The 72089-nt window shown below is 43.6% G+C and overlaps 1 protein-coding gene across 1 annotated transcript; it reads right to left on the reverse strand.

The window, feature by feature from the left end:
- Positions 1 to 27832: 27832 nt before the first annotated feature.
- Positions 27833 to 45444, reverse strand: LOC126442768 (uncharacterized). The gene is made up of 3 exons (XM_050090798.1): positions 45197 to 45444; positions 40798 to 41006; positions 27833 to 30365 (listed from the first exon to the last, which is right to left on the reverse strand). Exons 1-3 carry the CDS (start codon positions 45442 to 45444, stop codon positions 28888 to 28890), a joined length of 1935 nt encoding a protein of 644 aa, XP_049946755.1. The 3' UTR covers positions 27833 to 28887.
- Between the last annotated feature and the right edge of the window lie 26645 nt (positions 45445 to 72089).

The following is a 72089-nucleotide window of genomic DNA, read 5'->3' on the forward strand; positions in this document are numbered from 1 at the left end:
CCCATTGACGGAGCACTGACGAATGTTTGGACACTCTTTCGACAGGGGGAATTTGAACCCAAACGACAGCACAAGCTACGCAGCAAACAAATTCCAGAATCCTTGGGTTGGATGAAAGTAGGCTATGTCGGTGGTCAGATCTAAAACTCTATAAATGGTGAAAATTTTTGACACGACAGAACCTCTAACCCACTATTATGAATTTACTCTACTAGTAAAGTTTTCTGGTACGTTACGCTTGTTATCTCGATATTGTGTCGGCATCTGTACCGGATTAAGCAAAAACCATAGCGTTTTATTTGGTACAAAAATAGAACATTACGGATGTTACTTCTTAAAGCATAATGCCACACATAACACGCAGTCCTGAGGAAATGGCCAGAAAACTACTTGCCTTCCCGATATTTAGTCTTCTGTGTAAATGGCCAGCTAAATGAGCCACATTACAACAAGATGAGGAATTCGTCGAATTATTGAAGTTCTGTCGTTTGTGAAAATAAAGAAATGACAGGACAGTGATTGAAACGCTTGCTGTCGTTCCACTTGGCCAAACGTAACAAGAATAGTTATCGCATTAACATTGTGACTGTTGGGGAAAGTAGGTTAATTGAATTACTACATGTGTGATACTAATACAACAAGATCAATTGTTGAAATCAGTAATTGATTCCAAGCGTAGATAACGTAACTGTCTAATCCACTTAGGTTTCGAAGAATAGATGTGTGCTCCGTGTATATGTTTACCTCTATGGCCGAACGCATGAAACGTGGTGTGTGTGCACAGTTTCACATGCGCCTACGAGAGGTGTATAAAGCAGTCAGGCGCCGTAAAATAAAGCTTTGGTGATCTTCGTTTTCCCGATCGACGCCGATCAGCCAAACGACAAAATAATACCACTGACACGAGCTTTTTCCTTTTCATCGCCTTTTCAGAGAAATTAATTGTTGGCTTGAATGCAGTCTTCCTCCTCTCATGTTTAGTGGTTAAAGGCCCTCGACGGACCGTTTTTTATCTGTTACGGTTTAACGAATGCAATTTGTAGAAACAGAAGGTGAACAGCTGGACACATTGCCACGAGTTCAAAATTCGCATCCATAAAAATCAGACGATGCTGTCAAGTTGATTATTACATGTTCACGATGGCTGGTGACAATGTATCCGCTAATCCAACGTACGTGATTAAGACTTCGCCTTGACTCTAGAGGAACTTTTCTAGCCATTATGTCTTCAATACAATGAGGTGTAAATACGTTGTACTCCTTACCGCTATCCCTATTCCGCAAAACGCGTGTCATCCAGGTGAGCATAATAAAAGTATCACATGTCTTAATTGGTTTGGATAAAAACGTTTAGACGGTATTTTTTGACGATTTCTGCACGTTTTCCGGAAGATCTTCTCACACAATCGCCTCCTTCTCGGGGCTGTAGAATAACATCAGCTGGAGGCAGCTGAGACAGAAGGCCATCCATGAATGTGCCGAGTGCGAAACAGGAACTGTGCGGATGCGTTAAGTTGGTAAAACTGGCCAGCGACTGTCAGTGTGACCCACATGTGGGAGTGTACACGCGACTCGCAACTTGAGGGATACGCGAGGCTGTGCTGTGGGTACTTTTAAAAAGTAGTCTCTGCTTCAAATATAGATTCACTCTCATTTCGGTGATAAACTCATGCATGCAAATTTCTTTGTCATTCTCATTTACTCCATATAACAGCCATTACTCGCGGGAGAGTTAGAAGTGGCAACAATCCGCGATGCTAACAGCAACAATCAGTCGCTGAAGCAGTGACAAAGCTCTGTCGGTTGCGGTTGCGAGAGACGAAAAATTACCGAAAAAATAAATTCGACTTATATGTATATAATATTTCGCACCTTGGTTTCAGACAAAAATATTTACAGTACTGCTATCAACGCAAAACCGGGCGTACAGACTTTTTGAAATCATAATATTGCTTTACGTTTTCTGTTATCAGAGAGGCCACACAGATCAGATTTCGCAACAGTAATTTCAATCGAGACAGCGGCGTTTCTCCAGAACAATTCGTCGAATCATTTACGTCGATACGTGGGGCAAAATATTGTCGAACTGCCACTAAGGTTTTAACTCGGTAAGAACACGGACGACGTCTGACGCAAGAATGGCGTCGCCAGCAACTCTGTTTGCAGTTGTAACGGAATTTTCTGCCCACAGCAGATTTGGCGGCAGTTTATTATAGACGCCGTGTCGTTTTAATCGTCCGTTTATATGATACTAACGAACTACAGAGCGGCGAACTGGAAAGAAATGCGATTACGAAGATGAGGTGAAGGCTATTCTTATAGTTTCATCTCGAGAGAGACCATTTCTTATCATGTTTTCTGATGATTAAGAGAGATATCAGTATGCTCTTTCAGTCTATCCCCGCAAGAGATGAAAATAAAAAAAAGACAGAGAATTTACCCGAGTTGATCAAATCGCTTCATTGCCTCGTTAGTAAGGGCGACATCATTTCATGGTGTCTCTGGTTTGGAACCGGAGTTTCAGCTGTGGGCAAAATTTTGCTACCGTTAGTAACTAGAGACACATCCTTACTTCTCAAATAAAGCATTGCATACACAGAGAGCTGGATAACATACACAGAAATCACTGGGAGGAACTTATTTATAATGACTTCATCGTTTTTTTTCTTTCTGGTCTCAATCTATACCAGCGCCACAAGACTAACATAGCGTGTGTGACGTTGTGGTCCACATGGAGGGACGGATAAGCATAACCTGTCGGAACTAAGAGGTGCTATCAGTTTCTGAAGACAAGAAGACAACGTAGCTTCATTTGTTAGAAATCTGGATTAGTCTGAAAGCTGCTGCATATTGCCTCCGGAACCGTATGTGGATAAACTACGGAACAGTAACTGCAATTTTTGATACTTACTTCGAAGCATCGGTCTGATCGAAACAAAAGTAGTATGCGTCATTCACAGAAATGTTCTGAGCCCCTCAGAGACTTTCCTATGTAAACTCAGTATATTAAAGACAAGATTCTAATAGCACACACTAGTTTTACCTCAGCAACTGTGTTTGCCCTGGTTGGGACATGGTTTTCAGTGATTACGTGCATGAACGATGCGTGCCAGTTTGCAGTTCAGTTTTCTAATATGGACTTTCCGGACACGTCGGATAGCGGACACCAAACTTCGTACGAGCACCTAGTAATGATAAATTTCTTCTCTATTGCCATCAAGGCAACTTTCATACCGATTTGGTTCAAATGGCTCTGAGCACTATGGGACTTAACTGCTGTGGTCATCAGTCCCCTAGAACTTAGAACTACTTAAACCTAACTAACCTAAGGACATCACACACATCCATGCCCGAGGCAGGATTCGAACCTGCGACCGTAGCGGTTGCGAGGTTCCAGACTGTAGCGCCTAGAACCGCTCGGCCACTTCGGCCGGCCCATACCGATTTGATACGTGACTGGAGTGTGTAAGAAATCACAGCACTACTTCGCTGAGGAGGAAGCAAACTGCAACAAAAACCCTCTGACAACAAAGGTTGTACGATTTGATTGCCGATGCAGAAAATAAAATGATGGAAATTTGTGCATTTGGCACTTGTGATCACCGTTTCCGTAACGATCGATTAGATGTACGCCATTTATATGTTTTGAGAGTATATTAAAAGTGTAGCAGCACAAAAATTACACGATTCAAATGGTAAAACTTAATAGTAGGACAAATCGTTTGCAATACTAAGTGTATCATCGTGAGTAAAAGGACTGTAAGGCCAAGCTCTGTCGATGGTAGGGGCTGTACATGTGGTGCTGCAGAGTCGGACACGAATGTGCCCATGTTACGACGTCACGGCTGTGTATCATGGAACGTGGCCGGCCGCGATCAGTACAGAATATGTGTACATTTTCTAAAGTAGGTGTCTACATCTGCATATATTGCGTTTCCCGGGCTGGATGGACGGCAGTGAATTATCGGCAGTGCTTAATATGCAAGTGGTTGCAGACTGACACTGGAACAAAAGTCGTTGTAGTTTGCCCAGTGACGGACCAATGAGGAATGCTTCAACACTCTCTTTCAAATGGATGGCTCTGAGCACTATGGGGCTCAACATCTTAGGTCATAAGTCCCCTAGAACTTAGAACTACTTAAACCTAACTAACCTAAGGACATCACACACACCCATGCCCGACGCAGGATTCGAACCTGCGACCGTAGCAGCCCCACGGTTCCGTACTGCAGCGCCAGAACCGCACGGCCACCGCGGCCGGCTGTTCTCTCTTTCAAAAGAAACAATTTTAGCCCAAATGACTGTACAAACCTGTTTAAAAATCTTTGCATGCGTTTAAGGTGTGGATGCATGTTGGTCGTCAGATCTAAATGACATTCTTCACCGCTTGTCGTTTCGACTGTTCAAGCGTGTCACATACGTGGCCGTAACTTTTCCCTGGCTTCACCTACAAGCACAAAACTTTTCCACTGCCATCACGCCATCGAAGCTAGAATGTGACATAATTTTCAACCTGATACGCCAAAGTCTTCCTCCGTTTGTTTTTATTCGTACTTGAAAAGAAAGTTACGCTGCTAGAAATTCTTGCAAAAACTGGCAACAGGTGTTTGTTTTTCTTTGTGAGTTGTGTTTTATCGACACGTACGCCATGTTCAATGAAAAACACCGAACGACACAGCGTATGTTTGTATAGTCGTGGTGTACTTCAAGAAAGGGAACTCTTCTTTCATCGTTTTAGAGGAAGAACACTTTCTTCTCCTCGTATTAAGGGGCACGAGTTAGTTTTACACATAACAGCCAACAGACAATGGGGCGCACTAAAGCGAACTCGCCGAAACCTGTGTTGCAACTGCCGCCTGCTTCTCACTGTTGTCTGTAACAGTCCGAAGACATCGCGTCGGTGCCATCTGCGCTGCTCCCCCCCCCCCCCCCCCCCCCCGGCAGAGTTTCGAGTGTGGGTGTGTCTGTTGTCCTTGGCGTAATTTAGTTTCAGTTAGATTAATTAGTGTGTAAGCCTGGGGACCGATGACCTCAGCAGTTTGGGACTTAACACCACCACCTCGGTTGCATCTACTACAAATCTGTCATACGACAGTGAATGGCTAATGCGTAACTGCGAATACAATCTTCTGTTCACACCTCTCCTGGTCCCGTGACCAAAATACAGCGTCTCAGTTCCATCGTTGCGTTCACCAGAAGTGGTATTGGGAAATCGGTTTACGAAATGCGGTTTTGGGAGCCCCATGTAAAGGGGGGGGGGGGGGGGGTTGTTACCAGCTGTATAGCACGGAACGAGATAAACGGACTGTGGCGTGGGTGGACGCTGGCGGTCCGGCAATGCCGACACGGACGTAGACGTCTCGCTCTCTGGTGCAGCCGTTCCCTCGCATGCCGCGGGCCGAGCTAGCAGCGCCGCCCCATGACGTCAATGTTTCGTTTGAGGGGGTGGGGGGGGTGGGGGTGAGAAGTGGGGCAGCCGCGCGCCCCGGCTGTCTGTCCGGCCCAGTTGTGGCGGAGCGGGCAGGCGTGTGTCGGCGTGCGGCGCAGTCCAGCCTCTCGGCGAGAACACCAGAGACAGGTGAGGCGGGCGGCCGGCCTCCACTGGGTTACTTGGAAGCTGCGGCTGTTGTTCTGCTCGCTTTTGTGTGGCTTGTCGCGTAACTCACGACGGAACTGCTCTTGTTTAATACATTGTCTTACTTTAACAATTAGGATCGATACGAACATTAGGGATGGCGAATAGTTTGTTAAATTAATGCGTCGAGTGTTTAATAATTTATTATTCGTTATTTATCGCCTTGTTACAGTCGTTTAATCACTGATACCTTGAGCGAGAATAGCGTGCAACGAACGGAAAATAGCGCCACATTCAGTCGGCCAGTGTTTCGATGTACCATTGTCGATTCCTGCAGATTTCTCGTACCACAGTTGTTGGAAACGAAAACCACGCGTTCCTGGCTACGTCACTGCAACGAAATAACCAATGTTCGTAGAGAACGCAAGTATGCGAAAACCATCAAACAGTCAGCACTTCGGACTGAGTGAGTTTTAGTGCGACACGGCGTCTTCTGCCACTGACTCCAGCAGCCGTGGCTGTCTGTAATTCTGGACCGCCAGCCGAGAGTGACAGCAGGTTGCCTCTGTTGCGCCTTGCAGGGCTGACAGAAGTTTATTTTTCAATATTTCGCTTAATTTGGCCGAATTTGAACATCTAAAATGTTGTAAGGTACTCATTCAAAGGTATAACCTGCCGTTACGGCTTTCACACAGTAAGAAAAGTATCACAGTTGTGAACTTAAGGCGTGTTGCGAGGTAACGTAACGCACGGCGCTGAAATACGCGAACGTTATACACCCAGTATTTGAGCACTTGGCGACTTCGAGCACACGTTGAGAATAATTTCAAACCGTTCCTAAACTTTTGATCGCTTACATGCTTAACGTCAGATATTACAGGCGTTAACTCATCTGCAAAGTAATCAGACGTCCGAAGTTGTTCAGTGCGTAGGCATTCCGAATCCTGTACTCCACTCGCCAATCAGAACTCGTTGCGTCATGCCGACATGTTTCTGACGATGAAACGCGGCACTTGTGTTTATTTCAGTATTTTTACATTTTCTGGAATTTAGGTTGTGATGCACGAGCGATCTGTTGCTTTCCCCAACCTACGTTAGACTGAGGCGAAGATTTGGTTGCTTGTTGGCGAATTCTTGAAAATTTATCATAATGTTTGCGTTTCATGAAATAAAACTTCCGTATTCTTTTTATCGTTCTGTGACGTCACGTTTCGTTTGTGATTTGCTGATCAAAGAGAAGCGATCACACACCACAATTTTTTTGCTCTATACAAGTCTGCAGCGCCGGCCGGAGTGGCCGAGCGGTTCTAGGCGCTACGGTCTGGAACCGCGTGACCGCTGCGGTCGCAGGTTCGAATCCTCCCTCGGGCATGGATGTGTCTGATGTCCTTAGGTTAGCTAGGTTTAAGTAGTTCTAAGTTCTAGGGGACTGATGGCCACAGAAGTTAAATCCCATAGTGCTCAGAGCCATTTGAACCCAACTCTGCAGTGCTTTGTGTGGCTGTCACGTGTTATTATTTGCCTGATAAGAGACAAAGCAACGCATGAGAGGTCTTTGAGACGCGTCGTGTTCTCTGCGGCTTGTTGTGCAGAAAAGTTGTCGCAATCGTGCTTGCGCAATAGTCGTATCTTACGTGACCAAAGAATGAATGATGCTGATTGACTGTCACTTGCCAACTTCTTTATCTGACGTTCAAATGACACAATTAAACTGCAGTGTAAATTTTTATATGCGGCCTATAACGACGACAGAATCTAGATTTAATTGGTGCCATTTCCAGTCCAATATTTGCGAGAATCGAGGTAGATTTGTTGCTAGTTTCCGTCAGAGCACTGAATCACGTCGGAATTACATTTGTGGCGGCATTTGCTAATTATATTTGGCTGAAACCTATAACAAATATTATTTCGTTTAGGCAGATACTGCTACAGAAGCCTTACCCTTTACTGATGGTAAGTCACCGTTTGGGAATTATCGGTAGCCACTGACGTCAGATTTATCGACATTTTAGCATGATAAAATACTGAAAATCATGAAGACTTCTGAAATGTCGTATATCATTTAGATTACATATCGTCATAAAACGCAAATTTGAGTACCAAAACTATGAAATTGCTAACTTTAACTTCGCAAACAGGTAGATCAGCACAGCAACTGTTCAGTTTGCTCGCCGCATCCAATCGCAGCACAGGACGCGTGATGTCACATAAAAGTGACTGTCTTCACACGTGAGGGACGGGATGATTAAATAAAAGTTCCACGAATTTTATGAATAATGCGTAACCCGAAATCTGAGCTCCAAATGGCTCTCACTTTCGTGACATTGAAGTATGTGTGTGTGTGTGTGGTGGTTTCCGTTTTTATACTCGGCTATCACAAAATATGCAACGCAATTGAAGCACCGTATTGAAGACCTGTCCAAAACGTCTCGTGTGTAGCGAGAATAGTAGTGCTGAATTGTCGGGAAATGTGACGTTGACGGATGAAGAGTGGCTGGAGCCAAAACAGTTTCAGAAAAAGGCCGCCATTTAATCGATAATGTGTGGAATTCGCTCTCTGAGGCACACATCGATTGCTCATAATAACGGAGTAAGATCGCTGGTGACTTACGAATGTGTACAATGTTTCTGGGTGCTTTTAATTCTTCACGTGTTCTGTCCACCAGCAGAATATTTGACGGTGTGGTGTCTCACACGATACTTGGGCTGGCAGTAACGGTACTGTACCACTGGGTGCTCATAATCTGAAGTTGAGCCACTCACAGGGGTCCAGTGTGGACTGTAACTATTGTATGGTAGCGAAACGTGGTATACTAAAGCCCACTTGCGGAACCGATTTACACTGGAAAGGAATTATTTTCGATTTTGGCCACCAAATGGCTCTATCAACGGAAGAAAGACGTATAGAAATGTTTCCATATGTAATGGATTGGCAACGGAACGTGGGCAGGAAGGGTCAAACAAGTGAGAAAGGCAGAATGTAGATCTTGTTATTAACCGGCAGCTGCACAATTTGTTCAGTATGAACACCCAAGACTGCGGCGAGACGTTGCACAACGACAGATTCGCACCTGGTAACTAAAACCGGAACTGATTTCCTCCGGCGCAAACTGGTTTCGCATTAACGCCTTAGCATACCTACCAAGTTTCGTTGCCATACGGTAATTACACAGAATGGACTTCGGTGAGTGGCTACATTTTACTTACGAGCACCCGGTACTTCTATGCCTCTGCTGAAGAAAAAAGCGATTCGCGAAAATTTCGCTGTCGCATTTGTGGCCCATTTGGTCATAAACCATTTAGTAGTTAGCCAGTTAAAAAAGTCTGCAGTTGTCTGACTTCCGTCTTGTTTCACCTTTTTGAAGCATCAACACTCCTTAGGTTCTGCAAATACCCGTTTTCCCAGCACAGACGGCTGTCTAAACTGGAGCAGGTCGCAGCTACCGATAGGGGGCGTCGACATTGCCCCGTGGCGTAATGATGTACTCCGTGACGTCATATATACTTACGGATACAACAGAACGCGGTGATGTTTACATGGCTGCTATATTACGTATTTTTTCTAATATTGGTTGTCGTGGAAAAGTGACGTGTTGCGTAGCCCGAGGTCTAGGCTGGGTTGACAGGTTACTGTACGGCTGTCAGTTAGCGGAGCCAAAGAAATGGAGTGTTACAGTAACGATAATTATTGCTGTGTCAGATATTTTATGGACGTTAGATTTCGACGAGTGTTTTAAGTCCGGTTTGATGTCGTCATGGATCGAAACACAGTTGGAACGGCAGGTTCAGTATTTTTCAGCATTGGACACAGTTCGTAGCTAGTGTAAACGTACGTTTTCACCTGTGTAAATTTGCGTGTGCGCAAGACGGACGCAGCCTTTGCCAAAGAGGCATCGGTGCAGCCAGCCTCGTACGCCTGTTGACACGTGGGCGCGGGCAGTCAACACGTCCCAGGCGAATACAGACCGTGCTGTCCCGTCCACGGTTTTGTTTCGTTTGCTCCGTTTTGCTGCGTCGCAATATTAAGTTCTAGTCTTTCGTGCGCTTTCAAATTTTTGTTAACCCATTGGCCGAGTGGCCTAAAAAGGAACAAATGGATCTGAAGAATATTATCGTGCATACTTATGACTCGAGTTATCGGTATCATCTAGTGCGTCTTCTGAATGATATAATGGATAATCGAGTTGTTTACTGCTAATGTTATGAGGAAACGTGCTTTCCAATGCAGTGGTAACGCCTATCAATTACTAATGGCCTTCTGAATAACATTCATGTTGATTTGAGACACACTATATAGTGCCTGCTATCTATCGCTGCATTCTCGAAAAGAAACGGCATGAGAAACCAGGCTGTAGTAAAATTATAAAGATTACAACTTAATTAGAGCAGTCAACCACGAATATGATATGCAAAGATTATTTACACAAAACCATTACCGATTTCCGATTTTCAAAAACAAGTTGTTAGGTGGCTTTCAAAAGCTGATCAGTACTTGCGATAACCGCCATTTAAAAGAATATTCGTTTCTGTGCAAAATATCAAACCTTTACGATCGGTTTTTCTCTGGAGATCTGAAATTATCGACTAAATTTTCCCATGCAAATCGCGTCATAGCTTTGCGTTCGGACACTACATTACTAGATGGAACGCAACAGCGAACGCAGCTAAACATTCAGTATGCATTAAATGAAAAATAAACAGGAAGCAGGATCATTCGTGAGTGGTAACGAAAATGATGTACATTATCTGTACATGTCATCGATACAGTACAGGTCCATCTGCCCTTTAAAGAAAGTTAGAACAGTTACTGTGGCACTTCGTATCTTGTAATCGGTATTTCAGGTAAGGAAAGGAGCCACTCGTTACTGATTCTATAAGTAAACTGTCAGCAAGACGTGAATTAAAAGTTCATGAATAGCAGCACTGATAGCTCACCATACGTGTTAGAAAACACTATGATACATAAATTTCTCAGCATTGTTTTGCAGGAAGAATAAAGTCATTGGGGTATTAATTTTTAATTATTGAGGCTGCACAGAAAGAAGTTCTAGATTTAATTACGGAATTCAGACACACGCTACCTATTAACGATACCTGTGTCTTGGTCTATGAGTACGTCAGTCAGGTGCGAAATTGCGTTGGGTTGCATGTTCGTACTTACTGAATAGTGTACTGGAAAGGAGTAATAAAAGTCGGATGCAAGTAGGCATATACTCACCATTTACGTACGTCACCGTTGAGTGCTTACGGCAAGATGGCAGATGGTAATGTACGTAGTATAGGTAGTAGCATTGAAGTCACTACATAGTTTTGGCAGTATGTGATTAGTTAGTACAGAAGTGCTAGTACATTTTGTGAATGAAATATTAGGCGCTGCGGTGATTAATTGGGTATGCAGAGAAGTGCTTTGATTCTTAACATTGTCAGGAGAACCGTTGGAGGCAGGTTTTGTGTGCAAATATTATCTATATTATTAAAAGAATTTGTAAATGCAACATTGTCAACCTTTCCGACTAATAATTAAGAGAACTTTTGGCCTGACGTGAAAACAACAACGGGATCGAAATCATGAGTTGAGTCACCCAGTGACCATACCGTCACAGCAACGAAAGACGACACAGGAGGCGAAATACGGGTCTACCAATAAATCATTCACTGGTTTCCAGAATTCTACATTTTCTCAAATATTATCCGCCTCAGCGAGTTTAGACTGTGCCGAACACCTGATCTTACGAATGCAGCGCCTTGCGAAAATCCCGACAAAGCGAGAGAAGAGTTTTCGTGTGTTGGAATGTGCGGGATGTTTGACCAAATGTGGCAGCTTCGGCCGTGGAGGAGGGTGAGCGAGATTTTTGTACAAAGAAGTCAACAGCAGCGACAAACCGCGAACTCTGAATACCGCAGCAAGGTGTGTGGAAGACCGTGCGTCGGCTGTTACACTTCGAACCGTACCGTCTGCAGCTCGTACAACAATTAAAAGCAGAGGGTTGCGGCTGGCGCATTCAGATTCGCGCCAAAACGGAGGGATCACTGGAGGATGAACCTCCATGCTGACCTTCAGCGACGGAGCAACCTAGAATATATCTGAAAAACTTAACCTCCGCAATGTGAGTGTGGGCTACTGAAAATCCTCATGAAATTGCGGCGCATCAACCAGATTCGCAGATGGTTAATGTTTTCTGTCCAGTGTCACAGACAAAGCTTGAATGGGCCGTTGTTATTCTGTGAAGGAACTACGACGATCCTCAGTACGCCACACTCTCACATGGCGGAGATAAACATTTTCGGATAAATGCGAGGTTACTTCGTTGCTAAGTATGAGCATGGGGACGAAATGTCCATCCTCAACCGGTCCGTGCATTGTGGCGCAAATCTGAAGGCGCAGGCCGCAACCTTCTGCTTTTAATAGTTGTGAGAAATGCAGACGGCGCGGTTCGATGTGTGACCGCCGACGCACGGTGTTCCACACACTTTGCTGCGGTGTTTAGAGTTCGCGGCTTGCGCCTGCTGTTGACTTCTCTGGACCGCGTACATAAATCTCGTTCACCCCCCTACACGGTTGCAGCTGCCACATTTGGTCAAATATCCCGTATATTACAACACGAGAAAACTCTTCTCTCGCTTTGTCGGCATTTTGGCAAGGCGCCGCATTGTTAATGTGAGGTGGTCGGCACAGTTTAAACTCGCTGAATTGGCTGTTATATCCATACACCAATCATATTTCTACATGTAATATTTCGGAAAATTTAGAATTCTCGATACGAGTGAATGATTCATGGCAGCTCTGTATTTCGCCTTCTGTCTGTCGTCTTCCGTTTCTGTAACAGTATGGTCACTGAGCGACACAGCTCATGCTTTCGATCCGCTTGCTGGTTTTATGTTATGCCCAAAGTTAGCTCAATTTTTAGTCAGATCGGTTGACAATATTTTATTTACGAATTCTTTGAATAACGTAGGAATATTTTTAAAGATAATCTGCCTCCAAGAACACCCCCGACAGTGTTTACAAACAAAATACTTCTGTGCCCTTACTATTAATCACAGCAGCGCCTAATATTTCTTTCACAGAACGTGCTCGCACTTTGCCCCTTCCTGACCTCACAGCGCCGACACTGAAGGTACCGCCTCTGATGCCAGTACTTACACTGTGTACGTTACTGTCCGGAATCTTTCCGTAAGCAATGAACGATTACGTACGTAAATGGTGAGAATAGCCTACTTGTATCGGACCCACAATACTCCTTTCTGGTACACAACTTAGGTACGTATAGCCATGCTCAAAAGTATCCGAACGAATCGAATTGCATTTTGCCTGAATCGCATGCAACCCGCATAACGCAGCTGTTTAGCAGGTCCTCTAATCGCCTCTCAGTACAGCCGTTTGACTATTGAAAATGGTTCCAACAAGTCACCACTAGGAAACACTGTTCTGTATCGCAGTAACTCAAGATGTAAAGTAATACCACGATAGTGCTAATATTAGGCAACCCCTTATCACATATAAACTGTCCTTAACGCTTGTAAGCTCACATTTATATTTATTACAATAAATGACATACCTCAAATGTTACCACTCTCATTGTTACGTCGGATAGGTAATGCACGCAGCAAGTTCGTCATATCCATGATTTTTTCTTCAAAGTAACATACCGCACTTATTATTTAACGCAAAATGACATTAAAAACTTAAATTACACGAGCAGCTAGTTGAGAATATCTATGAACTTCAAATGACACGACGAACCGTCCCGTTCTGCATATGGATTCAAACCCGGGTCATGTAGACTAAGCAAAGATTTCGTGACTGACGGAAACTAACAGTCATTCCTAACTAGGCGTACAGAGAGTGATATACCTCGATTTTAGACAGTATCAGTTAGGAAATATCAGCTAAAAATTACATAACGTAAACATTTTCAACGGACGGGGATTCCTACCCAGCATCTATTGTCCTTGTTAACGAACTAGGAGGGATGTTAAATATTGCTTCTTCACATGTAACTTATTTGAAGTGCCGTGACGTGAAGCTTTGTGTAGGACTGGGGTTCGAACCCAGAACCTATTCTCAACAACATTTCTCCTCACACTGTCACCCGCCTACTCCTGTTCCTCTCGCGAATGTCGCGTGGTTGGGGCCATCGTCGGCAGGGCCTGGTATATTGGCTGCAATTCCTCAATTTTTCTCATCGTGGTCATTTCGCTGCAAGCCTGAAAGCCTCGAGGAGACGCGTTGGCACGCCACTTTTTCAATTACAGGCCACACGTCCTGTGGATACATTCAGTCGAGACCGTTCATAGCGACATCACTTTTAACTACTTATTGGCTATAACATCGAAATGTAATGGTTCTATCTAAACCGTACATGAATGCTGCATTTAGGCTATAACACAGGAATCTAATGGTCCCATCTAAACCCTACATGAACGCTGTATTTATAAAGTCCCTTAGGACGTCTCTTTTTGCGACTTACCCATAAAAACTACGTATTTTTATTCCATTTTCGGACAAATGTATCGGTTGTAAGATCCAATGTTAGTTTTTTTGTTGTTGCTTATTTGGGGAGGTAACTCTTATTTTCAAACATTCGATTTATGCAGATTGTTGGTTTCAAATCAGGCGTCACAACGAATACATCGTCAAATGCAAAGTGAGTACGTACATCTTAGATCCTAAAAGCAAACTAATGTAACAGATTAAGTTAAGAAGAGCAGTATATTGTAGTATGTGTTACTGTACAGCGTATAGTTCAGAATCGCTAACAAGAGATCCATTTTTTGCATTCACATGATACAATTGTATCGTCAGTTATTTTCCTAACCATTTCAGGAGTGAAAATTTTTTTGATTGATTCAGATACTTCTTTCTCAGCTGTACTTCTTCGCTGAGGTTTATGGGCCAAGTTCGCAGAACCACTTTTACGTATTCTTCGAGCTGCTTTTGGATGCACTCTACCAGAACATGTAGCATATTGGGAGTGTTGTCTGTGTGCATTGTTTCTTCACTGCCCCCCCCCCCCCCCGTATCTTCTTTGTTTGTATTCTCTTCAATGTCTATATAATTCGACTCGAAATCCCGTAACTCGGATACTTGTTCGTCTATTAGATGTTAAGCGAAAATTTCCGCCTCGTTCAGGTCTCTATGACTCATTGTAGAAAATCTTCCTCAAAAGAAACACGTTTGCTCAACTGTGACAAACTGCTAATAATAATGGTTAGTCTATAAATCAACCATGAAAATGAAACTAAGCAACTAGACATTCAACAATGCGCCATAAAACTGGCATTCTGGGTTGCCAAATGAGATTTACACCGAATTAGAATTGCGGTCGCAGGTGGCGCCAACCCAGTGCAAAATATGCCCTTGGGCACAAAAGTTAAAGTTCTTTTTCGTTATTATTTCCCATTTTCAAAAGGGATGATGGGCGATCTGTTATGTTAAAATGTGTGGATAAAAATCGTATTTCAAGATCGCCAAAACTCCTCTACTAATTACTAGTTTCAGATCATTGACGAGACTTCTTCAGATCTAAAATACAAAAAGGTAGCATAAAAGAGGTCAACTATAGCATAATACGTTTTATGCTTAAAATTCCATTCACACACACAAGTAGTAATATTTATTGGTACGTATGAGCCACCAGGCATTACACAGCGCCATAATCCGTTGAGCTGAATCGCTCTTGTTGCCATGCACACACTGAAAAATTTAATATACCGTGACAAAAATAATGACATGAAGTGCATTTGGTAAGTGGTGTACAGCTTCAACCTCAGATAGTGGTTGATCTGTAAAAAACAGGTTCCGATACTGTGGTGACCTTCCAGAGTGGCAGCGGGGGGGTACCGCATCTCAAAATTTGCAGTATCGATCCTTTTTTTTACCCAAGACCGAGACACCAGTGGGGAGTACCTATGCGTACCGTCACAAATCAAGCACTATACTTGCCGACAGTAGGTCGTACTGGATACGCAGTGTGCAACGTCAGCCATACAGGTCCACTGCTCACAATGCCACTATTGTGTTGGATTGCACAGACTCTGACAGAGGTAACTATCACTCAGCCCGTGTGGGGATGTAGGTATGGCCCGTCACTCGCAACGCTGCAGGAACCAGGGAGTGGCTGTACTACGGCCGTCAGGGAACTGGCCGCGTATGTAATGTATATATGTATGTATGTTTTTACTACACGAAAGCGCCGACTGCCAGATGGCGCCGCTAGCCATGGAGTGTGTAAGCTCGATTCACAAAAATCTGCTAACGCTGTTGACATCAGTTTATGGAGAGGCGAAGTACAGGCGAATTTCACAATTCTATATATTTACTCCTACTGATGTGTAAAAGAATCCTTTAGTGATTTCAAAATGTAGGAGAACATAGGATGTTACTTTATTGACGTCATTTTCGTCGCATCAGTTCACCTTGCTACCAGGTGATGGAATGGAAACAAAAGCAAAGTGAGCATTTGCTCAGAATATTACATAAATCAGAGTCTTACATAAAAACTGACACTTTAGCTTCAGAAATCGAAGTAGGGCAAAAGTTCTACAAATAGTAGACAGCAGAGTTTGACTATATAAAATTACCTATTAAGGGCAAGCGTTAGACAAAGTAAAAGCGGCACCAGTCACAGTTGTAGAAGTGTGTCTGTACTCTGGCAGCCCGTTAACAGTGTCAGTGAACTACAACCGACGTGGCACAGTACAGAACCGTTTCACATAGAGATGAGAGTACGGCGTAGGTAAACATTCCACGTCTAGATGTGTTTTGACCAGTGTCGTTAGATGTGTCCGGGTTGCTCATCCGGTAAGAAGTTAGGGTCAAGGTTCAAGGTTGAAGTGTCATGTAGGACACGAAAGTCTGTGTGAGCACGCACAGCCAATATGAAAGTAAAATGCTTACCTTCTGAGTCTGGAACTGAAGCATGAGTCGAATCCACGCTTGAAAGATAATCGTTCATGTTGGATTGCTCATCTCGTACACATTATTGAAATACTTACACTAAATGTCAATTTAAGGATTGTCCTAATTATATTAAAAAAAATACATATCTATTTATGAATAAACATCAACGGATTTGGCGAATGTTCAGAGATTTCCGTTTGATAACATGATTTGTTCCACATTTTCCTGTCAGGCGATTTCTTCTGTCAGTTATAAGGTGTCCTGTCTTCGAGAACACTCTTTCAGACGGCGTGGAGGTTGCAACAATACACAGTCGTATATTTTTGCAAGTTTAGAGAGCGAGGGGTATACTGACAGCCGTTCAGACCACCACTGAAGTCGATTGCCTTGTCTCTGTAGGAGGGGCTCTTGTAAATATTTGTCCACTTCCACCATTGCAGCAGCTCTCGGGTGTGGACTACTCTGCAGCCTGGAAAACACTTCGTCAAATTCGAGCCAGAGACTAGAAGTAGATTCAGTGGTTGGAACTGAGATTGTTGCAGTAGCAGTGGATGTGTTCGTCTCAAATTTCTCACAGTGCCTGATCAGGTTTAATTTCACCTTCTCAGCAGAATTTTTATCAGAAAAACCTTGTAATTTGAACCGGGGATTTAATGAAGTTGCATCTGAAAAAATGGAATTTCCCTGTATATTTCGAAGCCGTCATTTTAGGTCTTTAGCTAGCTTTTCGGCCATTGTTAACAAAGCTGCAACACCATTTTTTCAACGAGCGACTAAGGAGTATACCTTTTGAAGCAGTGACATTTTCACTTTACCTTTCCTCCGTGCAGTGTTTGAAAACTTTCAACAGGTCACAGGCCTGTGTTACACTTGCAATGTCCTCTGCAGCCAGATTTGGAAGATCCGGATAATTCAGAGTGATAACTGTCATTAGGGAATTCTTAACCTCGATTATTCTTCGCAGCATATCATAGGTTGAATTCCAGTGACCTGTCTTAGTGTCAGAACAGGCTCTTTCAACTGTTCCTGCATCATTTTGAGTTTCGTGCAGGCCTGTGAACTTCTTTTAAAAAATTGAACAATTTTTTTTACTTTATTCAGAATGGTTTGAATGTGCGGAAGCCCATTCTGATCAATTAAATTGAGTGTGTGCGCAAAGCAGTGGTTGTGTTTCCAGGCTGTGAGTCTTACAGCTGCCACAATATTAGCAGCATTGTCGCTAACAACACACACGACTTTTTCTTGAATGCCCCATTCCCTTGTGACATGTCGCAGTTCTTCGGAGAGTTTTTCTGACGTGTGCCTTTCGTCGTATTTAAAGCCTTCTGCAGGTCTTTAACGTAGTGTGCTGTCACCAACAAGTAACTCTCATTGGTGGTTGAGGTCCACCCATCAATTGTCAGCACAACCGCTTCCGCAGAATTTATTTTGACTCTTACAATTTCTTTCATCATGGCGTACTGTTGTTTTAGTAGTGTATTGGAAATTGTCCTCCGAGCTGGCATTCTCTGGTTCAGATGGCTCTGAGCACTATGGGACTCAACTGCTGTGGTCATCAGTCCCCTAGAACTTAGAACTACTTAAACCTAACTAACTTAAGGGCATCACATACACCCATGCCCGAGGCAGGATTCGAACTTGCGACCGTAGCAACAGCGCGGCTCCGGACTGGAGCGCCTAGAACCGCACGGCCACCGCGGCCGGCTGTTGAAGGGCAAATAATCCTTTACAACAATCTCCAGAAGTGTGAAATCTATCTCCTGATTTCTTTTGTTCGAAAGAGGTTTCGAAAAATACGTAGGTAATGTCCTGTGTAAAACTGCCTGCTGTCTGATAATGAAGTGATACTGTTATTTTCTGGCACCGACTGCTGTTCGCTTCTGACAATTGCTGGTGTTGGTTCCGGATTGTCCCAATTCCCTTTGCGCAGTTCTCATTTATGCCCTTATTTATCTAAGATTGCTGTAATTTTTCAGGGAATTCAGCGTAACTGGACTGTCTGTGCATATTTCTCGTGAGTCATCCTGAGCTTCTGTGCCTATATCTGGAACAAGCAGCATTTTCTAAAATATATTTTCCAGTTCCTAAAATTATTCTCTGTTCCACGGCTCGAAATGCCTCGATTATGCCCACGCGTAGCTCATACATGTCAACAGTCACAGTTACTTTCATCATTTCCACCGGAGGATAGCGATGGATTTGCAGGTATGTGTGCAAACTGAGGAAGTAACTTAATGAACCATGATCGCTGCACCTCAGAACTCTGACGATTCTGAAATGACGGTCGAGTGGAGGATGATTAAACTTTGCTATCAGCACACAAGTGACTGGCCTTTTCCACTACTATAGACATATTCGTAATGTACAAAGAACGAAATACAAGAGGACTGAGACGTCAAAAAGAGCGAGAGGTAAACTATTTAGTGCTCGTTCCACAGTATAGAACGTGAAAAAGTGCTCATAGCTCATAAGGTATGCTTTTTAGAACTTCGTTTACTGGACCGTTTCTCTCTGATCGCTCTTTATAGAAGTGTCCTTCTTATTCTACTGAACTGGCTAATGCGCTATATTGCAGTATCGGAGACATTTAAGCTTGCATCTCCATTACTTAGTACTTAAGTATTCCACTTTTTTGCGTATTGTTTCTTCCTGACTAATGTTTCAAACTTCAGTCTACTCTTCACCACTATTAAATTTTGAGCTGAGTCTATAACTGCTCCTGGGTATGCCTACAATCCAATATCTGATTTCGGAACCTCTGCCTGACTATAATGTAATGTAACTGGAATCCTCCTGTATCTCACGGCCAGCATGTTCTCCAGACATAAGCCCTATCGAACATGGCTGGGACAGATTGAAAAGGGCTGTTAATGTGCGACGTGACCCACCAACCACTCTGAGGGATCTACGCCGAATCGCTGTTGAGGAGTGGGACAATCTGGACCAACAGTGCCTTGACGTGGATAGTATGCCACGATGAATACAGGCATGCATCATTGCAAGAGGACGTGCTACTGCGTATTAGAGATACCGTTGTGCATAGCAATCTAGACCACCACCTCTGAAGGTCTCGCTGTATGGTGGAACAATATGCAGTGTGTGGTTTTCATGACCAATGAAAAGGGCGGAAATGATGTTTATCTTGATTCTACTTCAGTTTTCTGTACAGGTTCTGGATCTCTCGGAACCGATGTGATGTAATACAATTTGATGTATGTATCTACAGGCAGATCAGATTTGCAAACCTTTTTAGCATCAAACGCTAAGCATTGTCCTAACAGAAAACCTGAAGGTAGTACTATTGGACCTCCTCTTACAAAGTCAATACCGTCTTCAGTTGCTCATATCTCTGTTTTAAGTATGTGGGTATTTGCAAGGAACTTGAACCCTTCTTAAGCTGTTTAAATTTGTGTTTATATCGTCGAAATTTTTTGACACTGTACCATACTGGCTCTATTCACTCAATGAGTGAATATATTTACTGTATGTATGATTGAGGGTTTGCAGAATAGTATGACGTATTTATCATATCTGTAAATATCTTGCATAATATTTGTTTTGCACTGGTGCTCTTCCAATGAAAGATAAGTACACATTTTAAATAACTTTGTTTATTAACATTTTTTACATGCACAAAATAAAAAAAACAATTGTTGACACATTTGTTAATATTAATTCTGTCTTATATCTCTACATTATTCTTTAAATAACTGGTTTTTTTGTGCTATAAATTCTGCTTCCATTGTGTTCAATCCAACAGGAGCAACGACGTATCTCCGTTCTCTGTCTGTAAATCAGGCTCTACGGTTTCAATATTTATAGGATTATAGTAGCAGCCCTTGGTGCTGCAAGCACACATGTGTTTACATATTGTTCTAAATCATCTTGTATGCAACATTCACTTACATAACATAAAACATCGTTTAATAATGCTTTCACATATACTTGCCACCGTATTTGTCTGTTGCAATCCGTAGTGCACTGCATAACCAATACAACTTCACGACACTTTTATACAGGTCGATGATGGTTGCCTTATTGCTACAGATGTTCATGTGAAGAGGAAGTTGAAAAGGACCTTAGTCTGTTGTCATCAACTTCTCAGTGTGCTTCATCGGCTAACAATGCTCGCCCTAACTCGTATCTGTAAATTGTGTTTTACATTACGACGGACATCCTCAGTTTCTACTATAACTTCACACTCGCGATCTCATGGTAATCCTACATTTACATGTTTTGAATCATAAGCTAACATGCATGTACTGGTAAATAGTAGCATTCTGAAATGAACTGATAATATCATAGAGCTGTATGGTTTATATACCTCTCTGCAGTATAAATGACCTCGAAATCCCAAGACTTAATGCAATAACATGCAAAAATTATATAGCACGACGACAGGGCAGTTAACACACTTTCTAAGCAGTGAAGACATAGTGCAAATGACACTGTGCCGCGACTCTCGTCGGTAAGTACTATTTCAGTCTCCACAGTTCAGTTCACTTCAGGATACAGAGACCAAGACCATTGGAGAAGCATAACTGATAAATCATATGTAATTATTTGATGAGATTATGACATACACCTCAGGATCCAGAAGACAGCCCCTGGGCAATTACATATCCTGATGATTAAGCATGCACATAATAGAATCAGCACGTGTGAGGATAAAGAGATCTCTGGAATTAGCATTAGATTTGATCATCATGTGACGTCACAGCAGCGGGCAGGACGTGCAGCTGCCTCAAGCGTGCTGCAACATGTGACGCTGTTTCTGTTGTGATAATACTGAGGCCATTGAAACTGGAATATTTAGAAAGCGACATTGAATTGTCTGTAAATAGAACACTCACCCCATGCTTGAGATAAGCACATCAGCCTTCTCCACTGCTAATCCATTTCAAGATCCTCTACTGACGTCTGGGGAGATCGAATCCTGTCTGCATGAATGGGTTCTTGACTAGATGCTTGTTGACTATTGATGACGGATTCCACTGAATTTTCTGTAAATGGTTGACAATCAAAGAGAACACAACGAGGATTTCTGCTGTGCATAATGAGGGTTTCCTTGATTTCAAGTGTTGATGTTCTGCCTGTGGAGCATCTCGATGACTGGCTAGCTGAGGATTCTTCAGAATGTTCTTCCAGACCTTTAGGAGAGCTGGTTTCTTAGAGCTGGGGGTGGGATGATGCTGAGAACAGGAAGTGTTAGAGCGATTGTACTCTGAATACATCCCATAATACCTGATTCAGTTTGACATCTATCTTCTTAGTATGAGCACTATTGATCCTGGTCGAACGGTAATCTTCAGCAACAGAGCACCTATTATAGGGTTAGAGCTATGGATCTCAAAACACGTGCATTAGCTCCCCATAAGATACCACCAAATTTTTGAAGACTGTTGTTTCTCGTTTTGAGTTTAGGTGCTACTTGTAAGTCAAGAGTTCTATCTAGCGCTCTTCCTATGTATTATGGTGTAATGCAGTACAACGAGACTTGGTCTCTGAATCTGTCTTCTGGTGTGCACTCTGTCTTCTGCATAGATGTAATGTAGATACAATTATTTTCTGTGGATTTAGGTGGAGCCACTATTTCTTGATGTAAAAAGACTTCCATATCAGTGGACAAAGATGTTTCAGCATCATAAACATTGAGGCTCTGAGCCACTAAGCAAATGTCATCAGCATAAATCAATTTTTTTGAAAACTTTTGGTAAGCTGTGCATGTACAGACCAAAGTGGTAGTGGACTCAGAACAGACATTTGAAGTAAACAATAATTTGGTTTAACTACCCTGCATCTGTCATTGTGAGAATGGATATGAAATGCCCTATAGTTTAGCATGTTGTTAAGTAAGTCCTTAAATTTACGACACAATCGTGAATTTCTAAAGAAGTTCTTCTCACCAAGCAGTGTCGAGAACAGCTGATAGGGCCAAAAAGGCAGCTACACTTACCAATTTCTGCTCATACTCATTTTCGATATAACTAACTGGAGAGAGTGTCTCTTAAATTACTTTCGCTTCTTAAGCTGGACTAGTGCCTTTATTTTTAACGAAAGAGTGTGTTTCGATTGTTGCTATATGTAGAGAGTTGCACTCTGTAACTTCGTTGGTGTAACCAATAGTCTATGGAAAATGTGGTTCATTAGTTAGCATGGTATGTTTTCATTACTTCTATTTGCTTATTTCTTTAATATCTGAAAACAGTTTACTATTCACATTCACCCGATAGGTACTTTCCACTTACTTACACAGTTCCAAGATATGCTATTAGATGATAGCGTTCAAGCCTACAGAATTCATAGCCACATTGTATTTACCACGATTGGCATATCATCACGCAATACTACGTAACTTTGTTAAATTTGGTTAAATCTAAGGCAATTCCCTGTTTATTGTTTCTTTTACAAGCTAACAATAGTTGATTGGCAACCAAAGCGTGTAATGAATGGTAAAAAAAAATGGAAATGAAGTCCCATGCTTCTTTACAGAGCGTAGGGGAACGATGCGGGAGACCCGCACCGCCTTACTAGGCAAGGTCCTAATGGAGGTGGTTTGCCGTTGCCTTCCTTCGACCGTAATGGGGATGAATGATGATGATGAAGACGACACAACAACACCCAGTCATCTCGAGGCAGAAAAATTCCTGACCCCCCCGGGAATCGAACCCGGGACCCCGTGCTTGGGAAGCGAGAACGCTACCGCGAGACCACGAGGGGCGGACAATGAATGGTAAAGCAATGTGTTTTTTTAATCTACTCGCTTAGCGATGATTTCTACTTGTTTGTGAAGGGGCTGACCTGCTCGTTAATTCTGCCGCATGTCGGGCCGCGACAACAGTACGCAGTGTCGTCTGTGTACAGGGCTCTTCTTTCGATCCTCGACCCTTAGCGATGTCAGCTGTGTTGTTGTTGTGTAGCAGTGGAGACGTGACTGTCCGACGTGGCGTCTCTGCGGTTGGCTTAATATTTGTCGAATGGTGATCACCAAGCAGCGCTTATACTTACCTGTTCCCAGCAACGGTTTTAGTAAGCTGCACACTTTGGCATGCGAAGTTGAAAAGTAACGTTTCAAAGAGCAGCCCAGCATGCCTCAACCAATGGAAGGCGCGTTCGCCGTCCACGAGAAAGCGTGCTGGCGTTGCGCCTGCCGTGTTGCGTTCAGCCTGCGTCGCTCTGCTGCTCAGTCCTGGGACCGGGTCACCTGTGCTGTGGTTGCCGCTGAACCCGGCTTGTTCTTGTGCGATTATATTGTTCTTCCTTGAATATTTTTAGTCTGTCTCGAAAGCTTTCCCTGTCACTGAGAGCACGGTAACCTATGATTTGGTGTTGTTTTTTGGCCTTTCGGGTTGGGAAATCATCTTGATTTTATCTTGCTTCTATTTTAGAGAGACTATTTTCAGTTTCATGGCCGCGATGTGAATTGAGTGATTTATTTTGTTATCTTCCAGTGCCTCCAGTCTCTGAGCTGCTTTCTTTCCATTTCATATTCGTCAATCTTATAAAGTAGTGGATGTTAAGCGGTTGCACTCGGATTTTCGAGTATTATTTCTTCGTCGGTTTCATCGAATTTTGGATACCGTGGATGACCGTGAATGTTTTTCTAGCACTTTGAGGAACTTTTTTGAGGTCGTCAGTAATGAATGACATTCTCATCTGCTATTACGGATGGCTGTTCGCAAATGGTGTGCTATGACCTGTTGGAACTTTTTTCCAAAAACTACTGCTATTGTGGGACCTAATTCTTGTGATTACCTCGCGCATCATTTGGTGGATTTCTCTTCTTATTAGGTCATTGAAAACGTTGAAGCCAATCGTAGCATATCCATTTGGTTAGTGCCGTATGGTCTACAGAATTTCCCTACTGTTTAGTTTTGTTTCTTATGTACGTCAGGAGTGTTAAGCAGTGGTTTGAATAGCTGATTCGTTAGGTTTTGTGTTAAAACGTATCAATCTGAATTTTTCGACTATCCGATTTCGTGAGTTTATGATCGTTTTTCCTAGTTTTTGTGGTTCATAGCATAATAAATGTGAGGTATTCGTTAGCTATGCAGTCGCCAAATCCAGTGTAGCTTCAGAATCTGGGTAGCTATGTTATACGTAGTATATGTTCTAAGATAGAAGTGCCATAGTGATTGGTGATTGATAAAAGGCGGCGATCATTTCTGAGTCTTGCGTGATTCAAAATGGCTACAACAAGTTTAATATCTTTCTTGTTCAATTTTTCAGCAAATATCGCAGATCTAGTACTGAGCCTCCTGTTCCTTTAGCTGGGCAAAATGAGAGTATATAATTCACGAGGTCAGTTGGCAGTTCCTCTGCAGGATACATCGTTGTGGTGTTTTATATGAGAGACTCTGAAGCATCTATCTCAGCTTGTACTACGGTCTGGTTTGGGTGACGGATACAGTTCTCTAGATTGATTTCTCTACCTGCTCATGAGGTATGTGCTGCGACTATAATACCAACTTCTTTTTCTCTTACTATGCCTTTAGCGAGTTTGTTTTTAGAGCAGAAACCCAGTGTGTTGACAATGCAGATAGTGGCAATATCTTTCTTAGGCTTGAATGTGAAGGTTAATTCTTGTTTCCTGGTGTCTCAGGCTAGGTTAGGCATAGGCCTCCTTGTCTATCAATATGGCGATATAGACGTGGATCCGTGTTCGCCAAAGAACGTAGTAGGAGCTTTTTAGAAACTGCTGTTATTATTTCCCTTCTTTCAAATATCATGTAGTGAAGACTCAAAGTACGTTTTACGTTTGATTGTTATCTTGACATTCTTGGCCGAAGACCGTGATAGTTTGATCAATGCGCTTAATGTTTTCAGTTTTGTTTGCTGAGATAGGCTATTTTGGTCTTTCTTTGCAACTCTCATCACTATTAACGTTATCAGTGTTGCAGCTCCTGCATTTTGGTGCTTCTTGTTTCGGGTCTATTTTGCAATTAAAAACTGGATGTGCTCGTCTCCGTTCTTCACATTTCAATTTATGTCGCAGCTTTTCGTGTCTTATTGGAAAGTGTTGCAATATGGACGTTGCTGTTATTGAGGAGGTAGTGTTTAAATAGTCCAACCTTGTGAGGTACACAGTTCATTCTGAAATGGTGAACAAGTAGCTTGTTAGTTGGTTCCTTGTAACTATAGATGACTGGAAGGAATAGCGCGGAATTTTGTTTTAGTTTTCCGGTACCTTTAGGTCCCCTTCAGTTTTTTCGTTTGTTGTATCACGGTCAAAATTGGTTATCACAAAGGCGAGCGTGAGTCTGTGTGGTTTCTCTTTTGCTTAGTGTTTGGCGTGCGGTGTGATTTCTGTTACTGTTGCTTCAGATCGGTAAGTAACTCAAACTGTTCTCACGGGTTTCGATATCTGATGGGTGTGTTGTGATGTTGGCAAATTTTTTCGGATTTTTTTGTGAACGACTTGGTGGCTCAGGCAACTGTTTTAGTGCAGGTTACAACGATTTCGCGGTTTCTTTGCCACCTTCTTAGTTTATAGTTTATTGTAGGGTTTGCTAAAGTGCCATAAGTTGTGTTAGATGTGCTTTAATTCCATCTGCACCCAACCAGTTGTAAACCTTGTTCTTCATGAGATGTATTTGGATGAGTGTAAACTTTTTGTAATTGGAGTACCGTGTTTGTGGCGGCTTTGCCTGTTTACTTCGTGTTTCTTGTCCGGGTTTTCGGCTAGTTAGCGTAGCGTTGCGTTTCTGGAGATCTGGTGGAGACAGAGTTCTCTACTTCAGTCTGGTGCCCTGAAAACTGTTGTTGCATATCGGAAACAGGACGATCCATAGTCCCCACGCCCTGCATGAGAACGCTCGCAGTCAGCGTTGAGTTCTGTGCCTTTAGCCTCGGCAGATGCGAGTTGGTCGTCCCTGTCTCAAAGTGTGGCGGTTGTGCAGACTGCTGATCCCAAGTCTGAATCGCTCTGACAATGCTGCATTTGGCGACAGTGGCGCGAGTTACGCATGATGCACTTTGCAGGGGACATCGTCTGAGTAACACGTATGCTGCCGAACAACTACGTGCATGTAACAACAGTTCAAGCAGTTTCGGCTGCGAGAATGCTTGTGTCTAGATATATCAGAGGAAAGCCCTTAATAGGTATATCGGTTGCAGAAGTTAATGCTTGATACCCCACGAGTCAAAGGGTTGTAACAGGTGATTCCCCGACCACCCACATCTGCTCGCTGGTCCGCCTTTTTGAAGATCAGAACGTGACAGCAGCGGCTGTAAGCAGCAGCAGGGAGTGGCCAGTGGTGGGGCTTGCAGTCCTCTGCTGCTCCTGATTGGCTGAAAGGCCCACGTGTAGAAGGATTTCATGGAGAGGCTCGGAGCTCGGGGAATCGAAAGCTGGCCGTCGGCGCCCGTGTGGCCAACGTGGCGGGTCGCGTGCTCTCTGGAGCGGAGTTCTGTGTCGCGACGCACAGTGTTCTCGAGTTTCCAAACGCGTTCTCGTTTGCGCGCATCCATTACCGTTTAAGAACTTTCCTGTCGTTATCTGCGAATGTTGCATAGTAATTAGTGTGGGCGTTTACGGCGAATTCTAGCTCAGGGAAAACTCGGTGATGTTAGCTAAGTGGCAGTGATGCTCCGACTCAAAGTGACTGACTTGGCTGGGGTAATCGGATAGCGATAATCTCAGTTTGTTATCCAAATCTGGGAGTAATGTTTTTTGAGTGACCGTCTTCCTGTTGAGTTTGAACTGTGTATTTCGTACAGCCAGTCGAAAGTAATTTCCTGGGCTTGGCTGTGAATGTTCCCAGTACTGCGGTCGTAACTCGGGATCTTGCCTGGGGGTAAGTAGGTAGCACGAGGGCCGTTAACTACTGCCTTTCGAGCGATGAGGTTCGATACTTTCCAGCGGGTCGAGGCCCGGCTGGCGACCACTGTGTCGGACCGACTTTACGCGTGTCCCGGTGGTGCAGGACGCTTGTCTGGGTGGGCCGCTAAGCGCCCCCAGTGCGCCCCGAGTCGGCTCTGGCCTTCACCACCTAAAGAGAAGGCCGCGGCGCGCTCTTGTGACGTCACGCAAAGCGGGCCAGGGTTGGCTTGGCGCTGCGCTGACAGAATCGAGGCGCACGGCCTGCAAATCTTCGTCAAACGGTTTTACAGAATGTGTTGAGCTGCCGGCGTCCCCTGCGGCCAGGCGGGCTGCACCCGGCACCTGCCTCCCTCGTGGTGCTGCGGCCTCTGGTTCCACTGCGTCCAGCACGGAAATCGCGGTTAACACTGCGGGTGCCTGCTAAGTGCGCGATGATGGCTGTACTTTCACAATTCACGAAAAACACTCCATGTAGTACTATTTATCACAGGATTTTCCTTTGGGCTGGGTACTAAATTCACACAGACACTCCTTTACTTTGCTCACTCAGGTTTTATTTGAACAAATGGGAGATCGTCTATTGGTTACGAATCACAACAATTTCGGCGTACTGTGTGCTTCTACTGAAGCTACTATGGCACATGTTTTCCAGGACTCACAGTACTGGCACAAGTTTATCCTTCCACAGCACTGTTTCTGTAAATACGCCTTTAAGTAATGTTCTTCCTTGCTCAAGAGTGGCACATGGAACACTAACTTAACTTCTGCTATAGTACCCTTACAAACATCTAGCTTAACAAATCACCATCTTGTCTCACAAACCCAGTAATGCTAATCTCATATAACTCTGCCATTCGACTCTTTGCGTTCACTTCAAGCCACATTTCACACAACAACAACTCATGTGTTACTTTATTACAATACTTGTTTGAGCCACTCTATGTAATCGAACCACTAATAAGCTGAACAAACCCATTTACACTTTCATGCACACACCACTTCAGTCATTGGCCCCTCTCTTTTCATTTTATAAGTACCTGAATGTCTCTTGTCATGGTACTTGAATTACAAATCATGTAAAAGTACATCTTTCACACACATATGGAAAATTTCTTTGTTTCAGACATAATATGATATATACTAATATCATACATTAATAAAATCGACAAACTGCAAAGGCAGATCCTCGACGGAAAACGGAGAAAAGACGTCATAGGAACATGTGTCCAGAAATGCACAATCGCCACGGTAGATGACACTGACGAACGGGAATTCCTCTGATAACGTGCTGCGTTTTCCTTGTATATAACAGGCCGTGTGATTGACGCAGCCTATTGTATACACAAAGCATTTCCTAACAATTTTAGTAAGTAGTCTCAGTGCATTAGAATAGGTAGACAGAGGCTACCACTCACAAATAAGCACACAGTTATAAATGAAGGAGACGTTAGGAAGGAGAAGTACTGGCTGTACGATATGAGATTTAATGACATTTAATATTGTCATACCAGGTAGAGTCCATTTTTATTGCTGGGCTTAATGCAGTGTAGTGTGGAGACAGTTACTTGCGAAAAATACTGAAGGAGGCTACAGCGAGGATTCTGAAAAGGGAGACTGTTCATTGTTTCTCCTGACCAGATTCCTCTCGGCTGCTGAACACAGCTCTACACCTGCAGGGATGTTGGTTGGGTTCCACCAAAGAAGTATCCTGTTCTTCAGTATGGGGAGCGTCGTTCCATTGCAAACAAAACAGACGAAGAGCACTGGTCCTTGCACCATCGTAGCTAGATGTATATAATACACAAACTGCGCTATTCCCTGAGCCTGGTGGAACCCAATTCTAATTAGAATACCTATTCCGCTTAAAATAACAGCCTTGACTGACATAAAAAGACATTGCTTCTTTGTGGCAAATTTCTTGTTATCAACAATTTTGAGTTGCCGCATGGAGCACCGATTACATAGGTACATGTATCCAAGCAGTCCGAGACAAACCAAGTTGAATGCCACAGACACTGAAATCCCTGCAAGGACTACTATACGACTGTGCATCAGGTGATATTTACTCGTCTTTTCCAAAGCAACAGCTGCCACACATACTATACTCCACGGTATAAACACACACAGCACCTCACGACGGAATAACTGGCTTACTTCAGCAGGTAGTAGCTGGTCAGGAAGCCTGAGATGGCGAACACAAGCATACATCTGGTAGCAGAATGAGTTCAGCCAGATACAGGTGAGAAGTGTGAGGGCGCTGTCTATCAGCACTGCTGTTGGTAAGTCAGGGACGCCTGCCATTCGATACACGACCTCAGAACACAGGATCTGGGTTATGCACGTGATCTGAAAGGACAAGAGTATCCTTCCAGGCAAGTTACGTAACTGGGGAAGGTACATGTATACTCCGGCAGTCGAAAAACGGAAAATGATATTTATCAGTATAAATGAGATTTCTAAAGGCTTCAAGCTGTCAATTTTGAAATCCTTGTATCTCAAGGTGGCGTTGGTTAAACTGTTTTTGTAGTTCAGTGTTTCTTCTGTTAGCTTTTGATCCAGTACACTGATCCTACTAGGGTAAAATCGAAATTCGAGACTAGCGAACGTACAATTATGGAAAGTCCTGATGGAGGAAAAGTCGCGACACTTTAGCAACAGAATAGCTCTGGAAACAGAGCAGATGGCGTCTGTAGCGTTCGACTGCAGACATGATTGATCGTCGGGACTATCGAAATAGCAGCGAGCATCGTGCACCGACTGTATCATACTAAACGGGACGTCCTGACAAATGCCGTACGAGTTGACCGCCATCCAGGCCAGCAGACAGAGGTTGACGTTCGCCCTCTGCGTGTAGGCCAGGTAGCTGGTGACGGGTATGTGGGGCGACCTCTGCACCACGTCGTCCCACAGCTGCTCGCGGCACTGCTCGCGCTGCTTCACGGCTTCCAGTGGCAGGTCTTCCAGCGGACACGTGGGGTGGTCCAGGGCGTTCACCAACAGCTGCACGCAGTCAGTGTCCACGGAGAGCGTATCGTGGCTTCTGTCCTCCAGCTGCCACTCCTCGTCTGCAAGAAAACGACAGCAAGTAGGTGGTGGCCGTACACTGCAGGCAGCTGAATCCAAAGTCTTCTCTGGAGGACGAGCCTGGGCGTTGTTTACCCACATTATCCAGGTTCAGTTACCCAGAAGTATGTAAGGCGGCATGTCACCACAAAGTAAGAGTATTAACAAAGACAGATATCATGTTACTATGCACGTCTATTTCATCTTCAGGGTGTCCAAGAAGTCCCTGTATCGCTCTTGACATAGTAAAAATGAGGAAGTAAATAGGTTTTATTGATAGTGCTGCAGTGAAGATGGCAATAAAACAATGTTATCAGAATTATATTTTTGTTTCAGCACTGCAGTCTTTGAGTTCCGAATCCATCTTGTAAAGTACAGTTTAGTGGCAGATTTGTGGGTGCATGAACATCCGCAGAGAGGAAAAACTATGTAACGCATGATGAGACCATTTGCCTCAGACCCCCTCGTAAAGAAGCCATGCCTGATTGAGATAAATGTCCTGTATTTTCAGTTTGTCTCAAAGACAGACCACATATTGGAAGCAATAAAAAGTGGCAGGAACGTGTGTCACCCACTCTTAATCAGATAAGCAGTCTCCAATGAAAATTATTTGCAAAAGAACAGTTGGACTTCAAGCATCTTGTTCAACAATGCACGACCATATTGAAAAAATATGAATACGAAAGGATTTAGGCCCATGTTTGTTACTGAATTATCTGACAGTAGTGTGGAGCAACGATTTGTAACCTACCATACTTTGTTGTGGCGACTTCTGCCATGTCTCGCTCAAGAGTGTTGTTTACGTATAAGTGTGCCATATATCACTATTTGCTGAGGAAAAATATTGTTTTCTTGTCTAAGGAAAGTACCCATTATCAGCAAGAGTTGGAAAGGAACCTACCTCACATTATGTGGGCTACTGTGTGAGCAGAATACCTGTTAGGACCACATTCTTTTGAAGCTTACATGAATGGGAACTTCGATTTCTCAGTACAACAGAAGTTTTCAGTATCTCAGCTCCATGACAAGGCAGTCACGGATCTAGTGTGGTTGTAGAAGGAAGGAGCTTGAGTCTCGTTTTGTTGTTCAGATGTGTGGGTTTCTTAATTGAACAACTTATTCTCGGATTGTATTTGGTTCTGCAGCATTTAAAGCCACATTAAAATGGTTACCACGAAATCCCAACATTACCACCTCAACAACCTTTTGAAATCGTCATTACAAACTTTCGATCTTACCACGCATACAACTGAATATGAAGAATAATAAAGCCTCATGTGGCTCAACGTTGAAAGATTAATGGAAAATTGACAGAAGTGTTGAGGAAGTCTTTCTAAGCAGAATTACTAGAACGATCCGCAATAAAGCAAGGGGGAAAGCGAGACACATAGATATCTGAGGAAGGTGTGATCGTCCACACACTGATCCGTTGGATACGTATTTTTTTTATATCTAACTACGTCCACATTGAATATACTCTTTTGACATAACTCCATAGGCGTGATGTACAAAGAAATAGGGTGGAGGCTGAATTCTCGTCTTTCTGATATTTCACTTTCCTCCGTGTAGTGACACCATCACACAGCGTAAAAAAAAGTAATGGAGCAGATTTGTCACCAGTTTGTTTCGTTAGCACGAGAATGTCGAGAAAAGGCACAAAAAATACAGTAGCTGTCGATTTTGGAAGTACCTTTATCAAAATGCACGATTTACAGTTAATATTGTGTAATGATAACAATGCAGCAATAAATGCAGTTGGCACATATATGCCTCTGCTGCTGAGTGGGTGAATTTGGGATTACAAAAAAAAAAAAATATGGTTCAAACGGCTCTGAGCACTATGGGACTTAACTTCTGAGGTCATCAGTACCCTAGAACTTAGAACTACATAAACCTAACTAACCTAAGGATATCACACACATCCATGCCCGAGGCACGTTTCGAACCTGCGACCATAGCAGTCGCGCGGTTCCGGACTGAAGCGCCTAGAACCGCTCGACCACCGCGGCCGGCTGTGGGATTACAACTCCAGAGATTTGGGACTCAGGCATTGTTCCAGAGATTCCTTCTGACACTTATGTCTTCTTTCACCTCTGACACTGATTTATGGAAATCGAAAATGATGGAACTGTAGAACTGTTCGGAGACCCAATAATTAACAGTGTCCCAAAATTATTAACTGGGTAAGTTAGGTCAAAAGTAGGAAGACGGCGAGTGACCACAACCTGCAGTAGGACAGCACTGTGATGACCAAACCAGGCCTCAGCTTGATGATGGCTTTACCTACTGCATTGTGAGAAGTCCTGATAGTCGTTTTCCTCGAGCACTATTTCTGTTCAGAGTACAAATCAAAGGAGAATGATACTGATATGCTATACATCATCCAATGTATATAGTTCATTGGCGTGTTGAGCGCAAATGTATACCTAGTAAGACGAATAAGTTCCGAAAGATTCTCATACACAGACAGATTCTGTGAAAGGCCGAATACACGACTTTGTCGTAAACACTCCATCTTCTTTGTTATTCATTCCACTCCCACCACATGTGTGGTGCGCAAGCTTCGGACACTTTGCTGCTCTTCAGCCTATCGAAGTTAGGCCAGTATAGCTTTCACGGGAGAATGAATAAGATGGAAGGTTTCAAAAAAATAAAAGCCATAGCGTCTCTACATAAACACACGTACATTGAAGTTGATGATGGTGCTATGGTGAAGATAAGTCTCGTGCTTCTGGCAAGTCACTGGCAGTCAGTTCCCAATAACTGCTACGAGGGTAATACAGTATGATGCAGGTGCCGGCCAGAAAGGGTGTATGTATTCAAGGTGTTGGAGTTGGTTGGGAAGTATGATTGACAAGTTGATGTGGGTAGAGGGAGATGTGAGGAAGGGATGACAGTGGTCAGGAGGCTGGAAGCGGGGTCATCTACATATTGAAGAGGCGTACACGCTAGGATTATAGCTGGCTGGAGTAGTAAGCGTCTACATACTATTCTGGAACAGGAAGAACCAGCCAGCTGAAGTTCCGCTCGAATAGGATACAGAAGGGGTGGGCAAGTGGAGGATGGGTATGACATGTTGGTATAGGCGCACCAGAAGCCTAGGTATCCAGAGGATGCGTTTATGGAACGTTTGCAATTTGTGACAAAGTTTGAGGAACCTCAGAAGAGAGGGCAATGAAATCAGCTGGTAGAGGTTGCGTCTGAGACGGGAAAGATGATACTGAGTGCAAGGTGTTCTAAGAATGTAAGGAATGGTAAATTTTTGAGACTGCTGAGATCCAAGCTATATTGGCGGAAGTAACACTGGGGCCACTAAGGCTTTTGGAAAGACGAAGGAAGAAACAAGATCAGGGGTTAACGTCCTGTTGGTGAAACTGCTATTAGAGCATAACCCAGAATAGGGAAGAACGGGGAAGCAGGACAGCTGCGTCCATCCATAGGAACCGTCGTGTCATTCACCTTACACTGTGTAGGGACATCACAGAGAAACTAAATTTGGTTGAAAATCAAGTTTGTAGCCACTAGCTTACTACAGCATCGCCTCGTTCAGTGGGTTTTTTCCAAGTACGGAGGATGGCTGGATGATGGAATCCCCACATTGTCGAGTTTGCTGTTTTCTTAACTTGAGTTTGTTGTAGGCTGGGGTTCCGTGATTATTCCAAGATATAAGAAAGTGAGAGTTCTTTTCCCATGTCAGCAGAGAGAAATGGTGCAAGAGATCCGCGGCCTTACTGTGAGCGCTTAGCTTACTGCACGTAATTGGGCACTGTCCTTGCATTGTGAGAGAACTGTGACTCGAAGTTGTCTGTTGAATGTACGTGACTGTAATGGATGCGTTAGGAACTTAACGTCCACATCCGACACACATGTTGTTGTCATGCTTTTAATAAATTTACAAGTACATAAATGAAACAGTCAATGAAAAGAACGCCTTGTTGTTTGGAAAGCGATAAACTTATTTTTAGCTCCTCGCGGCTGTGGCTGCGTGAGCACGTGTGGTATTAATTGGGGTCCAAATACACAGGATCTGCTGAAATCACAGTGCAAGTCTGCAGATGATGAGCACTGAACGTTTACTACAAATGTGCCAAATATGTGTCTGTTTTTGGCCCTCGACTCTCTGTACGTGCATGCTTGGCCTAGGCTTGACTGAGTGACGTTACGCCGACACTGCACTCTGAAGTCGCCTCTCTGCAGTCGTCATGGAACTGTTCATACCCTCGTGGACAGAACAGAACTCAGGCTGGACTCTGGCAGAACTCGTACCAGGCACTGACAGAGCTGGAAATACTTGTCGTGTGTGGCGCCTCGAAGCTACAGGAGGAGTGGCTTACTACTTCTTTCTCTTAGCCGGTGGCGATGCTACTTAGGTGTACAGCATCTCTGCGGTGGTCGATTGACGATTTGCTGCAGGCGATTATCGTCGACACCACATGTGTCACCTTCAACAGTGTCACAGGCGTCATGATACACTGAGGAGAGGTAATGTAATGTAGAACACTGACACCAGGTCTGGTGATGAGAAACTTTATGCTTCAATTCCCCCTCCCATTACTGGGGAAATACCAGCAATGCAAATTTCTTCCATCACCTGGATTCGAACCAGCTTACCTTTAAAGAGAGTACCACCACACAGTCATGTTTATGTGTGCCATGGTGGAAGTTAGGGAGAGAGAAATGATTGGTGGTATTTATTGTAATAATTCCTTGGGTTTTTAACAAAAGTGTTTTTGATGTAGCAGAGGCTACACCAGGAGGTTAAGTTATCGAGGCAGATGGAGATATGCTGTTGAGTAAGATTTACAGTAACAAAAGAAGAATGGTGTGCCAGACAAGGAGCTATACAGGAAACATAATTCATTGGGACACCTGGCACTTGCCAGTTTCCTCCCAGAGATCCAAATGTGCGACTAGTGCGGAATATTTCGCTAATGGAGGAGTCATCGTACCACTTTTCAATTATAGGCCACATGTCCTGTGGACAGACACCAGTGGTTCCCATTACCTTCTGCATTCTCATGCCTTTGAGCCCTGCTGACTCTTCAGGGTTTTAGGAGCAGGGGAAAAAAGTGCCTTGAAGCTCTATTCGCCCATCCATCATTACTGACGATTTTTATTCTAAATTTAAGCAGTAGCGAGGTTCAAACCTGGGTTCCATGGCTTTTTGATTAGTATACAAAGACACTACCCTTAAATCATAGGTGAGCTGTGGGATATAAACTTGCATAGAATATGATATCACACAAATTGACTATAGGTAGTAGGAAATAAGAGCTTGCTTTCTTTTTTTTTTTTGCTTTTTCTTTTTTTTTTTTAAGAAGGTCTAAAGTATTGGAGTCATGAGCAGCCTCTCATAAGAATATCCTGAAATTGTAAGACGTCGTGGTCTCCTTCATCGCTTACATATTCCGCCCTCACAATCATATTCTGCACACCAAGACGCTTCATTCGAGCCCAAATTCGATAAGATAAAGTCAGTATTGTATGAATTCATGTAAACAATATGCAAATAACTAATAAATCGCAAGTGCGCACTGTGGTTGAAATACTCGAGGCTGGCGTACACACATACATTCCAGACACGACGGTCACAGGAGCTTTTAGCTCGAGAGAGGTAACTGCACCCCAGGAGGCCGGTCCCAAGCTATCTACGTCGGCCAGTGACCACCTGCAGAGCAGACAGCGTTAGCCCGAGTGAAAGGACGACCCCGTGTTCGGCTTAAAAGCAAATTCCGCTACATTGTGTGGGAGCGGCCAGCCTACGCATTCTTTACACATAGCACGCAGTTTCACAGGGAGACAGCAAACGCCAAACACCGATACTACAGATTTCCGGATTGGTCGCCTTAAACAAAACGTCATTCTTCCGTTTTAGAAGAGCAGTGCTGATTGGCAGACGATATTTCTGACGCCTTGAGCTGAAGGAGTAATGGAAGATATCGAAAGATATACCCCTTCACGTCAGGCATGCAGAGGGACCATTCCGTTGTCGCTCTTGGAGCAAGAACACGTAATGAGAGCGTGCGCGCTCGTACATGTACTCAAAGAGCGAGGAACAAGTCTCTCCTCAGTACTTCACCGGGAGAGCACCTCTGTCGCACGCCAATAGACTAGGGGCGAATAGGAGTCCTTGACTTCATCAAGGCGTAGGGAGACTTTGATTGGCGAAGGTCAATCCAGATAGAACGAGAGTTATCTTATTTGTTGGCAGCGAGCGGCGCAGACAGCAGTCATCACAGCTACAGCTCTTGCGACCCCCACATTTCCTCCACAACAGTACCCTTCACTGCATATCACACGTGACAGCCTCGACTGTACCTAGCAACATTCTAACCGATAATTATTCAAGTTGAGTAGGTGCGGCTCTCAGCCATTCTGCCAAGTCAATAACAATCTTAAACTTTGTATAAAAATTTCATTAGCGAATCCTATCCTTAAGATGTAACTTCGCATTCTGAAAAGAACCCGCAAATAACGTGTTCAATTCATAACTAAAAGTGCTATTGTGATTTCTCAGAATTTTTGCAAAATAAATAATAATTTTCGTTACTTTTATGTTTTTCTTACACTAACTAGCACTACTCCAGTACCCAAGTATCCCACTAGTTACGTAAGAAATTTTGTGAATTTTTGTGTCATTTCCTTACAGTGGACGACTCCAGAAGGTATTTATTGCTGAAAGTTTTTCAGGAATTTCTCTTTAGAACGTTAGGGTAGTAGTAGTAGAAGGGTTTGGTGGGGGCACGACAGTAAGGTCTTCAGCGCCCTAGAACGTTAGGAGTGTCTGTCTGACTTCTGTAGTAGTGTGGGGGTGGAAATTGCATCTCGCAGGGGCCAAAGGGTAAAGGGTACATCTCAGATTAATCTGTTGCTCAGAATGACAGAATAGCACCAACCCATACGCTCACAAAATGTGTGGCTGTATAGTCTTATGTTGTAAATGCTATATTTAATTCATTTTGTGGCGTTATAGACAGGTATTTTAAACCGGGCCCAAGAGATATGGTGGTCGTATTTGTGTGACATTGTATGTACCGAATTGGCGAGCAGTCATTAGATACAGTGAGTATATCTTTAAGATATGAAGCACTGAGTCTGCCTTGTTGAGGTTGTTTGGTAACGTGTGGTTGTTATGGATGAGAGGAGAATGAATCCTTTTTCAATAGATTGTTCGGTTTATGGAAAATGTGGCAGTGTTTTTGTTCATGTGTATCACCAATCCCAGGGTTCCTGATCTGCTGAATGAGGTGCTGGTATCAGGATATCTCACAAGCACCCATTGGCAATACCATCTGATTGTATGTCGTAGCAATTACCTGTGCTTTGTAGAGTGTAGAAAGACCTGGGACTGTGTTACGTGACTGTAACAATTTTCATTAAAGCATAATTGTAGCATTGAGATAACATGTGAGTGATGAAGATCTCGTTGGAGCTGACGGAACAGACATGTGGATTGAATGCTATCCTGCTGCTTTGTCTTGATGTTTTATGTGGCGAAACAAGGTTAGGTATAGGTTTTAAGCTGATGTTTTGGTGTGGCTGAAGATAAAGTTGGATTGCTTTTTAGAATAGGTGACTTGGATGTTAAAATGGTAGGTGACTGTGGCTGTTATCGTCATCTGTTGGACGATATGTGGACGCTGAAAGAGAGTGAATGTTGTGGGAAAACAGTGGTTCTGAACTGGATGTCTTTCATGTTAGGGATGCGACACAAGAAACTGTTGAGATGATGACGGTGAGCTCGACTGACGGTGTAGAAAACTGTGGATCTGAACTCAGTATCTTTGATGGTGAGGATGCAATGCATGTAGTTGTTGGGATGCTGGAATGTAAGTTTAGTGTCGTGAATAATGCGTGTACCTTATACTTATGAGATAATTCGAGTTGAGGCTGTGTAGATGATGCAGTTGTGCAAGGATTGCACATTTGGGGCACAGTTAACATGGGTGGTTTTACGAACTTCCAGTATGATGCAGTAGTTTGGGGTCAGCAACTCCTGGTAATCAGTGAACGAAAAAATGTTGCAAGTTTTTTGTCATTCGATGAGTTATCTGTATGCGCTGTAAATATTCAATTGCACGTTACTGACATCTTCGGAAATGCCATTTTCGACAATGTAATGGTGATTTGAAAATGGGTCTCGGTCCGATACAAGTCATCGAACGAATAAAAAATAAAAATTTGCAATTTCGACTGGTTTTCTGTCCTACTGATGGATGGTCTTGTTTGTAACTGGCATAGGTCAGGGTGGTTCTGCGATACTGGGTCAGATAGTCGTCACACAGGAAGGTATTTGTGACATCTGTAGGCTTGGATTTGGGATTTAGGTGATTTTACACATGGCAGCGACAACAGATCAGGGCTCAGTTCTTGATACGTTGGTCTGTTGTGGGCAAGCATCTAGTTCTGCTGGACAGTGATGCGTAAAGAAGCCGGCGGAGAAGCGCCACGGTTTTAATAGTGGCGATGGCAACTCTTTCAGACAGGGGCTGGATGGTGCAAACCATTTCGAACATCGCCACGTGCTCAGAAGAGATTCGCACCAGTTTCTTCTTTCCCCTCGCCCCTCCCCCCCCCCCCCCCTATCTCAACCGAACTGCCACGACCTCTCCGATCTCTCTGGATTATCACGACAACTTTCCCCTGAAGATATCTTCAATGTCGGGCGTAAAATTAGCTTCCAGACAAACGGCTAGTGGTCCACAACTCTGTAAGATCTTGTCGCTGCTCATTCTTTAATATGTTGTCGCGACTCGTGAGGAATTGAAATATCAACTACAGCTCACACGTTTGTTCTCGGTGTCCATTACAGTTTCAGTCATACTTATAGACATGCTGCAGAATGCAGCTCAGTGTAGCAACAGATGGGGTAAGAATCTGCTTGTTTGGTAACTTGCTAACAATGCGTATTTCCTTTTATGTGCCAGTATTATTCTTATGGTTGTCTGCAGTAAATTATCGGCGACAGCCGAAATTTTGGAAAGGCCTTTCTTCTCACTATTACAGTTCCTGGTTCTAATATACGGATATTCTTATGATAACTTACTTCCTTATCTGTTGTAACCCTTTTCGACCACCTTAGTTTCTTAATTTGTCGGCTTACTACCAATGAAAACCCTGCAAGTTCGATTGCCTGAAGCGGTCAAGAGTCACAACGGCAGGCATAAATAATTTTTTCGCTGGGAGAGCACAAGCCCACTGTCCTCCTTTCCTCTCATCTAAATGGAGTTACTCCCTGCCGAACAAGAAGCTATCAGGCAGTTACAAAGAGAGACATTAACGATTACAACTCGTTTCATGTCTGGTGCACGATAGATAGATGGTCGAGTAAGAGATAAAGTCCAGCAACGAGAATAAAATAATAAATTAAAAAAATATAGTGATTCGGACAAATAGAGTTGTTCAGCAGACAGGTGCGATAGCTGTGTTTCCTCAGTCCTACTACAGTTCATAGTATTAATACTTCTAAGGATAATATTAAAAGTGTATCTGATACAATTAACTGTTCACTTACAAATCGAAATATTATTCGTCAAAGAAAATTAGTAAATACGAACAGTATCGTGCTAGGATCACACATGAGAAATTTAGATCACTACACCAGTTACAGTATTGACAGAAAATTAGCTTCTCTGTAGCCGTTATGTTGCAGAGACCATTCGCCATTTTTAAAACAAGCCCTTGACTAGCTCTGAAAAAATCCTACATGTACGGAATTTTAGAGTGTTTATAGAAGATAAGAAGGAACACTTTTTTTATATGAGGCACGTGTCGCACACGTATGAAGGTCTTATCTGCACTGGCGTTCAGAGACGGTGTTCAAAGTGCTGTGGGATGGGCCCTGTTTTAGAGGTGCTGCGGGCCTCCTACGGGAGGGAGAGGAGTTGCTCAGTGTACCAGACACTGGCGGACACCCCAGGTGAGGTGGTTGCCTCTTAGGCTGAGGCTGCAAACATTATTTGTGAGACACCCACTTGTTCCGAGTGTGTTGCACAATCGTTAGCACCCAGCTGGCACTTGAGTAACGTCTCCAAAACATCACACAGCCTCTGTACATCGCTGGCGTCGAAACCTTCACGGGCCACGAGCAGGTGGGGGTACACCTTTGACCTTTGTGTCACATAAACTTTCTTATTTTTAATCTTCTCTAAACACTCCAAAATTTTGTGTACGTAGTCTTTTTTTAGTCCCTGCATAATGAAGAAGTCAATAATACATCGAAATGTAGTTAGCTTGTCATAGATCCAGACGGAGAGTTGCCGAGGAATCGAAAAACTGACTTTGGAAAGAGCACCAGAGATCATACGTGGCGTGCAAAATCACGCAAGATCTGAAACTACATATTCAGAAGGATATTTGAATCTCATTCCTCGAACAACTGAACAGTTGTCAGCGCATAACCGTGAAGTGGCCGGGTCCCAGTATTAAACTTACCTACAATCTTGACGTCATCTTCGTAGAATGCATCGGTGTACTCAGCTGTAGTGTAGAAGTAGACACGATAGAAGGCGTACAGATCGTCAGCCAGACTGAACATTAGCGACGCCTCTGGCTGCCGCTCCTTGCACAGCGCACTGAAGTCGTCGTCAGAGGAGAGGCTCCACGGCTGATAGCGCAGCAGGCGTTCACTCAACAGCGGCCGCCTGTAGCACACAAGGTGCCAGGTTAAAAGTTAAAAACCTAGCATGTATAGTTTATGCAAGAACGTACAAATATCCATAAATGTGTGCGAAATTTTATGGGACTTAACTGCTAAGGTCATCAGTCCCTAAGCTTACACACTACTTCACCTACATTATCCTAAGGACACACACACACAAGCCCATGCCCGAGGGAGGGCTCGAACCTCCGCCGGGACCAGCCACACACCGCATGACTGCAGCACCCCAGACCGCTCGGCTAATACCGCGCGGCTAAAAGTATCCAGAACGGATTTCCACTCACCAGTGTATTAGAAACTTCCTGGCAGATGAGTACTGTGTGCCAGACTGGGACACAAACCTGGAACTTTTTCATTCTTTAAAGGATGCATAGTAACACAGCAAACAATCGCAAATCCATTGGTCTTTTTAGCATTTTAGCGCATCGAGATTTCATCTTTAGATTTCGGAGCACTTCAGTGAGACACCGATTATAACTATTTCTTGCAGGTCATCCACTCCGTTCTGTGCTGCTATATCGTTTTAAGTGGTTCCAGACACATCAAACAGCAGGACTGCAGCGCTTGCCGCAGAATACCTCTTTTCTTTATAGAAGAATTTCGTATGCATTGCAAGAGAGTGAACATGTGATATTTATGTTAAAGTAATGAATGACTTGTTCAGATTTGTTATAGATGATTTTAGACGCTGACATGTAGACATGTCTGTCATGAGCTGAAGCAAAATCTTCCACATTACCACTTGAAAATGGCTCAAAAGGCCGAAACTGCATTTGTAAAACAATTTTTAAAGTCAATGGCGAATATGACGTCCTTATAAAAATAGACATAGAGCTGGGCAGGCAGGAACCGAGAGCCGCCGTCGCAGCCTTACTTCCGCCAGTACCTCAGCCGCTGCCTTCCAGCCGTCACAGAAGCTCCCCTGCACGGCTGGCGGGACCAGCGCTCCCGGAAGGATGGGCACTGCAGTGACCAGAGGCCTCGGGAGTTGCTTCCTGGGCGAATCCTCACTCTGCAGTGGAAAGTGCAGTCACTTGAAACGTCGGGGATCCGACACACGGCTCTGACCTGCCAGGGAGTTTCCTATCTGCATTTGGTGATGTGACATCTGCGATAATTTTCCGTAAAGACTGTATGACACAGGAAGATGATTTCAATGGACAAACGTGAATGTACCGTCAAGCAGGTCCACTTATTCAGTCCCTTTCACCTAATCCAACTTCTAAGGACAGCGCGATACGATGACTAAAGCTATTTCAAATCCGTCTTTGCAAATACCGAACATCTGTTTTTATTTCACAATAGGTCTTTCGTTTTACTCATTATACCCTTATCAGTTGTGGCATTTTTATAATGTTTCTGCTTACATCCGGCAGTGTGCATCCCACCATCTCTCACTTGTATGCTTGACGTGCAGAAGTACATGTCTGCTGACGTAAAACTTGACAAAATGACACTTCACTATTGCATAAAAATGTTTGTTTACTTGGCTCTGAAGCTTTCTCTCGGTCTCGCTTCGTGAGTGGTTGGTGCGGGTCTCTAGTTTGGCAGTGAAAATTATCATACAGAAATTGTTGGCCGTAAAACTTTCTCCTAAGGTCAGTGTTCGTACATCGATTCGATACATATGTGTCAGGTACACGTTGTGATGAGAATGGAGCCCTCAGAATCGGGTATGTGACAATTTTTTCCTGATTAATCTACGACTACATTGCCTATAGCCCATCAACGATGGAAAGTTTCCATACTGCCAGATATAATGCAGAACAATCAGTACTCCCTGCACTCCTTGTAGTATGGTCCTTGGTTATCACTGTTACTTTACAACGACGTTGTCAATTAAAGCATGAAGCTGCATCATAACGAGTTCCGTGTGATGTCTGGGTCCCCAGTTTGACCGGAAAGCAGTCCCTCCCATAAGACATGTGGTGCCATGGTGCTAAGGCTCGCAAATCATTTCCACGCCACGTACACCAGCACGCTGTTCTGCTTGGAGGTACAGTACCACAACTACTCCACTGACAAGCTGGGACTCAGAATCCGCGCCGTGATAAAATTTATCGTTTGCATGCCACAGATCCAGGAAGTAGATGCATACTGACAATGATCTGAATAAACATTATGCGGAGATTTGGTTGGTTAAGAATTTCGGGAAAGGGCTCTTTTTAACATAATGGAGCCGTTCATTCCAAAAGGCAACGAAAGAACGGATTTAAATGCAGCAAGGAAGTGAACAAACAATATCCACTGAAACAAGCTCTAAAGAAAATCTCGAAACTTCTGGACAGTTGGGAATGTACTACACAGCTATAATGATACAACACTGACTGCCATATTCAGTTTAGGAGCAAGTGCGTTGTCACACAAAGTGGCAAATCAACAGAGGACGCAATAAATACTCGCCACATGGAGCTGGAGTGTCGACAAGCGGGGCAGACCGCTGCCACGGAAGTCAATCGTCGACAATTTGCGTGCAGAGGTAGGGGTCAGTGTGCGACCGATGGCTTTGGCCTGTAGTGCTGGAGCCATTACTGAAGGTACCATGCGAGTCCAGTAACGAAGTGATACGTGAACTGTAGAATAGACACGAAATGCCGCGCTGCCTAGACTACGAGGGCGGTACCGAAGTTCCTCCAGTGCCGCTATGAATAAACAAGAGAGAGCTCTTACGAGCAAAACATTCGAAGCCATAATCTGTGACGAGAGTGTTCCTTTTTCTCACTACCTCTGCTCCCTGCTGAGTTCTCGGTGTGTGTGGTCTGCCGTGTCCGGCACAGAAAGCACGCGCAGCGTCACGTGTCATTCAGCTCGCTCAAACGGGCGACATGTCTGGAACCGGCACCAGTGTGTTCAGGCAGAGTTGCACTACGTCTCATTTTGTTTATTTTATGTGCGGCAACAAATTACTAAGACAATTACGTGCAGCTTACGAAAAAGCATTTTCTGTAGATGTTACCGAATTTACAACATGCGGAAAACTTTTCAGTTATAGAACTTAGGCGAACATTATGCGAACGAAATCGTAAGATTACATGACTTTTTATCTACTCCAAGCCGGAAGTCTGTCAGAGTTCTCTAACACGAGATAATTGTGGTTAAATACGGCGCACAGTGTTCTGCTCGCGTGGCAAGCACGTAAGCGCTCCACCATGCGTTCGTTACGAGTAACAAGTCATTAGGTTTGCAATAAACCAGTTATTAATTTTTCTGGTAACCCTACTTATTTCTAACATCACACTATATAAGACATGATGGTGAACGTCTGGAAAAGTCAGCGACACGGTTGTTTGGTGCAGGCATACAGCTAAATGTTCTCGTACGTCAGTCTGAAAACTTGGGTCTACTAAATAGCAATAAAAATGTTTCAATTTTCACTTCTTTTGAGAGGTAGTCCGCAGATAATGTTCTTATTGTCAAAGCGATATAAACTTCTACAGCTCCTCAATTCAGCACTTCGTTCGGCTATATATTTCTTTTTCTGCCTCCCAAGCAATATGAATTCTGCCATCATGTAGGTAAAACTTAACAGAACTTACTCAGCCCGAAGACTGCTACAGATCTCGCTTCAATATTTTCCGGTTGTGAGAAGCTCCTCTAGTTTTGTTCACACGAAATCGGAGAACGTTCTTTGTTTTGAGCAACATCCCTCATCCTTTTACTCGCGATGAGCACATTCTCGGCTGGAGTATATTCTCTGACTCGCTTTACTCATGTGAACCTCAAAATGTCCTCCCAAAATTTCCGGTACGAAGTATATCCTCCGTTTTACTGACACGCCCCACTATACTTCGCCAGCACCTCAGCTCTCACCTGGACTCTCCCAGTGATTCTTCGCCAATCATCTCCCACCCTTCGTCGTCGTCTTCATTGCTTCGCCACTCACAGAGAGCCGTAGTCTGGCAGCTCCGTTTTACTGACACGCCCCACTATACTTCGCCAGCACCTCAGCTCTCACCGGGACTCTCCCAGTGGTTCTTCGCCGATCATCTCCCACCCTTCGTCGTCGTCTTCATTGCTTCGCCACTCACAGAGAGCCGTAGTCTGGCAGCTCCGTTTTATTGACACGCCCCACTATACTTCGCCAGCACCTCAGCTCTCACCTGGACTCTCCCAGTGGTGCTTCGCCGATCATCTCCAACCCTTCCTCGTCGTCTTCACTGCTTCACCACTCACAGAGAGCCGTAGTCTGGCAGCTCCTTCGCCACTGCCTCCGTCAAATGCTCCACCACCGTCGCCGCCACTCGCGCCACCGTCGACTCCCTGTCCAGCAGCGTCGCTGCCTCTGTCGCCAACACCGTCGCCAGCCCCAAACCGCGGCCCGCCCCATCGCCCGCACCACTGCCGGAGCCAGAAGTTCCAACCACATCCACCACCACTGTAGTTTCGTCACCGCCGTCATAAACTCCTGTCAGTGACCTCATCTACTCCCAACTGGGGCCACCTATTACACCACAACCCTCATGCATGCAGTCATAAGACCAAACAGATGAAATATAATAGATAAAACCTCACGATTCCAAATGATACCAAGCCAAAAATGATTTCACTAAATTTACGGACATGAAACCAATAATTCCTCTCAACTATCGTCTTTTGTATCTACATCTACATACGTAATCCGCAAGCCACCGTGCGGTGCGTGATGGAGGGTACCCTGTTCCACAACTAGTCGTTTCCTTTCCTGTTCCGCTCGCTGACAGAGCGAGGGACAGACGCCTGTCTATATGCCTCCTTAGGAGCCGTAATTCCTCGTATCTTGTCTTCGTGGTCCCTACCAGAAATGCATGCTGGCGTTGTTAGGATCGTTCTGCAGCCAGGTTCTCTACACTTTCTCTGTTGTTTTCTTCGAAATGAGTGTCTTCTTCCCTGCTGAGTTCCAGAAGCATACACGTAACACTTGCATGCTGATCGAAACTCCGGTAAGAAATCTACCTGCTCCCCCTGAATTGTTTCGATGCCTTCGTTCAATCCGACCTGGTGCAGATTCCAAACACTCGAGCAATGCTGAACAAGAAGTCGCTCTGGCGTCCTATACGGGGTCTCCCTCACACACGAACCACACTTTCACAAAACTCTCCCAATAAACTGAAGCCGACCGTTGGCCTTCCCTACCAGAATCCTCACATGTTTATTCCATTTCATCTCGCTTCGCAACATTGCGCCCAGATATTTAAACGAACGACTGTGGTAAGCAGGACACTTCGAATCCCGTATCCGGATATTACGGGTTCGTTTTTGCTACTCATCCGCTTTCTTCTACAGCAAGACCCACCTGCCATTCGTCACACCAACTACAAATTTTGTCGAGGTCATCTCGTGTCAACCTGCAGTCACTCAATTTCGACGCCTTACAGTACATCATGGCATCATCAGCCAGCAACTGCAGACTGCTGCCCACCTTCTCCGCCAAATCATTTATTATATGGAGGACAACTGAAGTCCTATCAACTTCCATGGGGAACTGCTGATGATACCTTTGTCTCTGATGAACACTCGCCGACGACGAAAACATACTATTACGTAAGAAATCTTTGAGCCACACATATCTCTGAACTTATTCCATATGCTCGTTCTTCCGTTAGCACCCCGCAATGGGACACCGTGTCAAATGCTTTCGAGAAATCTAGAAATACGGAATCTGCCTGTTGCCCTTCATCCATAGCTCTCAGTGCATCATGCGAGAAAAGGAAAAGGTGAGTTTCACAGAAGCGATGCTTACCAAAACCGCGTTGATTCGTGCACATAAGCTCCTTAGTCTGAAGAAAGTTGATTATGTTCGAACTGAGAATATGTTCAAGGATTCTGCAGGAAACAGGTGTTAGGGATATTGGTCTGTAATTTTGTGGGTCCGTTCTTTTACCTTTCTTATACACTAGAGTCACTTGCACTTTTTTCCATTCGCTTGGTTCTTAGCGCTGATCGCAAGATTCGCGGTAAATGCAAGCTAAGTAAGGGGCCAATGCCGTACACTACTCTTTGTAAAACCAAACTGGCATTCCATCTAGGCATTGCCACTTATTTATTTTCAGCTGTTTCAGCTGTTTCTCTACGCCAGCGGTACTCATTACTATGATTTCCATACGGGACTCTGTGCGATGGTCAAACGACGGCACGTTTGTACCATTCTCCTGCGTCAACGATTTCTTAAACGAGGAATTTTTAACTTCGGCCTTCCTTTTGGAATATTCTACCGCCAAAAGCAGACTGGTCAACGTGTGACTGAATAGAAGCGTTAGATCCGCTTAACGATTTTGCAGAGGACCAAAACTTTTTCCGCTTCTCCGGTGGTAGCTGTTGTATGCTTCGCGCACAGATCTTTTCACAGACGTACGAATCTCTACAAATCTTTCTGTCCTCATTTGCGCGTTCTCTTTTGAACCGAGAATGTAACAGCCTTTCTTTCCTCAGCATTTTCCGAATTTTGTTATTAAAGCACGATGAGTCTTTTCCGCCCTCGATCCGCTTAGTAGGCGCATACTTTCCGGATCACGATTTACAGTCTCTTTAAACTTTAGCCATAATTCCTCTATGGCCATAATTCTGGAATTAAATGATTGTATTTTATTGTCTAAGTGAGACGCTGACAACTGCATATCAACTCTCCTAGCCTTCTTGATTGATTTACTGACTTTCGTAACCATAGTCGCTATGATGACATCACGATCACTGATCCCCATCTCTATGCTGACGCCATCGATAAGGTCGTGCCTGTTTGTGCTGGCTGACGAACTAGCTGCTCAACACAGTTGTCGGAAAACGTGTTCAAAAGTCCTTCACAAGACTGTCTTTCTGCACGACCTGCAGTGAATCCATAGACGTCCCAGTCTATACTCGGTAGGTTAAGGTCACCGCCAGCTAGTGTCGCGTGATCTGGATATTTATGCAATGCTGACTATTTGCCTTCATTGAATGACTCCACATCTGTCCCAGCGGAGTCGGGTGGGTGGTAAAAACAGCCAACAACTAATATGGTTTCACCTAGTCCAGTTATGTGCGACCACGTAACCTCACTATTACACTCAAATTCAACCTCAGTAAAGAGAATATTTTTTGTCAACTGCAATGAACACTTCCCGTCCTACGGCGGCGAATATGTCTTTCCGATAAACATTCCAAGACTCGCTAAATGTCTCAGAGTTTTTTTACTTTGGGTCTTAGCCAGATCTCAATTCAAGAATAATTTGAGGCTGAGAACGTTCATGGAGGAGAGTAAATTTGGGAACTATGTTACAAATACTTCGACAGCTGACTGATAAAAGTTTCAGAGTCGAACTGACTTTACTCTGAAAGGTATCTGATTTCCCTAAATGTGTACCAACTGGCGAGTGTTCATGAGAGTACTTCAAACTACTGGCTAGTCTGAAACCCCCCATGTGCACTCCACAAGTACTCTGCTATCCGATTAGCTGCTTCCTTTGTGTAGTGCATCCCTGTCTGGAAATCTACCCATCTCCGATTTTCAGTTCACCTTCCCAACCACTGTTACCTTCATTCCCACTGCCTGACACAATATCGATAGTTTTATCCCGTCACACTATCTGCATGTGTCCGTACACAGTGAACCAGTAACAATCTCACAGTTCTGATGACAAATGTGGAGTAGCAAACCAAAAATCCCCACACAATAAACATTGTGGAGTAACAATACCGTTCCTCAAAAACAGCTCCAGTTGGCTACAAATCATGTTCAATCATCCTGCATAATACTTTATCCTGAGTGTGTATTTTACCACCCTGACCGTGGTCTGTGCTACTGCCTGTCTCTGTCATCATCCTATAGCACATAATTTCGTTCCTCACACTGACCACTGCCACTCCACAGCTGTTTACCCACATCAATTCTCATGATGAACTTAACTGTGGATGTCGGTTGATCACCTTCGTTTCAGAAGACCTAGTCCATTTCCCAGACACACTCATCCCAAAGTGACTCCCCTAGCGACCTCTTTAGATATAACTGCAGAAGTCTTTCATCCTATTGATAGTAATCACGACTGAGTCTAATTGTCCATCCTAATCCACGTCTTCCACCTCCATATCTACCCCACAATAAGCCACATAAAAGAATCCAACAACACCGCCACAAAACCTGGGGTGTCTGCTGGGAGCTTGCCCATTCCCACACAGGAAGCCACCTGGTCACCCTCCATAGTGCCAACATATCTCCTACAATACTCCATTCCACGGCCCCATATGTCAACCACTCGAGAGACTATTCCGCTTTCCTCCCGCTCACAACCTCCAGTATTTACGCTCTATGCTACGGACTGATTTAAACACACAAACCACAGGACAAAATATAAGAACGATGGCTATCCGCTTCCTGCCCTCATCGCTGCTTAGATTTTTCCTCCATCTATTGAGATGAACATGACTTGTGGCCTCTTTTCCTCACCGACTGGATGCCAGTATCTGGACTAGAGTCGCAACTACACGGTATTACCGTAATTACTCCCGAAGTGGTTTTTTCCCCCGAATAAGACGAGGACACGCTAACTTATCGTGTCAGGTTCCACATCATTGTTTCCACAAATTATGAAAACTTCAGAAGTGTCTGTAACCATCAATACTTTCTCTAGTAAATGCAGTAACATCGTTTATTGTGTCAGTTTTCTCCGCTGGTCTGTTATGTAATACGTGGCACATTTTAAGACACAATACGAATCAAAAAATCGAAGGCTAAACGGAGTCAAAAACCTTTGTAAATCACGAGTTTCTTTAACCATGTCCTTCACTACTGTCTATTAGTGCTAGTTCTTTACTCCGTTGTGAATTAAATGATCCCTGTGTTTTCTATAACTTTAATGAATACTTCCATGGATAAAAGTGAGATAAACTCCAATAAACCATAGTGGGTACGACAGACATTTGAGTGTACACTGGTTTATACCTGATTATCACGTGCCCTGGCCTGTCATTGTCTTCTTCCACCTCGTAGTGCTCCACCTGTTTGCTGGCTAATTGCAAGTCCTGTACCCATCCGGTTAATTTCGTGCGCAGCATGTCTTTCACACGTTCCATGTCCTTAATCCAACCGTGGAGTTGCTGATCACTTGCGTGGTTACCCTGAGACACACAGAAAATAGTTCAAATTACTTTCGTAACATCCACAAGCAGCAGCCTGTCTTAATATACAGTTACATGTAGCACTATTACATGACACTGAAATTACTGCCAGCGCATGAGAATAGTACATTCAGTTTTGTACAGGCATAAAAACATTAACGCACAGCAGATGCCTAGTGGGGTTTTATTAAATAAATACATTTCTCAAACTGTGACATCAGATAAGAGAGGTGCAGATATTTCTTGGTAGTTGACATTACAGACGTCTGAATTTATGAATGTATACTCCCCTGCGGATGTATCCAACTGAAATGTTCTGGAGTTGCCAGCAGCGTCGACTTCCTACGTGTAAAGCCACATGGCGTGACTGGAACTCTGACGAAAATCTATTCAAACTTTTTAACGATTTTCGGAACTAGAATGGCCAGACTGTTGACAAATCCGTCAAAATCCTACTCGTTACCAACGCTGTGAGAAACTTGAACACATGTTATGACCTTCTACAAACGCAATGATAGACATCAGCCGCTCCATATCTAAAACATTATCTGAGTTAATTGTGCACACACGAAATGTCAGTTTGACTCAAAATTTTGTAGCGTTTGTCTGTTGCCTGGTTGATCGCTTTTGCCGAAAATTTGCGTTTGTTGGTCATCTAACACGATGTCGTCTGTATCTGAACACGGTTCGAATATTGCAGATTTGGAGGAATGTATTGACTGTCCGAGTGTTAAGATCATTTTTTCTGGTACGAAGTTCACATTTATGTCACATACTAAGGTCTATGCTCCTTTGACGTTGTTCACATTGTAGGCTTCTAAGTCACTGCAATAAAGATAAGGCCATTTAAATGACATATTATCATACTTGAAAAATCACTCACAAAAATCCATAAGGTGCTCCCTGTTGATTTAGAATCATGACATTTTGAAAGAAACCAGATTTCACAGTGCAAATAAAGGAAAAAATCTTAAAATCCATAATTGGTAACTATATAACTCTAGAAAATACTTTTCGTATTATTTTTTTATCAGTCTATTTATCTGTCCATCTGTTGGGAATCTTTTTCTCTGGATCAGTTCTGGGTATCATGTTCAAATTATGCCACATACAAAGGTATATGGACCCTTGGAGGCGTAAAAACTGTAAGCTTAGAACTCACTCCAGTCAACAGATACGGACGGCCGTTTATGTCTCGTGTTTTGATAATCGAAAACTCACTCATCGAAACCTATAGGGTGCTCTCCATTGACTTGGAATCATGAGATTTGGCAACAACTAAGTTTTCCGGTACAAGTAAAGCAAAAAATCTGAAACTTGTTAACTTTTAATTATATCACATAAAAATGTCGTTTTCGATTTGGACATACTTTGTATTCATGACCTCTTGAAAGTATAACATACGAACATTACTGCATCCAAACATAAAATGTATGTTGTATTCATGATTTAGTACGTAAACGGAAATGTGTTATTAAATCTACTCTCCCTACATACATAAACTAAAGTCCTCTGCTTGCTTGTTCTTGTTTGTTTGGGCTGGGCTGAGGAAATACCGTAGAATTTCTGAATCGATCTTGGTATTTCTGGGACCAGTATCTTGCCAGTAAAGCTACAAAGTGTCGATAACAGGAAAAAATTATTGGGAATCTCGATTCCCAGAATGGGTAGTTTGTACAGAACCCTTAGTGCGTGAGTTCCGCTGGCACTTTCCCATTCTGTTTTCGTTTTTTCTATCTACTCTAGCATCACCCAGTATGTTGTTCTGGAAGGTGAGTGCTCACCACAGACATGGGTGCCGTCGGGAGAGTCTGAGAGAAGTGGGACAGAACTGCTCTTGTTCTCTGTACGTGGGGTGCCCAATCCTTTTGGGTCACACTGAAACAGGTGACAGTGGTTCCACAATAGATTATATTGAGATAGGGATCCAATACTCGAAAGAGCATATTTATTGTGTTAAGGACATACACAGCATACACCACCTAACAACAATGTAGTCATAGCAATTCTTCAAAGCAACGACTGTCAGTCTGAATGAATGCATGTATTGCAATGAGGCCTGCAGTTCTTCACACCCTTGCAAAGATCTCGGGTGTCCGTTGTGCACTGGAACAGTAGCAGCTGATAAACAGTGTAGACACCTGACCACCAAACGGACCTACTGTACACAACTAGGCTCGTAGCACTCAAGCATCGCAGTGGCGCATTAACCTGTGCCGCAAGCACACCACTGACCCTGCTGTCAGCTGTCCATTGCATCAGATAGCTTATGTCGTGTTCATGGTGAGATGTGTTGCTGTGTACAGTGCACAATGAGTAATCAAAGACGAAATGTGCAAGCACTGGGACAAACGGATTTCGAGCCCTATGTCTGCTTGTGTCAATCCAGTATCGTTCACAGCGCTGTACTGTCCAACTTCATACAGTTTGTATTGTTTGTGGATGAGGCCGCATTCATCCGTAATGTTGTTTTCAAAAGCCAAACAGGCAGATCTAGAATGAGGACAACATCCACGCCACCCATATCGGAGGCCAACAGCAAAGATTCTCAGTCAAGGTATTTTAGGACATTATCCAAGATCATTTCACTTTGATGTTAATGTTTGCAAGCACCTGAAGAATACTCACACTCATTGTAGGACTGGAATGGGGGGTCATCTCTGATGGCCATTGCGATCGCTGCATCTTACAACCCTCGACTTCATTCTCTGAGGTTATGCCAAGATGTAGGTGTACGAAACCCCTGTAGATACAGCTGAAGACCTGCTTGCCAGGGTACAAGCTGCCTGTCTCCTGGTACAACATTGTTGCTCACGGGCGAGGCCTCCACGACGAGTGCGGCCGCTTCATGTTTAAATATGATTAAAGATGTAGCTGTTGTCACACGCATCGACTCAGTCTGTGTTTCGACAAGTTTCTACACAGTTGTCACTTCCGCCCAGCTGCTCAGAACAATAAAGTGTGACATGTCTTGGATGACAGTAGCGTGATTCCACTATCGCAGTAGCCGCCACGATACAGCAATGACCTGTGAGGATATGCTGACATCACTCCGAAACTGTGATCACAGAGAGAGCGTCATGCAGTCAAAGGTCGTGAGGTGGAGGTATGAATGTGGGATATTTTCAAGAACACTGCCATCCTGAATTTGGAATCATTCAACTGTATGTCAGTCAGACACCTTAGGCAAGTGTACGGTGGTGGAGACAATAACGGATTTACTTTTGTTGCAGATATGTGCAAATATTATTTTCTTATTAAAATTTTTGTACTTATTTAGATACTCCCGAGCTCATTTTTTACAGTTCTTTTGTCAGCTATGGTTATTTACCAGGCGACATCTACACTCTTTTTGGAGAACTGTCGAGATGATTTCCCAAGTCTCTACAATGTGTCACTCAAAACGTAACCGATCAGCAGCTACTTGCAGCCAGCATATTCCGTTTCGCGCATTTCTGTCGCAGCACAATCCCACTCGTTTAATATGTGGAAGTTCTTTTCTTACGAGAAATAAACCCGTTTCTGCTGCCTTGCGTCCACGCTTGGTAAGTAATGAGAGTAGTAGCAAGTTGTGAGGGGCATGTTCAAATGTGTACCAACACGCTGGGAACTGTCGCAATGGGCTATGTGTAAGTAATATTAGTGGTGAGAGAAGAAGCTTGATGAATTGCGACTTGAATTGATGATCAGCGCACGCTGCGTGGCTGAAGGGGTTTGTAAACAGCCCTGCGGAGGGCCACCCGAGTCTTACTCTCTCTCAGACTGCCAGCCAGCCCTGATATCGGAGTCAAGCGCTCGTGCGGTATCCGTGACGACGATGGTGACTGCAGTCATGGCCACGCACGTTGGATAACAATGATGACGCCGTACTGTTGTCACTGTTTACCGACGACGGCGTGATGTCATTCATCATGGTCACCTTGGCTGAGGATGAAAGCAAGTATACATATTTTCTACAGTGTTTTTGTTTATACACTACTGGCTATTAAAATTGCTACACCACGAAGATGACGTGCTACAGACGCGAAATGTAACCGATAGGAAGAAGATGCTGTGATATGCAAATGATTAGCTTTTCAGAGCATTCACACAATGTTGGCGCCTGTGGCGACACCTACAACGTGCTGACATGAGGAAAGTCTCCAACCGATTTCTCATACACAAACAGCAGTTGACCGGCGTTGCCTGGTGAAACGTTGTTATGATGCCTCGTGTAAGGAGGAGAAATGCATACCATAACGTTTCCGACTTTGATAAAGGTCCGATTGTAGCCTATCGCGATTGCAGTTTATCGTATCGCGACATTGCTGCTCGCGTTGGTCGAGATCCAATGACTGTTAGCAGAATATGGAATCGGTGGGTTCAGGAAGGTAATACGGAACGCCGTGCTGTATCCCAACGGCCTCGTATCACTAGCAGTCGAGATGACAGGCATCTTTTCCGCATGGCTGTAATGGATCGTGCAGCCATGTCCAGATGGGGACGTTTGCAAGACAACAATCATCTGCACGAACAGTTAGATGACGTTTGCAGCAGCATGGACTATCAGCTCTGAGACCGTGGCTGCGGTTACCCTTGACGCTGCATCACAGACAGGAGCGCCTGCTATGGTGTAGTCAACGACTAACCTGGGTGCACGACTGACAAAACGTCATTTTTCGGATGAATCCAGGTTCTGTTTACAGCATCATGATGATCACATCCATGTTTGGCGACATCCCGGTGAACGCACATTGTAAGCGTATATTCGTCATCGCCATACTGGCGTATCACCCAGTGTGATGTATGGGGTGCCATTGGTTACACGTCTCGGTCACCTCTTGTTCGCAATGACGGCACTTTGAACAGTGGATGTTACATTGCAGATGACTTACGACCCGTGGCTCTACCTTCATTCGATCCCTGCGAAATCCTACATTTCAACAGGACAATTCCTGACCGCATGTTGCAGGTCCTGTACGGGCCTTTCTGGATACAGAACCAATTGAAAACGTCTGGTCAATGGTGGCCGAGCAACTGGCTCGTCACAATACGCAAGTCACTACTCTTGATGAACTGTGGTATCGTGTGGAGGCTGGATGGGCAGCTGTACCTGTACATGCCATCAAAGCTCCGTTTGACTCAATGCCCAGACGTATCAAGGCCGTTATTGCGGCCAGAGGTGGTTGTTCTGGGTACTGATTTCTCAGGATCTACGCACCGAAATTCCATGAAAATGTAATCACTGTCAGTTGGAGAATGATAAATTTGCCCAATGAATACCCGTTTATCATTTGCATTTCTTCTTGGTGTAGCAATTTTAATGGCTAGTAGTGTAAGTGATTCTTATGGGTTCTACTTCTTCTTTTCTAGCTGTGAGCGGGCGTTACTCGCTGTGGGATCTGAACCCAGCAGCTGATAATGATGATGACGATGATGATGATCTCTGGGGAACGACTTCGATTGTTCAGAGGCAGATATCGCTTATTCTACAGTATTAAATGTTTTGTTTGTTATTTTTGAGATGGTCTAGTTTGTATATGTTCTCAATGCGAATATCGTTGTTTAGACACGAGCGCCAGCTACTAGTTCTTTTGCACCTGTGTTTTCGTTTGGGTTTGTCCAAATTCTTTCAGACACATTCCCCTGCCGACGTCATACACCTCCTCTAGTACCCATGCTGGATATGCCCTTAATGACAAACATGCCCACTGATGATGAGCTGCTGGAAGTGTATTCCAGTAATGAACACAACAACAGTTTTATGTGTAAGTACTCAGAATTTATTATTATTATTATTATACGAATACGGATTTTTATTTCTCCTTCCTTAGATACTTATCAACTGCGTCTCTTTCTCCTTCCTGTGTGCAGAGTTATTAGAAGTTCGACGTGTTGTTGAGTGGAAGAGCATTGTCCAAGTTAGGGGGAGAGCTGTCGTGACATCATGGGGTGAGTCGATACCAGAGTGGTCATACTGAGTCACTTTTCTGAGGTGCAGGAAAGGGAGTCCTGTAAGACACTCAGCTGTATGCTCTACCTTGATTTATGTTCATAAGATTTTGATCAACTTATTGTGGGGTCCAGTTGCATCTCTCTTCAAAAGTATATACTGCTAACAAAAAGCATGTCCTAATGCCCAGAATCATGATGAGAGGAATTTAAATTGATTTCCATGGTTGTTTCTCGCTAGCGATAGAAATTACCCTAAAAATACAGGGCATACAGATACACAACAAACACCAGATGTCCACTGACGTCCTAATTTCTCGTTTATGGCCGAATGTAGGAAAGCCATAAGAAGAAGACAAACATTAACACGCTGTGTGGTACATCGACAAAGAAGTCGAGGGTAAATTAGGTGGTCCCTTCTTCTTGTCCATATTAGCCGAGAAACATCCAAAAAGTATAGACCGGCTGCTAATCTCTGAAGACGATAAGCAACACAACGTTTGGATAAAATGCATGTCCCACCTACGTTCCTTTGAAATGAAAACAAGAAAGGTGCAAGATATTTTTGCTGTAGATGTCTCAAGTCGTTTACCAGGAGCATGTATCTTGAAAGACACCTGATTGGCTGCTAGAGCCAGGAAACAATATGTGTGGAAATGCTTATCAAGGATAAACGGTTCTCGAAGTTTAAGAATGCCTCTCACCAACACTTCTGTCCCTTCGTTGTTTACGTCGATTTAGAGCGCCTCCTAGCTCCTGCGGTACAGTGTGAACGTGGTGCCTCTGCCTCCCATATCACTGCCACAAAATGATGCATACGATATGTGGCTACCCATCAAGTTCTGTACACGTATAACTCTAAAATTAAAATCTTATGTCAAGGGAATAGTGCGAGATGGTTTCTCACTGAGCTTGAAAGTCTTGTACGGGATGTTTATAATATTTATAGTGAAAACGTCCTCATGACCAACGTGAAGGAGAATGATGCACTGTACAAGCAGGCAGCTGATCGTTATATCTGGGGACTGTCTGGACAGAGGTGAGGAAGCTCCCTGTAGAGACTGTTGCCACTAACGGGGAAGTCCCAGAGTGCAGCTGACAACCCATGAAACTTTAAGTACTAACTGCCACAGCACACAGCCATCTTTTCCACAATTTAAGTGAGCATGATGCCCACTTTCTAGTTCAGCACTTTGACGAGTCTGGGTTGTAGGATAATAAGATCAGTGTCATTGCTGACACCGTTGACAAATACATGCCGCTTCAAAGAGGATCACACCAAGAATAATGCTCTACTTCCTGGATTCACAAGGCTTCATGCTCACGTCTCTTTAGAAATTTGCTGAACCAACGCCTCCTGAAGATATTCTTGGCAAAGGGAGCCACTTATCTCGATGATGTAGAATTTCAAGAGTTTTAACTTGTGACGCAGAAGGGGTCTTTCCATACGAATATCTGGATTCTCTAGTAAACTAAGAGGCATTTCCATAATGAATGGAAAGAACGGGCACTTGGTGAATGAACAGCAGGACTTCGGCATCTCTGATTTATCAGAACATGTAAAATGATGAACACCAATGTACATCTGACCGCCAACATCTTCGCGTTCTGTAGCATATGGCTGAGATTGGATTCCATGTTTAGAAAGACACAAGCCAGCAGCGAATTCTTGACCAACGTTGAGATGCATGTCTTCCTGGAACACGCAATTCACGATTGACTTTGCCAATGTGTGCGCAGGTATGCCAAGGCAAATAACTTGCAAATAATCGAGGGGGAGTACAGGTTGTCTGACGATTTCAGTTTCATCCTTTACCTGGATGTAAACTGTCTCTAAAGGCAAACCAGGCAACAAAGTCTCCCTTTTCAAGGGCTCCCATGGATGTCCAAAGGGGAAATCACCAGACTGGGGAAAGAGATCAAATATGTGGCTGCTGATGCTGTTGAGGGATATGTCCTAGAGGTAGAGCTGGACTATCCCACAAGTCTGCATGACAGACACGGTGATTTGCACAGCCTGAAAGACTTTCACGTTCAGGGACTTCAACAGGTGCCTCCTCTAGGGCATTGGCGCTGCACCACAAATGCTTATCAGGCGACCTTTCGACCGAGGTTATATACTGAGGTATATACTGAAATTCCAGCTGGAAGCAGGGGTGTCCTATCACGATCACAAGTGGTTCATCGAAGGGGCATAGGTGTGGAAATCTGCTGCACCTACACTATTTACTGATGTGTCTGGGTGGGTTTATTTGTTAGTAGAAAGGTGTTCCACGTGACTAGGTTTGTGTGGAATAGTTTGATGAACTGTTTGTCACAGTTCTGACTGCATGTTTGAGGTTATGAATGTTTCATTGCACATTGCGTGCGTCCATGTGTGTGTGTGCGTGTGTGTGTGTGTGTGTGTGTGTGTGTGTGTGTGAGAGAGAGAGAGAGAGAGAGAGAGAGAGTATATATTTCGTGTGGAACATGTAGAATATGCATCCATGTAAAGAAAGTATTTGATATGTTTATGGTGCGTGCGTGTGTGTGTGTGTGTGTGTGTGTGTGTGTGTGTGTGTGTGTGTATTGTTTTTGAGCTGCCATTGCTGTTGCTGTTCTAAGTATGTACACACTGAAAACTTCTCTCTCTCTCTCTCTCTCTCTCTCTGACTTACTAATAAGTGTTTAATAGACATTGGAAATTAAAACCTTATTACAAAACAATGTGTATATTGTAATGAATCAATTACGAAATAACAAAACTGTTACGTATATCACAAATACGAGAAAAAATGGAAATTAAAAGGCTTTCAGTTATTTTCACAACACAGTTGGTCTTCTTTTTCATATTTTTTGAATGAAATACCTCCTTTATCAGTTTTATATTGATGGCAGGTGCCAGAGAACAAAGAAACCCTCTTCCAATACAATATTTTTTAAATTTACATACACACATACATGGCCGACCGGTTCTAGAGGGTATCGCGATTTATCGCCTCAAAGTCGTATTTGCGTAAGTAGAGCTTTGCGGATGTGCGCCAGGAATACTGCACACTTTTACGTGTGTGTGTGTGTGTGTGTGTGTGTGTGGGACGTGCGTCACGTCCTCGCTGTGACAGCGTGCGGTTAGCGGTCAGCGGGCAGCTAACATCCCGTTTGCGGTCTGAGCCGCTTCGCGCTTCCGACAGCCCGGCTGTGGGCGTCACAGCAACACACGGCGAGGGAGGCCAGCCAGCGACACGGGCCGAGTCCACACAGTAGGGGGCCCGGGGTACGGACCGACCCAAAATCACTGTAATTGTGACATGTGGCTGCAGTCGACTCTTACCCGTACTTCGATAAGCAGTATAGAAAACGAAAAATAAAATTCAGAATTTCCATCGTGTTGCAGGAGCAGTGAATTGGAAGGTGGTGCACACTTTTGAATCGTCACCTTCCAATACGTTGAATCCGTCGTCCTTGCCATGGCGTCACTGCACTCTCTGCCATCTAGACCTAATCTATGCCGGCCGATGTGGACGAGCGGTTCTAAGCGCTTCAGTCTGGAACCGCGCGACTGCTACGGTCGCAGGGTCGAATCCTGCCTCTGGCATGGATGTGTGTGATGTCCTTAGGTTAGTTAGGTTTAAGTAGTTCTAAGTTCTAGGGGACTGATGACGTGATAAGTTAAGTCCCATAGTGCTCAAAGCCATTTGAACTATTCTAAACATACATACAAACATATCTGTACACAGCATTATGTGAGAGCCCAGTTACCAGAGGCACAGGGTCAAAATCGCGAGCTGCGTTGTTACCTGGGGCACAGCACGCTTTGCCGTACTACTCTGCAGGGCTGTAGTGAAGAATCACGAGAGGAATTATCTCGAATACGAATACCTCAAGACTGCTGCAGCTGTCTGGAGACTTAAGTTTCATTCAGAAAGCAAAGTGTGTCTTTAAATCGAAACTATCTGTACAACATTGGTTCACGGAATAACCTTTCGCAATTACACTTTTACTAAGCAGGTCCAGTGTATGATCAACGAAGAGTACCTGCGCCGCAAATGTAATAAGGAAGTCGTCCTTTAAACATTCTCGCAAGCTGTGAGGTACTAACTCTACAAAATATTGGATACGTATCAGGTAAATTGCCTTTGCTGCAGTGAAATGCATGGATGATGGTAACGAAAACAAGATGCAATGACAGGACATAATACGATGTCGGCAGAAACCATTCTTAAATACGGAACCCGCTACTATCAATCTTTGAAATTACCATCCAGCAAACATGCGTAATATTTATAGGAAAAAGATTTAATCTACTCAGAACCTTTTCAATTCACTAAAACAGGTATTGCCTATTTCTCTTCTCAAAGGATCCAAAATGAGGCTCACACGATACTGTAGGGACTGGCACGTTGCTACATACCCCACAATAAGTTACACAAAGACACAGATCATACTGCATCATTTTGCTTTCCATGTATACTACTGTCAGAATCCAAACAGTCATAATGCACAGTGGCCATTCTATATGTTAAGGTTGGGTTGTTTGGGGAAGGAGACCAGACAGCGAGGTCATCGATCTCATCGGATTAGGGAAGGATGGGGAAAGAAGTCGGCCGTGTCCTAAATCAGAATGGCCGGACACGGGATTGAACCGTCGTCCTCCCGAATGCGAGTCCAGTGTATGTGTTAAGACCACATAGCTGTTATTCTCGGTAGTGGGAAAATCACTGGTGATAGTGTTCATAAATCATAGACAGAGAATTCAGACTCGATAATGATTCGAGTTAGGCCACGAGACACGTGCAAAAGGCTAACGACTAAGATGAATGCTCTCAGAAAGCAGCATCCGGTTTCACGTTAGTCTGGCACAGATTTTCATTGGCCTTGACCCATTCACCAGATATTCCGCTTGTGACTGTAGTAGCACAGTGCCTTTAACAAAGCCACTCGCAGACGCAACACGCGCTAACTGGTGGACCTCAACTGCAGGTCCTCTGTGGCTGCGGCGGCTGGGGCATTGCCGTGTCACAGGGACAGTGCTGGCTTGCAGTGGTGAGCACAGGGGGCCACCAATGGCGTCGAGCCACAAGTGTCAGCTGCGCTATCGTCTTGTCATGGAGTCGTGGGAAATGGTCACGTGAATTTTAAGGTGGGAGGGGTTTGAGCAGTTGTAACGAACTGTATAAATTATGTGGTACGTATACGGGTTCATTACGAGATTTGAAGCTGACGAACCTCCATGTTGAGAGAAGTAATTTTATAGGCCTTCCATATGGAGTAGAGATTCTTAGGAAGAAAAGATGCTGATGGAGTCTTGAAATGCTACACTGAGACTCTAGACCACTCTCCACCAAGTATGAAGCTAACATGCTTCAGCTTGTAAAACAGGATTGGATGCAAAGTTATCTGAATGTGTTAAAGAAGTAGCTAGCAAATACGAGAAAAGAAAGATACAGACGATTTTCTACGATCTCTATTCCGAGCTTAGCCTCCCTGTATCATAGCCCCACAAGGCTCACAGAAGTAGAGGTTGGTTCAGAACTCTTCCAGATGGTTAGTATTAGAAATGGAGAGCCAAAGATAGCTACAGTGTGAAGAAGGTAAACTGGGAAACAGTCTCCAAGAACTGACCAGGTGGTGTGTGTCATTTTCTCACCCCCTGTACGTATAATACAGATTATAAGAGGAGGAAAAAACTCCACTTACCATACGTTCGAATGCGAGGGGAACCAACAGCTCCGAGGCGTGCGTCGCACCATGTGAGAGCAGCTGCGCCAAGTCCCGCCAGTAGCTGGAGAGTCGTTCCCAGAAAACAGCCGCCTGGGCCTGCAGTTCTGCACAAGACGGGAGACGACAGACTGGTGAACAATCCAGTGGATCAGACTTCTGTAGGAAGCACAGCTTTCACTTTCTGCCCCCACAATGTGTATGCAGGTAGCATTTACCTATTGAAACTAGATCAATATACAATGTCATTAATCGTATGAGTTACAGCATGGACACCTTGACTGGACTTTACAAAGCTCATATTCCAGCTACAAATTTAAAGGGCACATCAAGCAAAGAGAGAGGAGTACCACCACCTAAGGTAGATCCAGTAATAAAAATTAACCTAAGGGTAGAAGTATCAAAATACCTGAAGAAGTGGAAATATACAACTATTTCAAAAATCACCCACACGGCTTGCCCAACAATAAGACAGATTTAAGAAATAAGAGATCTTGAGATGAATTCCAGTCAGTTTTATGTGCTAATAATAGAAAGTAACATTAACGAGGATGTATAGTTTGGCTATTTGACTTTGACTTACTGACAAACATAGGACGTAACTATTTGCACAGGATCGTGTCTATGCTGGTTTTATAATATGAGTTGTCTTTACGACGTTTCCCGTGAGTTTTATGATATATATGGAAATGAGGAAGAATTATGTCCACTCATACACGTTTTTGTAATTAGGTTGTATTTATTTTAACATAAGTAATATATTTTAATAATTCAGCAAAAAAATTAATAAGGTGTTTTGCAAGCGTAGCTGAAAAAGCCATTCTCGGCCTAAACGTTCTAAGGACCATGGAAATGTATGACTACATTTGTACTGGTACAGTACCTTACATGTTAACAGTACATTTTACAATCACATTGTGATACACATAATGTTCTGTAATTCGTGACAAGTATCCCATCACATGTTTTTATCTCACTTTTTGTACTCATTTTTCTTTTTATTTGTCCAGTGGATCAATTCATGTACGAAAGTTGTTGTGAATGCGATTTATGCCTTTGTGATGTTAATATGGTACAAAGAATACATATATAAAATGATATATATATATACACGATTATTATTACCATGGTTTCATGACAGCCAAGCTACTGTAAACCTTTGACGATGGATACCATATGTACTATTACGCCCTATCATAATAAAGAAATGTCTTATCTTATTTATTTACATCAAATGATTGTATCGTAAACAGAATGGCAAATTCAGTTAACGAATGTAAACACGATTTTAAGATACTCTGATGTAAAACCTTTACTGTGGGATGTATAATCACTGCTAAGAACAAAGAAGAAACGACTTGTGAATATGTTCCCCACCAACCGCCTCAGTTGTCATATGAACAACATGAACAGTGATTTGAGGGGAATCATGTTAGTGAAGTTAACATCAGTAACAATAAATTTTTCTTATACCATAACTATGATCCTTACGCTCATCTAAAGTTGATGTACACTCTGAGTTCGGAGACTCAACATACAGAGACAACAGTGAGATATACACACGTCAGAAGATTCGTAAATTTTGACACCCCCAGTGGCCCAATGTAAGTGATGTGCTGTTTTTAGCATTTTTTGTAATATAACTGCCTCATGTATGGGAGGATAGTGGCGTTCTATACATGCCATCTGCCCTTCATTTTTCGGTTATTACTGTAGACCTGTATAAAGGGCATAGGATCGAACTGTGGCCGTGGAAACAAATAATGTTACAGTTAATGGCAGATACGACGTCTTTAAGAAAAATACTGCATTATTTTTATGCCTGTGCGAAATTTTTCGCATTTCATCCTTATGCGAGCTTATTTTCAGTACAGAAAAGACAGTCCCACAGGTGGAGAATGATGTGTGTACACGATGTTTATTGTGTTCCAAATGCTATTGGGATTACTCAGCGGCAAATCGCAAAAGAGAAAGTTCAAAATGGCTCTGAGCACTATGGGACTTAACATCTATGGTCATCAGTCCCCTAGAACTTAGAACTACTTAAACCTAACTAACCTAAGGCCATCACACAGCACCCAGCCATCACGAGGCAGAGAAAATCCCTGACCCCGCCGGGAATCGAACCCGGGAACCCGGGCGTGGGAAGCGAGAACGCTACCGCACGACCACGAGATGCGGGCAAAAGAGAAAGTCCAAGGAACGTGCATCTTTATGTCTCTGTAAAAAAACGAATCATCGGCATGAGGGACTTGAGAGCATCGTACCGACACATTACACTGGCATCTGGCTGTAGGGCAACGACTGCTGAATATATAGCCACGGGTTGGGGTGGAGACAACAGAGTGCTGAGAAGTTCACCAGCCATCACAGACAGACCGATGTAACCTGGGTTGAGATCTGTGGCTACCACTGGCACCACACCACAAGCAGCATAGTGTAGGGCGCTCTGTGGTGTTCAGCGGCGGGAGTCGCTTTTGCCTGTGGCTGTCAGGTCGACGCTGCTCTGTCCTCAGGTGGCCTCGTGAGACATCACGGGAAGCAGCGGCCGTCGAGATGCCTAGCTCTGCAGCCCACAGAAACAAACAGGGGTTAGGAAGACTCGCGATCAAGTCATGTGGAAGGCATATGGAACAGTTCTTAGGAATTTCGAAAATTCTTAAGAAATTTGGAAGCCAAATTATTATTCAAATTGGTTCTCGAGATAAACAATCAGTATCTCTTGAAAATATCATTCACATAGTTTTGTATGTTGCAAGGGCACATAAGTGCGAGGACATCTGCACAATTACCTAAAGTGCTCTCACACTCAAGTTGCTGACAAGAATATGTGTATAAGAGGAAAAAGATGATTGAGGAAGTGCTAGATTACGATCCATTTGGTTTTAGGAAAGGTAAAGGCATCAGAGAAGGACTTCTGGGTCGGCGATTGATGATTAAAGCGAGACTTAAGGACAAATCAAGAAACGTCCGTAGGATTTGTAGTTAGATAAAAATCCTACAATAATTTAAAATGATGCAGGATTTCCGAAACTCTCAGGAAAATGGGTGTAACCTCTAGCAAAAGAAGGGTTACGTGCAATATGTACATCGAACTAGAGGATAAAATAGGAAGACTAATAACAGCTCAAATTAGGAAAGGTGAAAGACATACATGTAATCGCCCCTACCATTCAATCTGTACATCGAAGAAGGAATGAGAGCTTCAGAAATGGAATTAAAATTCGCATTGAAAGGCTATCAATGACAGGAATAGCTGATGTCAGTGCTGTTCTCAGTGGATGAGAAAGGTAATTGTAGGAGGTGTTGAATAGAATGAACAATCTAATGGGTACACTCTATGAATTAACTCTAAACCGAAGAAAGACTAAATTAATGAAGTCTAGCAGAAATGGGATCAGTGTTCAACTTAAGGTCAGAACTGTAGACGAGGATCTAGACCAACTGAAAGAATTCTGCTACCTTGAGAATAAAGTAACTCGTAATGGACAAGTTAAAGAGAACATAAAAAGTAGAGAAGAACATTCAAAGAGGATGTTCCTGGCCGAACGAAGTCAACTAACATCAAATGTCAGTTTTGTAACATCGAAAACAAACAATTACTGATAAAATTATTTAATAGCATAGATAAAAGAATCTACTCACGAAGCAGCGGAAGAACACACATGAAAGACTGTTGTGATTGGCAAGCTTTCAGAACCAGTGGCTCCTCGTTCAGGCAGAAGGGTTGAAGGGGAAAGAAGAAGGGTGAAGGAAAAGGACTGAAGAAGTCTAGAAAAAGGGGTAGATTTTGGGAAAGTCACCCAGAACAGCGGGTCAGGGAGTCTTACCGAACAAGATGAGAAGGAAAGACTGATTGTTGGGGACTGCATCGGACGGGATTTGGAAACCTGAAAGCTTAAAGGTGGAACACAGCGTAACATGAAACACAGAGATTACTGCTAAAACAGTGATCACAAGTTAATAAGAGTGTGTCCTCTTATCACCACCTATAATAGCCCTGTAACTGGCAAAACATATTCTATCAAAGGGAGAGCCAGCTGCGAAACGACACAAGTCATATACCAGCTATTATAACACTGTTCAGCCTTATACATAGGCATGACTACCATCAGATTATCAGTTAGGATGAATGGGTATAGGGTGAGGGTATACACTGCCAACTCACAATATCCTGTGGCAGAGCGTGCTCTACAGCATGACATTCGTGACCTCGGTGCCTGTTTCACCATCTGGATCTTCCCCCAGACACCAGTTTCCCACAACTCCGTAGGTGGGAACTAGCTCTACAACATGTCCTTGGTTCTCGCCGCTCAGCTTTTTATCAGTGTAACTGCTCTTTGCTTCACTCCATTTCAGTTTCCTGCATCTTTCATTGTCTTTCCCATCTATTTTTCACCGCCCCATCCCACCTCTGTTATGTACAATGCACTTAGCTTCTTACTCTTTATAACTTATGATAAATGTCTTAGCAGTAATCTCTGTCGTACATAACCTCGTCTTCTACCTTTAAGCTCTTAGGTTTTCAAATCTCGTCCGATGCAGTCCCCAACAATTAGTCTTCCCTTCTCATCTCGTACGGTAAGTCTCCCCTGACCTGCGGTTCTGGGTGACTTTCCCAAAATCTACCCCTTTTCGTAGACCTCTTCAGTCCTTTTCCATCACCCTTCTTCCTTCCCTTTCAACCCTCCCACCTAAAGAAGGAGCCACTGGCCAGAAAGCTTGTCAGTCACAACAGTCTTTTATGTGTGTGCTCTGCTGCCGCTTGGTGAGTAGTTTTTTTTTATCCATCCAATTAAATGTCGGATTTAGTTGGAATTCGAGTAACTCATAGTGTAAGTCTGGAGCACAGTATTCTATGAAAGTGAATCATGGACAGTGGGAAAACCGGAACAGAAGAGAACTGAAGCGTTTGATATGTGGTGCTAGAGAAGAATGTCGAAAATTAGATTGACTGATAAGAAAAGAAATGATGAGGTTCTCAGCAGAATCGGTGAAGAATGGAACATACCAAATACTTTGGTAGGACGATGGGACAGCATTTTGTTCTTGGTTATGCAACCTTATTGTTCCCTCTTGGTTCTTGTACGTATTACCCGTCTTTCTTTGCAACTTACTCTTATTTTGCTCAATATTTCGAACATTTTGCAGAATTTTACATTTCCGGATGCTTTGTCTAGTTCTACAGGGCCTGTGAATGTGTCCATTTTATTTTCCAAGTTTTGCTTCCCTCATCAGTTACAATGTCAGACGTGCCGCTCTCTTGTGCTATTAGCCTTCTGACAGTCAAAATGATCGTGATCTATCATATCCTCTATTATCTTTTCCATTCCGCTGTATATATTATTCCTGTCGACATGAGGTGTTAAGCTCATTGTGTGATAGGTCTCGCAAGTATCTGCTTATATCTTCAGCGTTGTATCTAATGGTATAGCGCCATTCTCGTATATTCTAGACGCCAACTTAAGTAGTTCTTGGTTGACACTTTCGCCAATGATTTCGGAAACTCCGAAGGTATGTTACCTATCGCTTCTGCCTTCAAAAGCTGTGTTAAGCTCTGACTCTTATGTGTGGTTGCCGAGCGAGGTGGCGCAGTGGTTAGACACTGGACTCGCATTCGGGAGGACGACGGTTCAATCCCGCGTCCGGCCATCCTGATTTAGGTTTTCCGTGATTTCCCTAAATCGCTCCAGGCAAACGCCGGGATGGTTCCTTTCAAAGGGCACGGCAGACTTCCTTCCCCATCCTTCCCTAATCCGATGAGACCGATGACCTCGCTGTCTGGTCTCCTTCCCCAAACAACTCAACTCAACTCTTATGTGGGATCTCCAGTGTCTTCCGTTGTGATTCTCATTTCTTCTTCTGTCAAGTCATCAGACGGGTCTTTCCCCTCGTAGATGCCTTCAGTTTACTCTCTCCACCTACCTGCACTCTCCTTTGCATTTGACAGTGGAATTCCTGATGCACTCCTAAAGATTACGTCAAATGTTCTTTTGAGTAATCTGTACAATGAATAAATCTTTCAGACGCCCATGTGTTATTCTTTCTCTTCACATTTTTCCAACAGCCATTTCGCTTTGGTTTCACATCTACCCCTACTTACTTCGTCCCCAAGTGACTTATACTGCTGTATTCCTGTGTTCCTCTGAACGTTTGTGCATCTTCTACATTTACCGATCAGTTGCAGTGTTTTTTCTGTTTGCCAAGGTTTCTTTTCCGTTAGCTCCTTATATCTATCTTTGTTTGATATATAGGACATAAAATCCCGTCTGAGGCCTGCGATAATTTTTATATTAATAATTGGCCACCAATGCTGTACAATCGCAATAAAGTCATGAGATGTTCAATTGAATCTTTTATTAGAACATGTTACGCGTTTCGGGATTACACCCATCTTCAGACATATGTTATAAACAAGTACAAAACATAAGTGAACAGCACACTCAACACATCTCAACGTTACATAAAATGAGATCTGGTCATATGAGTTACATACCTCAACCTTGAACTCCTTCCTTCCCTACCAGGCGTACAGTCTTGACAACGCAACGAAAGTGTCGGGGCGCTGCATTCACAAGTTATTCAATAATAATATATTCCGAATATAAATCTAACAGGGTGTAATTACGACGGGCTAACGGGTGCTAGGAAAAATTTATGCGAGAGTCTGGAGCTAAAATTCTTAACAGGACGCGGCAGTCAGGCCGCCAAAAATTAAATAGTAAGTTTGTGTCAATGGAATATGTTGGACCATGTTGCCAAAAAATAACTAGAGCATTTAGGGAGGCTGGCGTTCGCGTAGGCTTCCATACAAAAAAGAAGTTGGGGGAATATTACTACATAAGGACGAAGGGAAAACAGATAAGTTTAAGAAATCCGGTATATACGAATTTAAGTGTGGGGGATGTGCTGGGACATACATTAGCCAGACGGGTAGGGATTTTGCCACAAGGTTTAGAGAACATAACTATAGTAATAATAGTGGGCTGGGCTGCCATATGAGGGAGACTGGCCAAAAGCGGGCCCTGATACAAGATAGCCTAAGAATTCAGCATTTATAACCTGAAGGGAAGATTTTAGATAACTCTGAAGATCTAGAGATCTACACGCGTATACAGCACGCTGCACACCCAGTATTTAAGAAACAGGCTTCCGGTGGGAACAACTGGTTTTCTGGCTTGTTTGAACGGATACTATTTTGAACTTGGTATCTATTATCCCCTCATTAGAAGTATGATTGTGTATTTTATAGGAGCTGGTGGTGTTCTGTCCACGTACCGTTATGATAAGCTATGTTTTTTGCGTAGTGATTGGCTAGTTTAACGTCATACAGGGAAAGTTAGATGGGCATATAGATTGGCATTTACAGATTTGTTCACCACCTTGGCCTTTGGGTGTTCTTTGGTGACACCATGGTTTATTTTATTGATTTTAGACTAAAGTTTTAACACTTTTAATGTTTTGTGTTTTTTAAAAATCTATATCTCTCCGGTATCCGGATAGCATATGTAGGACTCGAGCAGTTGTCGTGCCACTAGTTTATATAAGGAATGTATGAGGTATAGCCCACGTATCTTTTGCGATTTTATGAAAATGCTCTTCCCCTCACCATTAAACTTTTTCCATGTGGTAGAGGGGTGTAAGTTGCTGTCTGAAGGCTTCTGTTTGGGGAATCATGGCCCATGAGTATCACTTGGCTGTAACTCGATAGGCGGATGGCTTCCGCCGATGTGGTTGCCGTTGGCTATAACAGATGCCGCCTAAGACGTTTGTGTACGCGAGCTGATCACAAGGTTTTAGTTTATGATGGATAATGTTGGTTATATTTAATTTGGTGGTATTCTTTTAGAGATTTGAGAGGTTGAAAGGTTTATTCACCAAGGAACTCCCCCCCCCCCCCTCTCCCTATTATTTATTTTATATTGACATATGGTTTGAGCTGTGTTTAGTGCCACTACTGGTTATAGGCATAGTATGGTAATGTAAAAAAAATTTGGATTTAAAAAAAAAATTAAGAAACTTTTAGTGTTAACGTGTACAGAAGTACCATTCCGACTGCTAGTCGTAATTACACCCTGTTAGATTTATATGATGAGTCTATTAATCTTAAATTACATGTAAACCATACAGCACCCCCTACCGAGGGCACTTCGCTGCTGGTTGACTTGTTTAGCGTCAGTATAGGCTCTGCTTCAAGACTGCTCGAGCCGCAGTCATATATTATTCGACACTTTCTTTGAATTGTCAAGGCTGTACGCCTGGTTGGGTAGGAAGGAGTTGAAGTTTGCGGTATGTAACTCACATGATCACATCTCATTTTATGTAACGTTGAGACGTGTTGAGTATGCTGTTCGCTTATGTTTTGTACTTGTTTGTAACATATGTCTGAAAATGGGTGTAATCCCGAAACGCGTAACATGCTCTAATAAAATATTCAATTGAACCTCTCATGACTTTATTGCGATTGTCCAGCATTGGTTGCCAGTTATTTGTTTGTCCAACTTCGGTGATGCCCTTTTCATAGATGTCCATTCCTGTTCAAATGAACTGCCTGTGTGGTATTCATCAACGTAGTATCTACAGCCCAAGAGGAATTCAGAGGCATTTCATGAATGCCCTCCACTTCAGTGTCCCACTCCTTCCCGCATTTATTCTTCCAGACAATTCTCTTAAACTCCTATCCACTCTTCATCGCAATTCAATTGAGATCTGAGCTTATATCTGGCCCTACACGTGCCAGACAAACTACGAGCAGGATTTACAAAACGATAGATTTCGACTTATAGACGTAGATAATCGGAAAATTCTTCCCATAAATACAGAAGTACGAGTATTAACAAGAGCCTCACCAGGACGTAACCTCAGATGGAACTTTCCTGTGCCTCGATCCTTTTCGAATCATACCTCCCGTGGGGAAGCGAGAGTTTTCTATAGCTACCGACGGTTGCGAGTTAAAATAAAGAGCGACAGAGGGAGAGAGAAACGGACTCCCCTCTCTTCCACTCCGTTCCAAGGTCAAACGTCGTGTGCAGTCATGACTGTTTGTACTGAAGCAATAATGTTATGTAATAGCAATACGTAAAGTTTTGATATTTTTATCATGTAATTTGTTAAAAGAAAGGCGAACAAACATGTAAAAGTAATGCATCCACAGTTTGAAACAGTTTCACTGTTTTACATCTAAGTCAACTTAAAGAGGCAGAGCTACAATTTTTGTAGTATGTGTATTCTGATATAAAGCATAACATGTGGAGTTTATGAAACCCCACACATTAATTTCTGTCATGAGTGATAATACCTGCTACAGTTGCAAAATTGTACATCAGCAGTTGTTTTTATGACTGGGATGTGTATCAACAGTTGTGCATGTACCATCAAGAGAAACGCGTGTCCTTATGTGTCTCCATTGTTGTTGTTGTTGTTATTAGCAGAAGTAGTATAATTATCACTACCGTGTGCTGCTCGTGTACTTCGCATGTCGTAATGTTGACTTACTGAGATGTCAGGTTATATGTAAGAGAGTGCACAAATGCCTTAATTTTATCAGGTGGAATAAACGCATAAGGAAGTAAATAAATGTACACAATGTGCCAAATTCCACTACTTTTTATAACGCACTTTACACTATTTCTAAGGACACGGGCTCTGTCGTTTCTTGCGACTCTTAGTGTCTGTTCTGCTGGGGTTGGCATCGTGCAGTGGATCCCCGTACGCTCTGTAGCGTATGGCATTAAAGGTCTAAAAATTTCGTGAAAGTTACAGTACCCTCCTGCATTGTCACCTTTATCGCAACGACAATGAACGGGAGTCTTAAAACGTCACGTGTCAGAGATCTGTGCTGAAGTTTAGTGAGCGAGCAGTCTAGATCGCATCACATCGCATAGTGATTTTTTAATCCGGACCTGCGCTCCACCTTCATTCTGAGTGCCCTGGGGACGCTCCCAAGACAGCAGCCGTGTTCACAGACCGCGTGGACACGCTCCTGGCTGGACGACCACAGCCGTCCTGCCGCATCCCAACATGCCCGCTAAGCCATCCGGTCTCAGCCTCACAGCAGATGTCTGGCACCAGCGTGTGGGCAGCGGCGGTCTCAACGTCCCTGCGATCTGGTGGCTCTACGGGACCTGTTGAGTGACGTCAGCTGAACACGACACAACTGGAGAGACTTGTGGACTCTCTTTGTCGGCCAACTCAGGCCCTTGTCAGGGCTAGAGGCGGTGTGCTCTACTGATGTGTCAGCATGATATCTCTTTATCTGACATCGAATGAAATCTGTCCTCAACCTTCATGTTTATTACTTGTAACCTTCCACATAAACATAACTAACTCGACCTTGTTTTGTAAGGAGAAAAACGTACACTTGCAAGATCTC

Source organism: Schistocerca serialis, unplaced genomic scaffold (genome assembly GCF_023864345.2).
Source record: "Schistocerca serialis cubense isolate TAMUIC-IGC-003099 unplaced genomic scaffold, iqSchSeri2.2 HiC_scaffold_1406, whole genome shotgun sequence".
Taxonomy (NCBI): domain Eukaryota; kingdom Metazoa; phylum Arthropoda; class Insecta; order Orthoptera; family Acrididae; genus Schistocerca; species Schistocerca serialis.

Bases quoted from the DNA above. Each gene is read 5' to 3' on its own strand.
- LOC126442768 (XM_050090798.1), bottom strand. From the start codon at position 45,444: ATGAGGTCACTGACAGGAGTTTATGACGGCGGTGACGAAACTACAGTG. The intron at 41,007-45,196 runs GTGAGTGGTGAA...TGTGTGCTACAG, and splicing joins CTGCCAGACTACGGCTCTCT to GCGGCCGCTGTTGAGTGAAC. The intron at 30,366-40,797 runs GTAAGTTTAATA...GTTTTCTTGCAG, and splicing joins AGATGACGTCAAGATTGTAG to ACGAGGAGTGGCAGCTGGAG.